This window comes from Sprattus sprattus (genome assembly GCF_963457725.1).
Source record: "Sprattus sprattus genome assembly, chromosome: 5".
Lineage (NCBI taxonomy): Eukaryota > Metazoa > Chordata > Actinopteri > Clupeiformes > Clupeidae > Sprattus > Sprattus sprattus.
In genome coordinates, this window is record NC_137924.1 from 42,471,690 (window position 1) to 42,524,866 (window position 53,177).

Here is a 53,177-nt window from a genome sequence, read left to right on the forward strand (position 1 = left end):
ACCTATTTCCCTGACTGGGATAAAGGGGATAAATACAGGCAGGCAAGCAGGCTGTGTTATGCATGTGACGTGAGCATGTGACGTGGCCTGTGACGTCACAGTGAGTTTGCAGAAAGTCCTCACCTCCCCCCTCCCCCCTCCCCAATTCCCCTCAAGCTTAGTCACCAGTCAGAATCTGGAATTAGCCTGAACACGCTTGTGCTTCAAATTCAAATCTCTGAGGCATTTTGTTTTCAATGTGAGAGAAGGCTGCACAGTGTACACACTGCCTTTCACCCCATGCCATACCCCATGGCCGTTCAGTACTGCAACTGCCCCGCACTCAAAGACACTGAAGGATCATATCATACAGAGCACCGCTAGGTTTGGCATTTGAAAATATATGTAGCCAGCTGGATGTGTATATGTGACTCACAATTCACCACTGAATCCAAGACAACCGTATGTGTTCACCAATGACTCCTTGAACAGCTCAGTGCAGTAAGGACCTGGTGGGCAATCTGCTGTGGGACTGTAGGGTGTGGGCCTCTTCCAGCAGGATCAGCCTGTTAGCAGAGGGATATGTGTGCATTGTCTAAGCACTGTGCCTTATTAAAGGCATGTTTCTTAAAGGGATTTGTAGCATCATGTTTGTATGGTTAAGATTCTAGAGCTTACCCCAGACCCCTGTAAAACAATGGGGCTGACACAACTGAAAAAAAATTGAATCTTGAATGCCTTATCCATGGCACACAGTATCTCTCTCTCTCTCTCTCTCTCTCTCTCTCTCTCTCTCTCTCTCTCTCTATCTCTCTCTCACTCTGTGTGTGTGTGTGTGTGTGTGTGTGTGTGTGTGTGTGTGTGTGTGTGTGTGGGGAGTTATGCTTGCATGCAGGGGCCGGGGTGCTTTCCTCTGTGTGGGAGAGGGGTTAATGAGTGCAACAGCTGGTGCTCTCTCCTTTACCTGCCTCTCCAGTCCTGGGCTTTGTAAGCTGCCGGTGGGCCTTTTGAAGATGCACTGGGCGTGTGCAAATCAAAGGCAACCTGGTCTTTGAAGGGGTTTAATGGTATAAGAACTCCCTCACAATGTACTTCCACATTGTGCAAGTAAAGCATTCCTTGGCTCTTTGCTGGGTTTCACCTAAATGTGGGTGTCATGGCTAGTTGTTTCAATTCTCGCGGTGAGACTTTATCATGAGGGACTGGGTCTGAGACTCAGAAAGTGAGTAAGTTGCATAGTGATGATAATGCATTGACCTCTAGCTGAATTTAAAAAATGACCCCCAGCTTGAGTCATTTCTGTTTCTGTATCCCTGTGTACCATTTAGAGACCTTGGCTCCATAAGGGTTCATTAGACCCTGGGACACACAATGGCCCTTTTCTTCTCGAGACTGTATTCAAGCATTGTGACATGTTGTGTCCTATCAGATGACTGACAGTGGACAGCAGCTGCTGGAGTGTGCTTATGACACTGATAATGTGAGCTTTATGGGGATGAACCACGCCACGCACCCCTTCACCAAATTAACTAAATTCAGTGCTGTTTCTAACACTCCTTCAATGTTACTAAGTTAGTTTAGAAATTGGCCAAGACTCTCTCTCTCTCTCTCTCTCTCTCTCTCTCTCTCTCTCTCTCTCTCTCTCTTTCTTTCTCTTTCTCCATTCTTAATTCATCCCTCCCTTTTTTCTGTCTCTCTTTCTTTTTACAACTCCTCTTCTCCACTTAACTTCTCCCATATGCCCTGGGACAGCCTGGGGCCAAGGCTCTGTTTGCTTCCACAGCAATTGAGGGAGCGAGTCAGATAAAGGGGAAGGGAGGAGAGAGAGGGATTACAGGGGAGAGGGTTTTCTGTAGATCATTAGGTGCTTTGTAGTACAAAGGGAGAGTAGTGCAGCTGTAGCGCTGCGCTAATGAAGCCCTTCCACCGCTGCTCGGCTAACAGTGGATACAATCAGCCTGTGGCGGCCATTGGAAATGCAGTACAGCGGGGCTTACTAAGACTAGCTCAGAACGTGCTAGTCTTAGTAAGCCTTTGTGTTGCTACACAGTAAGATGGGGTCCAAAGCTGGCAATGTGATTTCCCTCATGTGAGAGGTGTGAGATTTGCCTGTAGTATGAGCTTGTGGCTTATACTGTGCATTGTATGATACACGCCATGATCAACATCTTTGTTTACTCACATTTGATAAATTATTCAGTAAACACACGGGTGTGCTCACGAGAGACAAAGTGATTTTAAGCCGCAACATTGGCCTGCCAATCATCTAATGTCATGGACATGAGATAAAATAAATGTATTTCACACAAATCATAAAACTGGACCTCTGAATATCTGAAGGTCGTGGTCTGGTGTTGGCCAATCCATCAGCTTAGACCGAATCAGTATTTCTGAATCGATACAATTCACCTGTGTAGCCATCCGTGGGTCCGGCTTTCTGCCCTGAATCGAGGTCAGTGTGCCACACAGAAACAGTTGTGTTCACTGAGCTGCACAGATGATTTGTCTCTTTCCAACCAGAGGAGCAACCAGAGGAGCAACCAGAGTGGCGGGCAGGTGAGAGAACCACTGCAGTGATTGGGCTGCATCTGCCTAAGGTGTACGTGTGTGAGGGGCGGCGTGTGTGTGTGTGTGTGTGTGGGGGGGGGGGGGGGGGGGGGCCTAAAGTGTGTGAAACAACTATGAACTTCATTCATCTAAAGCCAAACACACATATAACCAACATCAAAGAACTCGTGGAGACGAAGGTTGTTTGTTGCCTCGCCTCCCGTTCCCTGGGTCTGGGCCAAAAACTTGACACGCCGCAAAGACTACAGCTACCGACCAACCAGCATGTTCGCTCTGTGCCTGTGTGAGAGGAAATTTCACTCAATACCAAACCAAAGGTCACTATTTTGGCACTACTCTTGCTCACCACAGGCGGCTTCGTAATATAGCTACTTCTAATCGAGATTGTGTCTGATAAGAAGTTGAAAATGGCACTGGCATTGTCAGCCCTTGGTCTTTTGGTTGTTGAAAACGTAAGAAGGAGACGTTGGTGACAAAATGAGTTGAAACTGCAGTCATACAGCGAAAGGCTCAAGGGGCTTTCCCAAACCTGCGACGAAACCTCTGAAGTTTCGCTGAACAGCCAATCAGAGTCATCTCTCTAACCGACGAGCTCCAGCATGCTCAATTGGCCGAACAGCTGCCGACAGGGGTCAGACTAGTGCCAATGGTGTAGGATGCACCGCAAAAAACTAGGGCCACAGATTCTCAATGGCGGCCAACTGTCTGGCTCGTGTGTCACACGCTTAAAGTACTTAACTTGAACCCACTCCATTGTTGCTTCTCAGTCCGATGTCATTGACTATAGGATTTGATCAATATACAGAACACAGTCAGTTACAAAGGGGGTTCTATGAATCAAAATGGATCCCTGTAGTGTAAACCAACCAACCAATCAATCAAATGAGGGTGACCATCTTGTATTCGATAAATTGGCACATCAATTAGGCAGCAGCCATCAGCCCAAATCTTCTGAATATATTTTACAGTAAAACTACAGTACCCATCTACTTTATATTCATACTGTAAACCCACCTGGCTAAATCAGATCAGTAGGATTGTTGCATTCCAATTATGTTATAGTGTACCATAATTCAGTTTATATTCCTACCATTTGATTTTACTGAGTTATAAATTGGGTGGTCTACCATACTTTATAAACAAACATTAAAAACATTGAGACATTAGGAAATACCAAATAACTACCAAAGCTTGATTGAGCACACCGTCACAAATGGGAAATGATTGTTTGATTTTTTTGTATTTGTGATGTATATAACAGATATAATATAAAACAAGTAGAATTTAATTCCAAGATTGGGCTTAACACTGTGAAGGTTTGTAGTCAGCTATGGCCACTGACTGGCCACTATGATTGAATTAATTTCTACAGTTTGCCTTTGATTAAAAAAAACAAGCCTGTGCTTCTCTGGCCGCTTTATCATCCATGATATGGCATGTTGTTCTTATGTAAAACAACATGTCAACAACATGTCTAACTGTGAATAAAAACAAACTTCATGTAAACACGATGATGACGCCACAACTGCTTACCTGCCATCTGACACGCCCGGGCACTTAAGTCTGCTGGGGATCTGTTTTTCTAACATCTGCATATGTGTAGGAAACTCACTTAATATGCCGTGGAGTTAATCTACTGCATAGGATAATCCCACCCTGTCGTTGTCCACTCCCCTGCATTGTTTATTACCAAGCATACTCTCATAACTCATTACTGCTGTTTTAGCCATTGTGATTTGGTGTAAGCTGTTTGTCTTGCCGTGGTTGTTTTCTGAGGAAAAAAAGGGATAAAGAGCTTATTCTTCAGCCTGCGTAAAATCTATTGTCACACACTGTTATCAAGCTAAACTTAGTGTGCTTCCCTGCCCGGGTTTATAGTAATGCTCCACTCAAATGGGAGATTGGGAGTTTGAGAAGCCAGAGACATTTAGAAACTTCTGAGAACCTATTGATCTGTAGTGATGGTAAATGACACACGTCCTCTGCCTTAAAAAAAACATTGGATTTTAAGTATAGAGTAAGTAATTGAGAAAAGTACGAGCCGATATCAGTGTTTGCTGATCTCTGGCTTGTTCCCAATCATGCTTTGAATTATGCATCTGTCTGTTGGGTCAATCTGGTTTGGTTTGTCGCAAAAAACTTTGTCTTACTTTGAAAACTCTTTACCACATACTTTCACTGCCAAATAGAGTGTCTACAGATGATTTGTACATGTTTTACGTACGTATCTGTAATAGATGCAGGTGATAATGTGCATTAGCATACCATCACAACGGTCAAAGTTTCAAGATAAGTGAGAATGGATGTGCACTCTCTCTGAGTTAGCTGAGCAGCGCCGTAAAGAAACAAACTCAGTTTGTCCCATGAGGGCCTCTGTTGTTCTTGCCCTCACATCTGATCCTCAGGTTCGTAATCCTAGGAGGAAGCCCACATTCTGAACAAAAAAGGTCTGTGGTTAATATGACAAAGAAGTTTACACTGTTTGGCCCAAAAAGGGACGAAGAGGTCCTTGGGACAAGAAAAATGTCTTTCTCAATTGGCCCAAGTTCATGTAACAATGTAAGCAATGTGAGAGGACCTCTGAAAATATTGCTTTCTATTTACACCCATTATATGTATGTATTCACAGCTGTATTTACATCAATATCATGTGACTGGTGATCTCTCTGTTTCTTTGTAGATTTTTTTTCTCAAATGGTGGAATGTAAGTGTATGCATGCCTCATGCAGAGACCACACTCACTCTATTACCAGTGTGACGTCTCTCGCACACACGAATGTTTCATGTGCAGCTACTTATGAATGCAGCAACTGATCCTCAATGCATTTTGAGCATTTCTTGGTTTAATTGGCACAGACTGGCGCTGTTGTCCGTGCAGGGGCTTTCGAGAGAGGGCGAGAAGGCGACATGGGGGGTGGGTGGGCGGATGGGGTGGTTTACATAAAATAGCGTTTGCCTCGTTTCGCCATGTGGTCGGTGAGAGTTTGTAGTCCTCCAGATGAAGAGCGTGTTTAGAGAACAGTTTGAAATGCCTCAGAGTTACAACACATGGCTCCAGTTGGTGTCATATTTTTCTAATGATGCGCTTCTGCAGTCCCCTTCATTCAGAGTGGCCAAATCAAATAGAGAATGAAATGTACTTGGAGCATCACATAGCCGAGGACCATTCAGCTGCTCATTGTGCAGAAATTTCAAAAGGTGCCGTCTCTGTTGGGACTGTCAAAATAAGTCTCATCATGCAATTTCCGCAAAACATTAGAACACAAAGAGAAACTGTTTGAAACTAAAACAAGACATGTGGGGTAAAACTAAACAGAAAAATACTGTTACAAACACTGAGCAGCTTTGTGGTAATCTCCAGCAAAATAGAATCCCTTAAGAGCAAATAAGGGAGGATACTTAAAAAAACTTTCTTAAATAACACAAAGACACTGATTCCATCTCGGTTGTTTGCCGCAAGAGTTACTGTAATCCAGTGGAGGGATGTTTATGCATCCCCCCCTTCTCTTTGCTGGAGAGGAGCTTTTGTTCCCTCTGTTTGCGCTGCGCTCCGTGTCATAATCTAGCTATCCGGATTAACAGCTTGTATTTGATGTGTTTATCTCTGCAGTAGCGACCGCATCATTACCATCTACCTGTGCTGGGGGGCCAGAGAGAGAAAAAACAGAGGAAGCCGCTCTGCTTATGGTATTTAATTCGCGGCAGCTTGCGATTGCCTGGTTTTTATGGGGGCTCCGGCACTGTCACTGGGGAGGTTTGCCTGGATTATGGGATATTCTCCTTAGCAACAGCATGCATTGGTGGGGTTACAGTGCAAACACCCTCTACTCCGAGTCACCCAACACACACACACACACACACACACACACACACACACACACACACACATCATGTACCGAAATGTGGAAACTGTAATTCCCTCAAGGACTTATTTGTCATTTCTGAGAAAGAGAATAACATCCTGGGGGATTTCAGGGATCCCTTGGGTGTTTTGCTTGGGGACCTAGTTTGTTTGTTTGTTTGTTTGTTTGTTTAAAAATGAATGGGTGCCAATACAGGAAAAAACTATTTTTTATCAGTATATGAATTTCATTTATATTATGCAAACACATCTATATATTTATAAACCTATTTCTATATATATAATGATGTAGACTAATGACTACAATTTCATTTTTCCCCCTAATTAAGCAAGTATTCTAAATGACAAGAATGGCAAATATACACTACAGTAATACTACTACATTTTTATTTGGTTCTCCAACATCAAACGTTTCATATCTGTTCATTTACATGTTTACAAATGGGTATTTAGTGTCATGTATTTACTTAGCAGATGCCAGTATCATTTAAATGAAAGCATAATTGAGATATTATAAGTAATATGTCGGCATTAGAAGGAATTAAGGAGTTTAAGTCAACACATGGGAAGCTCTGTAGAAATGGCTCATTTATCTTTGCATGTTTGCTGGATGTGTTTCTGTATCACTCTTTGTGTAGGCATGCTGGATGGAGGCCCTAATCTCCTCAGTGGACTTGGGTTCGCATGAGCAGGGGGCAGAACACCCCTGGGCACATGTTCCTCCGCGCCCGCACACAAAGGGACCCCTTGTCCTGCTGAGGCCCTGACAAAAGGCAACAGGGAAGGATTAAACAGCCAGCGAACAACAATCCTGCATCTGTGCAACTCCCCGGCGAGCTCCGCGCTGCACCGCGCCTCCCTGTGTGGGGGTTCAGCCCGCTACCGTCACCGATGGCCTTTTCCACGCAACATTTCCATTGAGACGAGGCCCAGCCTTTTAAGGCACTTGCCCCGTCAGAAAGTCAAGCAGCAAATAAAACTCATTTGTTCGAGCCCACTCGTGCTGATAAATACCGACCTCTCTCTCTCTCTTTTGCGTCAACAGAGCTCAGGGGCAGAAAACAAAAAAGAAAGAGATGAGGGGGAAAAAAAGTAGGAATAGAGTTTTAGTTTTTTTTTCTTCAATGGGTTAGTAGGCTGTAGGGGTTTTGGCTGTGTAAATGAGGGGACGGGGTCTGGACACAAGCGAGGTTCTGTTCCTGACGGACCTGCGGTTGCATGTGGCTCCCCCAGTGCTGAGCTCGAGTACAGGACGTTTTCTCCGCTGTCAAGCAAGCAGCCTGTTGTTGTCCTCGCTGAACCCCTGTGGCATATTGCACCATAATTCCAGATTCAGCTACAATTTGACTGTGCCCCTTTAGGCTCCACTGCAAGGCTTGAAGGTCGTGTCTGATTTAACAGATCGGCACCTGCAGTAGAAGGCCGCTTTGACATATGCATGTTGGCGGCACAAAATACTAGCGCTGCAGTGCTGGCAGATCATTCTACAGATCTGCAACTCAGCAGGCTTTCGTTTTGTTGCCCCGAGGAGTTTTGCAGAGGTGTGCCTCGACCCTTTGAACTGGCATACTGCTTCCATCACACATAGGAGCCTGGCATGCTGGGCAAGATCATGGGAAACTGACTCCACTTTTGTGTATCCTGGTTTTCAAAATAAATACTCTTCAGACCGCACAGCTCAAAGCTATCAGATTTGTCAGCCCCTTAAGAAGGCTCGCAGTCAACTAAAACTGAATTTAGAGCCAGGGACTCGAAGATCCTCTTACAGCACATGACACCCTACCCCTCAGATCTGTTTTTTCTATCAGGATGGTGTCTCAGTCCTGTACTTGTCAATAGTTCTTGGATCTCAGAGGCTGGTAAACACAGATTGTCGCCAAGTCTACTGTGAACGTGTTAAATCTCTGCTATTTTGAACTTGGTGTAATAAGTGCGATTTATGAACATACTGTATAATTCGACATATTGTGAACTATGAATAGCTCTAGCCTGTTATGGTCAGCTGGGTGTGATCAAAGTAATAGATTATCTTTTATTTAAATCAAAGGACCCTATTCGCACACTCTTAGTTTCCCAGATCCCTGACCTCTGAAGCACAGATAATAACATAAGATGCCTTATTTTCTGCTATTAGGGATAGGAATAGAATCCTATGTACTTCCCTTTTAGCATGTAGCGCATGTCCAGTGCACAGACCTCAGATCAGGGGTGGATGTCTTCATGTGTGGGTGGACGCTACATGTGAAACTGTGCATGACACAAGTGACTGCCCACCACAGATGCACCATGTCCCTTTAACCCCTGCATTGAGAGAGGAGACTGATCTTTGTTTCAGCTGACTAACCCCCCCTCCCATACACACACACACACACACACACACACACACACACACACACACAGACACACACACACACACAAATAAACATGTGACCGACAACAGTTGTGTGATCTGTCTGATCCAGTGTCCATCTCATGTGACATGACTGCGGTTTAAGTTTTGAATCTTTGTGTGTGTCTGTGCACACAACATTACTCATACAACCCTCCTGCTTGAACACATAACTGTGACACACACACACACGGCACACACACATTAAAAAAGCCTCCCCACCGTTAGAGAAAAATCTAATGTATTGTAGTTATCATCAACCAGAGCCCTTTGGAAATGAAAATTCCCTAACAAACCACTTTCTTTGTTTCAAAGCACGCCTCTATGCAACCATTCCTCTTATCTTTGTCAAGGGTACCAGTTGTTTTGGAGATGAGGGCAAACCGGGACACGAGCTGGGTTTGGGGACAGGTCCTCTGTACTGTAGGAGTTTCACAGAGCACAGCAGCCCCATAAACAAGGAATTGAATTAGAGACCTTCATCTCATAAAAAATACCTTAACGGTGAGCTTTCACAAGTGTCCATTGTGTGCGCCATATAGCGTCTTTGTTTAGTGTATGGAAGCGTGCGGTGTGTTTGGGGTAAATGATTGCAGTCTGTGTTGTGGTCTTATCAGGTGGCTTTTAAACCTGAAGACAGGCCCCCATTGAACCACCTCTGTGCTTGCCATTGTCTGCACACGGCAGAACTGTTAAAGACATAACTGTTTATCTTTTCTCTCTTCCCCTTTGTCACAGTGGAGGTCTGAATCATGAGTGTATGTGGGAAATGAGTAATGGGATGGTTTTCCTGATTGCTTGTTTTGATACGGCCACTGCGAAGGGAACGGTGAGATGGGGAAAGAGTTGTTTGCAGCTGTGACAGTTTTTCTGATGTCTTTGATCTAAATGGACCACAGCAAAACAGCGCAACACTTTCCAGGGACAGTGATCCAGTGCTTTAGAGTGATCAGATTGATTTAATACAAAAATAAAAAAGCAATCATGCAAGCATTCATCTTTCCAGGGTGCCTTATCTGAACAGGACAAAACATTTAAAAAATGTCACCATGGATTTAAGTTCCCTGCCATGAAATGCTGCAGGCAAGTGTCTTCAGTGAGTCTTTGCATTCAGGTAAAACTCTGTGCATGTACATTGTACATTATTCGTATGGCCATAATTGCAATTGTACATAAGAAACTAAACCAAGAAGACTCTGACCCTCCTGACCTCTCAAGTGACAGCAATGCCAGTGCGTGCTCTGCTGTTGTCGTTAAGTCTTGTCATAAATGCGAAAGAGACTACATGTCTCTAACGGCACATTCAATGGTTACAGAGTGAAGTGTGTAAGTCGATCGCTTTTACAGCAGCTGTCGCGTGCAGCTGGTAATGCGAGAGGACCTCCTCGAGAGTACTTTTAATTCTGAACATGTGGCGCTACCTGTCCAGCGCAGATCTGGAGGTTTCACCCACGCAAGGGGCAGCTGCCGGAGCTCTTTAACTGTGGCAGAGAGAGAGAGAGAAAGAGATAGAGAGACAAAGAGCGATTGAGGCAGAGAGGGAGAGAAGGAAAAAAGAGAGAGAAAAGGGGCAGAATGAATAGCCCTCTGGGACTCACAAAACCATCGTTTGGTCGTTAGCTGGCAGCATGTGTCAGTACGTGTCAACGGCAGCAAGGCCACAGGCCTGCAACAGCCAGGCAGGCTGATAGTGTGGGGAGGTCTGATAGTGTGGGGAGGTCTGTAGCAGCCAGGCAGGCTGATAGTGTGGGGAGGTCTGTAGCAGCCAGGCAGGCTGATAGTGTGGGGAGGTCTGTAGCAGCCAGGCAGGCTGATAGTGTGGGGAGGTCTGTAGCAGCCAGGCAGGCTGATAGTGTGAGGAGGTCTGTAGCAGCCAGGCAGGCTGATAGTGTGGGGAGGTCTGATAGTGTGAGGAGGTCTGTAGCATGAGGTCTGTAGCAGGAGATCTGTAGCAGCCATCCAGGCTGATGGTGTGGGGAGGTCTGTAGTCAGCCAGGCTGATAGTCTGAGGAGGTATGCAGCCTTCTGTGGTCTCCTCTCAGGGAACAAAACAGGGAAAAATATAAATCAAAACTAAATCTGAGGTTATATTAAAGTACATAGAGGTATTGTTAATGTACAAAGTCATCTATTCTTTTATGATGCGTATATTGTGATCATGTCTGCATTATACAAATGTCTCACATTAGAGCATTTAGTTGGCTACTGTTTAATATTCGTTGATTCAGAAAAAAAGCAAAGATTTGTGGCCGCCGAGAGGAACCTGGCAGTGTTCCATTTCTCACATAGACAGTTCAATTCAGTTTCACTTTGTTATGCATCAATTGGCATTAGAGAGAGGCACTGGAAATAAGACATCAAGCACATCAAACACATCTACCTTTGCACAAGGGGATGAAAAAGATTAGATTAATCAATGAAACGTTTAAAAAAGGAAACCCCACACTGTGTTCCAAATGCAACTTAATTATCTAAAGTATCTTTGATCTTTAGCCTGTAGGTTCTCAGTGCTGATGTCTAGAGAGTATTGCCTTAAGCTTGTGGGCTGCTTCTCAAAAAACTACACCAGATATGTATTTCGGGGCATTTGCACTTTAACTTGTTGAATAGTCATGCCAGGTGAAGGGTTTTTCCAAGCACTGCACTGCTGTTGGGCTGCCATTAAGAGCCTCTGACTACCCCTTAGCACTCTTTAGTGAAATCCCCCATGTCATTTCCACCGTACAGAACAAGGAGAAACTAAAAAATTGAATTATTGTTACTGCTTGATTCCTGTGAGCTCTCTACTCCATAAGTAAACCTAGGTTTTTTACTAAAGTGCTCATGATTGGTTTATAATGGTGTCTCAATTGTGTAGTCAATACAATGATGAAACCTTGTGGGGGACAATTTCTTCCATCAACAATCCCATTGACTTATGCCATCAGAGCATTTATTCTCTGTCATCTCCTGTACGAAAGTAACTCCTCAGGATCGTGATCAAAGGCAATGGTCCACCTTAAGATCTCGCCTTCTTTGCAACATCAAAGGGCAACATCACACGGTAGTCACGTCTGAGAAGAAGAAACCTGACATGCGACCATTCAGTCGCTCAGACAAAGAGAGAAAAGAGGGCGAGTCAGGCCTCAAGTATGACACGTCTATTTATGGCTGTTTCTCTTTCTCCCTCTCTCTCTCTCTTTCTCTGTCTTCATTCTTCTGTGCTTTCCCTCCTTTTTTCAAGATCCCTCTCTTTCTTCACATTTGTGTGAGTCTTTATGACTACGCTGTGAGTCAGAGGACTTTCCTGGCCTCATCTGTCTCTCTCTCTCTCTCTCTTTTTCTCTCTTTCTCTCTCTCTATTGTGTGATCTCCTTCAGTGCTTACTTCTTCTTTGCCGTCTTAGTTCGCTTCTTGTCAAGTTCTGCATACTTACCATGTGCACTCACCCATGACCCCTCCGCCCTCATCCATGACCCCTCGGGCACTTTCATGAAGGGATGAATTCTAACACCAGGGGCCATCTTTTGCACCTCACCCGCTCACCTGGGTTTTTTTCAGCAACGCGTAACCTAGTGCTCACCTTGAGATGACAGATGGGTGTGTTGTCAACATTGGCAGCCAGGTGAGACACAGTGTCGTGCAGCAGAGAGCTTTCACACTGTCGGTGGCAGGTACCTGCTACCTGCACTGAAGGGAGGTAAACATGAACCTCTGTACAGGGTTAGATGCAATACAAGATGAACAGTCGTCAGCTTCGGGCTACTGAGTAATACTGAAAACATTCTGAAGAACATATTTTTAGACTTTGGTACTTGTTTCGCATACACTTGTTTGATAACTAAAAATACTGAAACTGAAATGATTTGCAACTGTGTGTGTGTGTGTGTGTGTGTGTGTGTGTGTGTGTGTGTGTGTGTGTGTCTGCGTGTGTGTGTGTGTGTGTGTGTGTGTGTGTGTGTGTGTGTGTGTGTGTGTGTGTGTGTGTGTGTGTGTGTGTGTGTGTGTGTGTGTGTGTGTGTGTTTTTCCATTCCATGCACTTTTCTCCAGTCATTTTGTTCCATGACCGTTTCTTTAATAATGTTGAATGAGGCCAAATTTCTCCTCCAATGTTCAGCCTCCACATTCTTTACATGACTGTTTATTTTGAAAACACTTGTATCAAAGAATGCATTTCTGATCCCAATCTGCCACAAGGAGGATTGCTGACTGGGACAGGTGGAACTTTTTAAGTTTATGGTTAGTGGTGGAAGTTTACCTTGACACATTTCTCCCTATCTCTAAAATCACACACACACAAACACACACATACTCCCTCCCTCCCTCTCTCTCTCTCTCTCTCTCTCTCTATCTATCTCTCTCTCTCAAATGCACAGATGTGCGGACAAGCAGAGACAGGTATTGCTGCAAGCTGGCAGGCTGCCCTCTCTCTCCCTTCAGATTCCTATCTGGGCCCGGCAGTGTGCTCTGTGTGTGTGTGTGTGTGTGTGTGTGTGTATGGCAGTGTGCTCTGTGTGTGTGTATGGCAGTGTGCTTTGTTATGACTGTAAACACGACAGATTGGAGAACAGACAGCAAACAGTCAGCATGTCCTCCCCTGGCCAACAGTCTCCCTCTTTGTTTGGACACAGAAGTGTGCCCTTTGTTAATACCCCCCACCCCAATCACCCCTCTATGGTCACATCTGTTAAACATGGAGGTGATATCAATCTCCAATCTGCCCACATGCCACAGGTAAACACGTCCCTGACGGCCGCTAGGGCGTATCCACCAGACACCTGTGTGCGTTTACAAGTCGCACCGGCAATTATCTGATATTGACTTGTTGTCAGCAGTGGATGACAACTCGCTGTAACTTTGCAGGACTAATTAACATTGCAAGGGCTGATTAGCATCAATAGCCCTTTGAGCAGGGTGGCTTTAAAACCCCATTATGGGCTCTGATTGGGGCAGGTGGGCTTTCTCTAGGCTACGAACTGTAGGGAATTGGAATCAGATTATCTGAGGGTAGAAGGTGAAACGTGTTTATTGTTTTTATTGCTTGTAAATGCAGGTGCTTTGTCAGATGATTGGCGTGCCTCCAAGCTTGTCGTTTTGAATCTCAAGCAGGATAACGCTGACATCATTGTTATAGCTAGATGGATTTATTGTGTAAGTTCAGGCAATTTAATGAGAAAACATTTTTTTTTTTAAATCGGGATAGAATAAAATGACAAGCCTACATTACTTCATCAAACTATTTTTGCATTATTTTCAGATGTCCTATACCCTACAGCTGAGTCTGATTCTGTTTTTAAACACATTTGTTTATGAAGAAAACTTCTAAAAAGCCACAGACTTTGAGTGCTTAGTCATGGTTAAATGTACTCAAAGTTAGTGTGTAGGACTGGATAGACCACTTCATTGATGAATTAGCATTTTTCTTCCTCTGTTTCCTGGGTTATGGTTTATGGTGACTGTCACAAAGGCTCCATATGAAGCAGTGCACTGCTCGTAGTAATTAACAAGAAGCTGCTCATTTTAGCATGATGTAACACTCTTGTACTCTAACCCTATTATGCAGTTATTATTGGTGTGTTGAAGCTAATACGTAGCTATTTAACCCTCAATTACTCATTTTGCCCAACAATTATAATCATAGAATCATATATTTGCTTGATATTGTGGAAACACTGGAGGGTGCCTGTAGAGTGTGCACTCAATGCTCAGTAGTGTTGAGATGATTGTGTTCATTAACTTGTGTGTTCAGATCAGCCTCAATGGCGCCATTTGCATCTAAAAGGGCCTGTCTGTTATCCCTTTTGAATAAATGGGGCGTTTTTAAAATGAGACGGTTGCTCATTAATTACGTTTGCTGTGGCACTGAATGGACATGTCACTTTGCATCAGTCTGTGCCATTTGGACACCAGAGTCGGTTTGTTTGGGTAATGAAAAGAGAAAATAAGTGACCAGCCCGGGCCAATTTAAAATGCAGAATTTTTAAAGTGAATTCAAAAATTCTAGTGTTGGTGGTGTAATGCATGTCTGGTTAATTATTTACTAGTGATGAATTTGGCCATTGTGATTGCCTCATTATGCAAAACGATTTTAGCCGTTTCATTTAGCATACATGTGATTTTCTCTTGTATTACTATCTTTCTTATCTTCTGCTATCTCAGATTATTGTGGGTGCAATGCTTATACTATGGTCAACATCTCTGAATGTAGAGTCAGTGTGTGAGGTGGCAGTATTTTGTAAATAATAACTTCTCCTTGCTAATGATCTCCATTCAGGTTCACTGCCCTCACTTGCCATCAGGCCATCATAAAAACGATTTTCTTAAGGAACCTTCCTGCCCTCCTCTTTCTTGCTTTGTTTGAGGTGAAACATAAACAATTGCGCAGTTTGTCACTCACAGACTTTTTTTTTTCCTTGAGGTGAAAGTGTTTGCACAGTGCTTTTTTGTGGAGGGAGGGTGTCAGAAGTGTGCTCTTACTTTTCACCCCAAGACACACTTCCAACCCCCCCCCCCCCCCCCCCCCCCCCCCCCAATAAAAAAAAGAACTATAGCCTCTCTATTCTTCCGCCACAAACGGCTGGCGTTTGGTGAAAAGAACTGGCTTAAATTTCCACTCTTTCTAGGAGGAGCAGCTGTCACATCAGTCGTTTTTTCCCCTTCTATCCTCTCTCTCTCTCTGTCTGTCTCTCTCTTGCTCTCTCTGCATCCCCCTGTCTCTGAGTGTCTACAGCACAGACTGTGCTGCTGGCCCTCTTTTGTGTCCCAACCACCAACAGCCCACTCTTGGTCCTTGGGGGGGGGGGTGGGGGGGGGGGGGGGGGGGAGTATTAGAGGTTGACTGCCTTTTGTCCTCCGGTGCTGGAGAGAGGCAAGCAGTTGAGAGGCTCTGCTTACATCTGAAGAAGAGTTGGGCGTGTGTGTGTGTGTGTGTGTGTGTGTGTGTTTCTGGGGTGGAGGGGGTGCCTGGAGCAGAGCCCCACTACCCCTCTAATCTCCCCTGCCGTCGGGAGGCCCCCGTGGGCCCCAGGGCCATTCCAGGCAGCCAGGCAGCCAGGCAGCTGTCAGGGGCAGAGGCGAGCAAGAGGGAGAGACACAGCTGTCCATCTATCTCTCTCTCTCTCTTCCTTTATGTCTTTTTCTCTCCCTTTTTCTCTGCCTCTCTCTCTCTCTTTTCTTTCTCTTTCTTTATGTCTTTCTCTTTTCCTCTCTTTCTATGTCTCTCCCTCCCTCCCTCTCTCTGTCTCTCCTCAGCTCTATCACACCATTCAGCTCTCCTTTAAATCCATTTAGCCGGAGCCAGAAGAGGGCAAGGAGGATGAAGGAGAGGAGCCCAGTAATGGCCCCCCCATGTCTTGCAGTCACTTACTGTTGCCCTTCACTCTAGTTTCAGAGCTGCACTTTCCTCCGAATGAGACGATTGAGATATGAAAGACACAAAGACACAAAGGGGGGGGGTTGGTGGGGGGTTATGTCTTGGCACACGTTCAGCCAGACAGTCAAGTAGCCAGACAGCCAGACTCTGAGGCAGGGTGACAAGAAAGGGAAATGCAGCAATTAACAGAGTTGCGTTCATCCTGATTGAGCAAAGCCTCAGGTCAGCAAGGCTCTTTGGGAAGCCATACGCAACAGTGCAGATGGCTCAGTGGTTGTGAAGCCGTGACTCAGGGTAATGTCTCTTTGTTGGCTTTCTCTCACTACTGTGTCACGGTTTGGTCCCTGGGTCTGACTCAGAGCTCTCCGCTCCCCTCCGCTCATGGCCGTGCGCTCCAGTGGTCGGGCTGCGTGTGGGCGGGCCAGGTGTCAGTTATTCGCTGTCCATTCAGGAGCAGGTGCTGTGATTGGTCTAGGTCCAGCTGGCAGGTACCGACATGGGTGGTTGAGAGGGGTGGGGGGGTTGGGGGGAAGCAGAGGCAGGGGTGGGGAGGGTGGGGTTGTGAAGAGAAAGCTGCGGGCCTTTGTATGTGGTTGGCTGGCGTGGGCGGATAAACTGCACTAACTGGAAAACCATATGGCTGATAGTGATGAGTAAGAGCACACCTGACCCCTGTGTTGCACCTGCCGCTCTGGATCAAAGACTATGTGCGTGTGGAAAAGGCATCAGTTAGTTTCAATGCATGTGCATGTGCATGTGTTTGTATTTGTTTTGCTTGTGTGCGAGCGTGCATGTGTGTGTGTGTGTGTGTGTGTGTGTGTGTGTGTGTGTGTGTGTGTGTGTGTGTTTCTGTATGCACATGTTCATATTATGATTCTAGTGTGACTACGTGCCCAGACAAAACACCTCCCTCACACACACATGTGGAAGAGCACACACACACTCACAGACACGCATGCATGCACCGAGGCACGCACGCACGCATGCACGCACATACAAGCTCGCACACACAAGCACGCACACACAAGCACGCACGCACACACAAGCACGCACACACAAACACTCACACAGAAGCTTTCATTTAGTGGCAGCAGTCTCCAGTCACAAAGGCATATGTACCATGGCTGCGTTGGAAGGAACTCTTGAAATCAAACTCTTGAATCATAAAGGCGCTTGAAGAGGGGTTTGAAGGTAATGGAAGCGATCCGATATCACGCAGGCACATGCAGATGACCAAGCACTTGGGGAGGAGGAAAGGATGTCTTTCATGGCTGAGCAGAGACAGCAGCAGCAGCAGCAGCAGCAGCAGCCAGTGCCCCTGGGCTGCAGACTCGTCCGCCAGTGAACCCAATAACCCCATCTGCTCTGTTTCTGGGGCGTCCTTCCCAGCGCATCGCCATCAACCAGAGGCAGAGGGGGGGGGAGAAAGAGGTAGAGGAGCATAAAAAGAAAACAAGAAAGGAAGAAAGACAGAAGGAAAGACAGAGAGAAAGAAAGAAAGAAAGACAGGAGAGCGAGAGAGAAGGGGGTGAAGAAAAGGAGGGTCCTGTTAAGCAACACCAGCAGAAGAGCACAAAGACAAGGAAGACAAAAAGTAAAGATAGACGAGTACCTCCCTTCCCCTTTTCAAAGTGAGAAAGAAAAATGCAGACATCACAAAGACCACAGCCAACTGATCTTTCAGCAGCACATGTATTGTATGCCATTGAGTAAAGGATGCTGAATTTAACTGTATTGGCCATTCATTTCATGAAGTGTCTATTGTGCATTACCTTACTCCCTTGTTGTTCAGTATTTTATTTTACACATTTTATTTTAAGTATTTTAAGTAGTTCAGCACGGAATAACCTGAACAAGACTGAGAGAACATGGACACATAAAAGAATGAGAGAACATGGACACATAAAAGAATAAGAGAACACGGACACGCAAAAGCAAATCCCTTGCTGTCTGGTTGAAAGGCATATTCTTCTAAATAGATGTTTAAATAGAAGTATGTTGCTTCAAGAGAGAGCAAGTCAAATGTACAGAAAACGAGAAAGAAGATGAGACAATGAGACAATAGACAGGAAATTACAGAGACAGAAACCTCTCCCTGAAATGTAACCATAACAACAGACTCAAAGACCATATTGAGTCGTAATACTGTGGTGTTGCCCACATTTTGGCCAAACTCTGCACATAAGATCGAGAGAGAGAGAGAGAGAGAGAGAGAGAGAGAGAGAGAGAGAGAGAGAGAGAGAGAAAGAGAGAGAAAGAGAGTAGGGTGGAGTGTGTGTGTGTGTATGGTATGTGGTGCAGAGAAACGTCCTGACACACTGCCCTCTAAAAGCCCCCTGCAAATCAAAGCAGCTGCAGCCGGAGCTGAAGCTGAAGCAGGGCTTGTGCTGGAGGAGCCGTGTGGGTTGCAGCCCATCCAGCTCTCATTCGTCCCTGCCTCCCTGCACTCCTACAGCAGCCACAGCCTCCAGACGTCCCACTGCAGCTCTGGAACACGTAGACCACAAACACACGCTTTGTGTCCCTCTCTCGTGTTCGCTCTCCCTCGCTCGCTGTTTCTCTCTCTCTTTCCCAATGAAAGCAGCGAAGAACGCCCTTAATGCAATGTAATGTGTGTTGGAGGGTGGGGGTGGGTGACTGGGGGAGGCTGGATGTGCAGTCCAAAATGTTTTATATGCATTTCTACACCCCCGTGCAATCCACCAAAAATGTCATTTCATTTGATTATGTTGCTAGCTGTCATGGCTGCCCAGCTCACTCACTGAGTATTTGATTTTATCCATCTTTCATTCTTTCTCTCACTTGTTCATTTCCCAGTGAGACTGAGAGGTGCAGTTTTTTTTTTTTTTTTTGGTTTCTCCAGGGTGCTCTGGCAGGCTGGTGGCTTCTTGCTTTTCTGTGACACAAAAGCAGCTGCATCCTGTGTATATGAGAGGCCGAACCTATGTGTCTGCATTTACACACCACACACACACACACACACACACACACACACACACACACACACACACACACACACACACACACACACACACACACACACACACACACACACACACACACACACACACACACACACACACACACACACACACACACACACACACACACACACACACACACACACACACACACACACACACACACCACACACACACACACACGCGCACTGAACTGTTTACACAACCAGGCAGCATGTGCACCCTGGGGTCTCCCACACCTGCTCCTGTGAAGCCCTGGGAGATAACAAGCGCAGTTATGGCTCACATATTCTACACAAGCACACAGAGCTTTTACTGTTTAAAGTATTAGTTTTTAAATGATCATTGATTAGTATCACAAAGGGTCATAAATGCTGTTGTCACTCTTCATTGTGCAAAACAAGTTATCAGGCTGCACACACTAATACGCTGTGAATCTTATTAAGGCATATGCATTCATTTATAATGTTACGCAAACATCAGTTGATTGAAAGGGATAACTGTTGTCAACTCATCTTAATAGCTCCCTGTTAGAATTGAGGCAGGACATTCTGGGCACTTGCCAATGAGTACATGGGAAAGGACACTGCATTGTATGGTTACCGGAGATATCATATCACACTAACAGATTCTGGTAAGCGATCATCAATCCAGCAGTGCTTTCTTCCTGGAGCACAGAGATTAAAAATGACCTCATGTCAACATGGTCTTTTGTTAAAGTACAACAGAGTATTGAGAGCGCGATAAGGGGTGAATAAGATGAACACTTCTGATTGGTAGAAGTTTCAGGCCAGTCTCCAAAGCAACAACAGAGTTCTGGGAAGACACCTCCCACTGCAGGAACCAAAACATGCCCTGCATCGCTAACACCTGCAAAAAGAACATTTGCTGTGAAGTGAAATAATTTACCACCTGTGTCAGGATGTATCACTTTGTTGAAGCACAATTATTTCACATACAAATCTCAAGCAAATAATGAATTTAAAAGAAGTGTTAACGGCAAATGATTAATAGTGGTATTAGACAGATTTGTTGTGGGATATACAGCTTGGTTTTAGCTCTCCTTGTTGACACAATGCATGGGATGGGAATGTGGTGAAATATGTAACAATATGGTGTAATGAGGAAAGTGGGATACTGTATTCACACATATATTTATAAACATGTTATTTACACATGAAAAATAAATATAGAAATAAAACTAGGCTGCCCTGCCCCCCTGCCCCTAAAAAGACTGGTTTCTCTGTATTGCTTAAATGTTGTTGTTGTTATGTTCCTACTGGGATAAAAGCACATGGTAAGCAGCCCCGGAAAGCATCAAGTATAAATGGGGTTTATGACACTGTGGTCACTACACAATTTTTTTTCTCAAAAGCTCGCTCAAGGGCACCCTCTTTGACGGCAAAAGGGAAAAACAAGGTTAATCAAGTGCATTAGGTTTTGATAAACATAATAATAACTGTGTTCAAAATACCCACACTCCAGGATACCGGGGCAGTGAGTGCAGCGCCCTTCCGAGCCAATGGCAATCCTGTTACCACCAGCAACAAGCCCGTGTTTGATCTTGTTGAGGGAGTCCCCGCTTCCCATTGGCCAGGGCTCCCCCATTGCTCAGGCGGCAGCCCCTCCCCCTTGACCAGCTCATCCACACAGATTAAGGAGCATCACCAAAACAAAAAGGGCTTACTTTTGTTTTCCAGCAATGGCAGAGCTCCGCTCGGAAAACACAGCGGCTGTTTTGATTTCCTGTAGGAGGGGAGAAGTGTTGTAGTAGTAGTAGTCGTAGTAGGGTAGAGAGAGAGAGAGAGAGAGAGAGAGAGAGAGAGAGAGAGAGAGAGAGAGAGAGAGAAAAACAGTGAAGTAGATTCCTTGTTGCTAGGGTACCCCAATGTTTTTCCAGGGCAGATATGATGTGATCTTGTGAAATAGACAGTGAACACTTTGCCAGAGAAAATTGCATCAGCTCCACAGCCTTAACTATATGTGTGTTCTTCAACAGCACACTCCAATAACGTTAGGCCATTAGGTTCTTAATACACAGAGGAATGTGTGCTTTAGCTGCAGACATGTTTACATTCCTTGTCATAATACCACATCACCGTAGTTACTCATTGTCTCACATGATGCATGAGTTTATGCATTTCTATTTCTATTTTTAACATAACTTGCATCCTAAACAAAGGAATGACTTCATAAATGTGTGTTGCTGCAATAACAAATGTTATTTGAATTAAGTTGTTTTGCATATTCAACCAGCCAGTGCAAGTCATTCTGTGTGTTTTGTACTGTGGCATTGCCAGATTACATCACACAAAATAATGCGGTCCATTGCAATTGTTGTAGCATTGTTTTACCATAAACAAGAATATTTTAAAATGAAAATACAAATACCAAAGCTGAGAAACTATGTCTACTGTAAAGGCATGTCTATTTCTGGACAAAGGGGGGAACATCTCAGTATAAATATGTGCATTGATAACTGACATTTCGTTTTGTCAGACTAGGCTAGATTTATTACTTATCAAGCACCAGACAAAACACATTAAAGTCCTGGAACTTTTAAGGATGGGTGTTTTGAAGATGAGGTCTTTGTTAGGTATTCACTGCACTGCCATACATAGGTCCTTGTGATTTCACACCCCTTCTATGTGAGGGTCTGTTTGGGAGAGAGCTAAGATGCCAGGCATTTCTGCTACGTTGCTAGGCATTACCCGTCGCCAGCCCCTATTAGGCCACCACTAACACTAGAGTCAGCGAAGAATGCACAAGGAGCTGCCAAATATCTGGAGAATGCGTGGCCGCATGCTGCTCACATCGCAGGCCTTGTGATGGCTGGCACGCTTCATCTCCGGATAGCTCTGTGATGTCACTTCATTGTAGGACGAACACGGGTGCGAGGGGAGAGTGTTTATCGAGTGCCCTGATGGCCCCAAAAGTAGAGGCTGCCACCATTCTGAAAGGAGAGTGCTTGATTTTCCTTCCCCCTCTGCAAGATGCGACTCAGATGGGTCAACCATTTTGAGGCATTGCACCATTTTTTTAAAATATGTGTGGCAGGCAACTCAACCAATGGCCAATTGAGGCACTGGCTGACTGGCTGATATCAGCCAATAAATAGAAGCATTTTAAAAGTACATGACCCGGTACCTAGAAAGTCGATGAGTTCTCCGCGTTATGCTGCTGGGTCAATGCTAATTTTAACGGCATCCTACAACCTACTAAAATGGGTCACTGATAACATTCCTCTGATAAATATTCCTGTATATCTATTTGTCCCCCATCCCATCCAGGGCCAAGTGTTGTACTCATACCCTGAGGTGTTGGGCTGACTGCAAATGTTCGGCATTTCTCCTCTTGGCGCTATTCTGGGAGCGCTAGATCAGCCTCCGCTCATCTCATTACAGGTTACATAAATGGACAAGACCGGAGCCCTGACCAAGGATTCCTTCTCTCAGGTCGCCTATGGGTACTGCAAAACAAGGGTAAGGAAGTCTGTGAGTATTCGGTGGCCTCGTTCACACAGGTCTCAGGTTTGCAAAAATGTTCAACATTAAACTTTAATGCATGCTGGGAGTTTCAAGGCAAAGTCAAACATCAACTGTTGGCCACAACAATTGTCAAATCAAACAGTGCAATTGTGCAACACACTGACAACTATTCAAAACTACAGAATAAATATAAATATTGTTGGAAAGGTCACGGAAGCCCTTGGAAGCTGAGGCCCTTGCATGGAGAGACATTTCAGGAAGCCCATACCATACTGGAGCAAGAGTCAGGCCCCCCGGGCAGGGTGCACTGGCAGATGAGGCCATGGCATTAATCTCCCTAGGTGACAGGCAGTACACACTGTCCCATCTGACCTCCTATGGGCTCGAGTCAACACCCTCTCAGAGACAACTGCAGGGGTGGTGTTCAATACCTTGCATGAATCTGACACAATGATACAAAATACGAGTCTAAATCTGAATATGATGCAGACTTACGACGGAATTAATGGAAATGTTTTGTTTCTAAAAATCATGCAACAGCATGGAAGGTGTTTCGTTTCTGTGCTGTCTGCAGTCATGTGTGTTTGGCAGGTGGTTTTGGGTGCCTCTGTCATGCCTGAAGTCATGCTGCAACAGCAGAACACCACCACAGAGGCGTGGTGCAGCAGTCTTTACTGTCTCCCACCTGCAACATGTATTTTTTCGGTTTCGTCTCTTTGTCTTAGTGTTGTCATAAAATGCAGCTGCTGCGTATAGATGAAGGGCAGCATTAAAGAAAGCACTGGGTGACACAAACACAAATAAGTGACAATGAAGGAATTACACTGATTTGAAAAAAGGGTTTTATATTTTGTCATTTTATAACTATTTCAGATGTATTTTATACTGATATCTCTTATTTGACTTTAGTGTGACAATTGTGTCACACTGCTTAAGCGGACTGGAAAGACATTACCTCATTGAGCTGTACACCCTGACAGCCATATGACTTCCTAAAGTCTCACTCAGACACGTACATGTAAACCACAAATATTCAGACGAAATCTCTGACTCTCTGCACGTGATCTTTGTCTCCTAGTTTCATTTGTGTGGAGTTAGCAGTCGACGGAGGCTTATGGTTGTGTGCTCATTAGCACTTTCACACTCCTGAACTCTTAAATAGATATACAGTACAGTAGGTCTACACAGCCGTTCTCACATCCATTGCACCTCACTGCAAAGGTCATTTTTGATTAAGCCATTATATAGTCTCACTGTCGACCTGTGCTGTGTTAGATTCATGCAAATACAGAATTATGTTGCTTGTCTATTACAAAGACAAACAAGTTGCCACAGGTGCTGAGAGTGTTTTAAACACACGAAACTGAGTGTGTTTCCCAGGTGCTGGGTGTGTTTTAAACAGAAGACTGGTGTTGTCCCTGACCTAATAAAGTACCGTCTGACAAAGGTGGCCTGTAATGAGGGGCTTGCTCCCAACTCAACTGCCTATGTTTCTCAAACTGCCGTTGGAGTGAGCAGGAAATGTCAGGAGGCCTCTGCTCGTTCCTGCAATGCTTGTCATGTGGGTGGCTCTGACTGCTGGAGGCAGAATGACGCTGGGGAATTCCACAGCCCCTGCCCTCTTGCTTTCTTGCAAATGGCCTCTCTCTGGCCTGACTATGGCTCCTTTGATCTGCACACGTGTGCAGAGTGTGTGTGTGTGTGTGTGTGTGTGTGTGTGTCTGTGTGTACACTCATCTGCATGGTTACAGAAAAGAGGCGGTGAATGCCCTGAGCCCTGCAAGTGACGTTTTAACTGTAGAGTGGGCAGAGAAAGTCTTAATCTCTCTCGATTTGTTTGTGTGTGGGTGTGTGTGTGTGTGTCTCCCACTTCTTCTTAGAACTTAATTCCAATCTACACACAACCTACACACACAGCGGGCATTTAATCTGGGTGCACCTGACCTTTAGATTAGTGCTTTCTCTGTATGATGAGCTACCCAGCAAAGGTCCCTGCAATCACACTCTGCACTGCAGTCTGGTTCAGAGGGTTTCAGCACATGTATCCAAACAAAGCCTGTCACATTTGCATATAGGGTAGTCGCGTCTGCAGTCCACAGTAGACTGTGCAATAAGGCGTTGCACCAAGAGCCTTACTGAAGGGCTGCACCAAACGCTTGCACTGAGCAGCTGGTACTGAGTGGTAAAAAGGTCAGAGCATGTGTCTGAAAGAGGGGAGTAAGTGACAGAGATAGAAAGAGAGAAAGAGAGAGAGAGAGAGATGTAGGGCCTAATAACGACTATGTCGCAACTGTTCTCCCTCGAGGTCTCAGGAGCATGCTTGCTTGCAGCTTGTCATTCCTTCTGCAAAATTTGCCTACAGTGCAGTCTCATATCTCACTAGCCTGGCATCACTGAGCAAATGGAGCATTCTCTTCTGCGTGACATCGTGTTATTCAGGAATTAGATTACATACCACATAGGCAACTGACACAGGAGATAATGAATTCACTTTTCAAATATTTATTCATGTTTGCAAGTCGTTTTACAATGTCATGGCATTATAATTTTTTTTACTGTAGAAAAGCCATCATTTAGCATAACAAAGATGTCTCAGTGTCTGTCCAGACACAACGTTCTTCATTGCCAAGGGAAGCTTATGCCATTGTTTCGATCAGAAACTTCCCATAACCTTATAAAGTCCACCATTCCATTTTAGGTTCACTCATGCATCAGTCCAGTTAATTCCTTGTATTCCTTCCTTTAGGACAGTTCATATCACTCTGAAGGTCCATCTATCCACATTCCAGTTTTGACGTTCCATCTCCATCTCCATCTTTTCCATCCACCACTGCATGTGTGGAGGGTGTAAGTGACACGTACTGTATCCGCCACATAAGTCCATCTCGACCCAGTCAACTCCTCATAGACTTTAACAGAACTTTCCTGCACCAAGTCCATCTTCATCTGTCACTGCCAGCTCGGCTTTTCAGAGAGAGAGAGAGAGTCCCCGAAATCTGCAGGTGCCGTTTGCATCCTGCGCTTTCAGAGAGATAACTTCACGCTTTACGTGATTCGGAATAGGTTCCTTCTCTTTGTTGCAAATGCGTTGAGAAGTGACCCTGTTCAGCGCTCGGGGAGGACGATGGTTGGCACCCAGTCATAGACACCGCGGCTCTCCTCACAGAACAGTCGAAGTTTGTCCAAAGCAGGATCTTTCCATGAGTCCACATCGGGGCTCTGCAAAAAAAGGCGCAAGGGAATTAGCAAGAGCCAAACACGAACTTAATCTAAGCTTCAACATAAATGGCATGGTAGGTTAGACAAGCAACTGAAGCGGTGCCAAAGCTTACCGTTACAAGAATACAGTGAGCGTCTTTAGGTTCCTCTGACTCGTCAGTGCCAACAATACCGGCGAGGCTCTCGATGTCGTTTACCCTGACGATGTTGATATCGTTGTCAAAGCAAAAAGACTGGATGAGAGTGAAGTGGATCTGGAGAGCAATGTCGCATTGGTACTCCTCGTCAGTCGCCAGCACGCAGAATGCCACACTGTCTGGATCACTGTTGAATGACAATGAGACTTTGTTAGAAACTGATTCAAATAAGCTTCTCATTTAAGGTATTTTCTGAAATGTTTCGCGAAACATAGTGGCTGCTTTACTTACACATTCATGACTTTTGCTGATTCGTATACCCCAACTGTCAAGCAGTCTTGTGTCTTCGCCGAAACGAGCAGCTCTTCCAAAGCAGTACCGATGACATGCATTCTGTTAAAAAAGAGAATAACGTTAGACATCTATTGTAAGCTTCTCCGCAGCAAACACCTTCAGTTTATAGTGTTGTATTCTAAAATAATTCCTGGAAACAAGTGCCTTACCTGTCGGTTGTTTCTGAGTTCTCTTGTCCGTGAATTTCCTCAAGAGTCATGATTGAATAGTCAAATATCCACAAAGGTTCAGGACGTTGTTCGTTCACTGAGTGCGCTCTCACTGAAGTTAGGATGGATGGGGTATCCAGCGCTTAAATACTGGGTCAGCGCAGTTTCTCGGCAGTGGGACGGCTCGCCAACGATCGTCGTCTCTGATTGGCTCATGCTCCGCTCCTCACCACCACATCACTGTTCTGCCTGTAAACACCCCACGTGGGAGGATTACGGCAATGTGGGGTGCTTTTTCACAATACATGTGTTACTGCAGAAGTCAAAATGTTGTCATTGAGTTTTCACTATAGGCTACCCGGGTAAATATTTCCAAGGCTACTTTGAATGGGCTACTCATGTGGTCAGTCATAAAAGGCCTGCACTTGCAGTTATAATGTGATAATGGGCTATTTTTGCCATGTATGCCTGTATGAAAATAGACAACGAATGTCATCTGCGAAACCTATAAAGCGCTGCATAGTCATATCATTTCAATTCGATATTTCATATAAGATATATTTGTTTTTGCACTTGCTGAAATAGTTACATCTAAATATTCCTTATTCTGCTTGACACACGTCGCGTATTTGCATTTGTAAAGACATCCCCCTAATTCGCCAAGTCTTGTGGCGTGTGTCGACTGACTGCAGGAAACAACCCCCAACCCCCTACAATGAGCGCGTGCCCCACCTGCCTTCTGCTGTGATCTGAAAGCGCCTCACAAAAGAGGCACGCGCGAGGCTTGGTTATTGCAGCGGACGCTTCTTTTGTTCTGTCAGCAAACAACTCCCCTTTCTTTAGCTGCTATTCTGATGGCCGGCAAAAAAAAAAAAAAAAAACGTTTTGTGAGAAATAGCCTTTAAAAGCCCAGAGTAACTTCTGGATTTCTCCAAAAAAGATTCATTAGCCAAATTATAACTTTTTTTTATAAATTGATATTTGGGCACTCACATTTTTTCATAAATGCTTAAAAAGTCAAACTTTGATAGTCTACTAATTACACACTTGAGATCATCTTGGAGTATTAAGCAAATATTGTATTATTCTTTGTGCAGACTTTAAGTGGCTGTTGCACATAATAAGGTTTGCTCGGTCTTGAACCATCTCCATACAGGCTTGCTGCCATCGCCACCTGCTGGTAGATTATAGTTGAGTATTGCATGTTCACAGAATTATTTTAGAGACTGATTTGTGATATCAATTACGTTAGTATGATAAGACTAATACAGACTTTGAACATTACTAAACAAACTGACTTGTGTGACAGAGGTGAACCAACCCTCTGAAGGTAATCAAGTCATCCCGATAGAAAGTCAATGGCGCCATCTGTTGGGTATCAGTGAGCATCACAACACAGAGTAAGCGAGGTTATCCACAGGCCTATGTGTTTCATGTCCCTTTGTCCACAGTGCAACACAGCTCAACACCCAAGGAAAACGCATCCTGTGTAGGCTACAACTCTAGAACGTCTAGATGACATCATGGGTTATGAATAGCTCCGGATCTAAAAAAAAAAAAAAAAAAAAAACATAATCATCAGTGACAGAGTAAAATGGTTTTGTTCTGGAATTACCCATCATCTATGGTTCCCACATATGCAAAAATCTAAATATCTCAATATCTATACATCTAATATCTACTTCTTCATGCCTTCCAAGACTGTCACGATTACTGAATGTGGTGGCAATTTCTCTGAAATAATTTTAAACCCAGTGTTAAATATATAATAAACCCAAGGCCAGAATAGAAATATGCAACTTTAACTGAAACATTAACAGTAGAGCACAGCAGATACAACTTGTTATGAAATACGTAGACAAATGTCCTACCAAGAGATGAAAATACTGTGAGAAATATACTGTGCCTAAGCTCTCATCACCAAATGAAATCACCCATTTCCCAAAAACATGTATAGATTTTAAATCCCACAATATAGACATTTTAAAGTATATTAACTATTGCAGGTTTGGCATGACTATACATATATATACTGTCAACATTCATCTGAATAACATCAGAGAAAACTATAGTGGCTATGATACTAAGAAGGCACGGTTAGAGTCCCACTGTCAACAAGTAACAGGTAAGATTCTGCATTAAACTCATCCAATGTGAGTACAATATGAAGTTGGTCTTTAAGGGCTACTAAAAAAAAAATTCTGCCTTATGAAAAGTCTGACAAGCTATTTTCTGACAGTTGGTAAGCTACATTGTTTACATTCACCTAGTTAAACCAATAAACTCATCACACACCCAAAGATAGTACTGGAATTCGATCACTTTTGTTCTGCGGCACCCCCTGGTGGACAAGTCCGCCACATGGAACCCATGTCAACCCAGTGAAAACAGAAGTCTTAAAGGGTAAACACTGCACATCAACCCCGCCAGGACAAACAAAACACAAAACAACAACGATATAATGTATGAATCTTTAAGACCTTTTTAATAAAACATTCATTTGAATTGAGTTGTTCAGTAACACGATCTAAAGAAGTACACATTCACATTATACACTAGGATACATCAGTGCTACTTTATAACAATAACATTTAGATCAATTATTATGAATAGGTAGTAAAATTAAAGACCCATAACTTTGCATCTTTACAGAAACAAATAAAAAAACATACAATAAAAAATGACAGATAACTAAATGCATCACTGACAAAGCAGGTCATTACATTTTCAGGAACCAATATGATAAATACCGGATACTCCCAAACCATTTAAAAAAAGGTTGATTACAAGCCAATGTAATGTTAGCACAAAGGGCTGCAAAATCACATTTACAGCAAAACAAAACAAAATCAAGTAAGCAAAAAATAAAATATAAATTTTAGAACAGAAACAAAATTGTCAGAGGAAAACATAGATCCAAGAATGGAAAGTAAACAGTCCTTTCTTATTTAAGAGCAACTCAATCCAATGGCGTCTGCAAACATCTAGGCAGGTTAAGTGACATGAAGAAATACTAGAAGCATGGACACCCTTGTTACAAGGGAAGTGAATGTGACTAATGGCCAAATGTCCTGCAATGGCTTTTACATTAGAGGAGCGCATGATTCTACAGCGCAGGACTGCTTAATGAGCACTAAGGGACAAACTTGAATTTCTCCTCAGCAGACATGACATAGCATGACATAGCCTTTTACATATACAGTAGCTTTAAAGGTGCATAAAGAAAGTGCTGTCAAAGATCAGTAGCAACATACAAGCACAAAGTGCTGTTATACTGGCCAGCACAACGTACACTTTCTGAAATTTAAAAAAAGTATACAACAAAAAATTATATATCATTTGAAGGGCCCTGTATGAAATCTCCTAAATTCATTATCTTTGGAGAATACTCCCGACAATCAATCACATTTATAACAAATATATCAGGGCTTACAAATAAAAGGGATTGCACAAGTTGCCCTATATGACACCAAGGACAGAGGTCAGGATAAGGGTCAGTGATGGGGCCCTTCAGAGAAATAGTCCCTGAATTAAAAAAGAAAAACAAAGCTATCCCTTTAAAGCCTACATCTCATCAGAGCGATGTTGCTGTAGGATGACAGAAGTGGGTTTGGGGTCGATCCAGTTCTCCTTGGCTTTGCTTCCTTCGTAGACAACGGGTGGGGCTGCGGTATCCCAGTGGCCCTCGGGGGTCAGGTTGCTGCTAGGCTTCAGGTCCGGTTGCGCGGCATTGGGGAAATCCGATGACGAGTTGCTGTTGACGGCCGTCTCCGAGTCGGGCTGCTCCACCCTCTGAACGCCCGGTGTCTGGTTGAGACTGTAGAACATTTTGTTCTCCACCGCCGCGGCTACCACCACCGGCTCCTCGTCCAGCTCCACATAGGAGCGAAGATTCCTCGACACCACTGCGGAAAATTGGAAGCAAAGTGTGAGTGAGTAGGATCTGCAAGTCCAAGTTCGGGGATGGCTATGACTCACATACAGGATCATTAGTTTACAGCAGTGATACAGAGAGAGTTGTGGTGTGTGACTAACCTTGTGATGGGGCATATAGTTCTCCCTTCTGTTCACTGCTGCCAAATGGATTGACAGATGGGAATATAATCAAACAGAATGACAGCAGGAATACCTGTAGACAGAAGAACATGATTAATAACAGAATGACAACATACATATGGCCCTATATTAATAAAAAAAACTGTTCAGGAACTAACTAAAAAATCTCCAGAAACTAACATTAGGGCTAAATCTGTTTCCTTCTGGAGGGATTAACGGTAGGTGCTAAACCTGAAGTGAATACATGACAGGACACTTACAAAAGTTAGATTTCAACCCGCTGAACTTACCATAATACAAGTGCTGGTTGTGGTGTGCTTCATCGTAGATATTTTCACGATGGCCTGGAGCTTTTTGAGCTGGTCAATTAAGGACCTATAAGTGTGCCACCAGAAAATAAACCATCGGCAAATAAAAACAAATTAGTAAACATGAACACATAGGCAGCTGGTAATAGGATAAGTTATGGAGGTCAAAGTGGCTTTTGGGTGCCTTACATGTTTTGCTTCTGCAAGAGCTGGACCTTCTTCTGCAGTTCCTGATTATGAGCAGTGCACACTGCAACCCTACACAAATGGAACACAATAAATTAAGATTTCAAACTTGATAGACTATATTACCACGTTTAAGTCTGAATGACCCATATTCTGATTTATTAACAATTCCTGAGGCAGTACTGGCAGCTGCCAAAACGTTTGCAATGTGGAAGTGGCAGTTTGCTTCCCTCACTCGAGGTGAGCAGCCAATAGGGTTTCATCTGTTGAGTTTACAATATTCCTACAGCAGTTATTTCTTGTATCAGACACTTTTCCACCTGCCACATTCTGACCTGTTCTCAAGACCATCCACATAGGTTTTCTTCTTCTTGCGGCTCTCCTGGGCGGACTGCTTGTTACGGATCTTTCGTCTCACACGTTTCAGTGTTCGCTCCTCAGCCTTCAAAAAAATAATAATAATAATTGCATTGTGTTCTGTATCCATCCATTCCCAGATTAGTTTTAATGTTGAGAGAGAGCATCCCAGTGGGTCCCTTGGCCTTGCTGACTCTACTGTATTTCAGCAAGGAGCACAACACTACAAAGTCATACAATGACATTTAAAAAGGCTTATTACCTTTGTGAGAGGCATGTGAGTTGGTATCGTAGCTCCTTCTTTTGCAAGGAGCCTCCTCTCTTCATCAGTAAGAACGAGATCCTTGAATTGGAACTAAAGGTTCCGTGGAAATATTTCAGTGAGAGATCTTTTTAAAGCAGACACGAGACTGAAAATCCAGAATTATTCCTAATCAGGCATGTTTTTGTGGTGTATAGTTAACTTCACTATACCTGCTCTGGTGTGTTGCTCTGATGCATTGAACCCTCTATTGTGAGAGAGCAAGGGAGCTCATCAGAACAATCTTCAATCATGGTCTCCTCTAAGTCATCTGGAGAAAACAAGAAATAAAAAGAAATAAAAGTTTATATTGCAACCCAGGTCAAAGACACTCACTAGAGAGACTATTCACAGCAGCTAATTTTCCTTGACTTTACCGAGGTCGATGAAGACATCACAGTCGGGTCTTTCGGACCGGACACTCTCAAGTGCAGTGTCATCGTTCTGCAGGAGAGAGTAGCTGTGATCGGACTGGATGGCCAGAACCTCTGGGCCTTCAGGCTGTGCTTCGGGAGAGGAGTCCATGCAGACAGGGCTGTGTGCCGGCTCCGTGTCGCTGCTTTGGGGGCTCTGGCAGTGGAAGTTGGCAGCGCCACCCCCACTGTCGTCGGAGATGCCGCTGTCGCTGCCACGGGGGGAGTGCGAGAGGCAGGAGGAGGTGTCAGCCAGCACCTCCTCATCCAGCAGGCTGCTGAGGAAGTCCTCTGTGTCCATGCCATTTAGCACCTGAAACGGAAGACACGCCAGTCTTCACTTGGATGCCGCCGACAGAGTTTGTCAGGACAGAGTGCAGGTAAGCAAACAGAGTGCAACCTTACTGAGCCTTGGCGTATGTGAAAGCATGAGACTGGGAGCTCTGAGGTAATGGCCTCTCACTCTTTGCTCATGATTATCATTTCATTACTATCATACACACTGTGTGTATGTACACGTCATTTCAGTCTCAACTGCCAAACTACACCCATGTAGACAACTGGAATGTCAGGGTTATGACTCCCAGGCACACCCCTTTGCTTTGAAAACTGTAATGATGTGGCGATAGCATTTCTTAAAACCCATCCAACAAGCTGTTGTTACTGAACACATAATGGTCTAATGTAAATACTTGAGTGGCTATCTGTAATTACTCTTACTGTAGAGGGCATTCAGTTTTATCAGCTTGAAATATGATAAAATTTGAAAAATATGATACATATATTAAATCAATAGCGTGTAAGATTTTGTAACTGTTGTGATTTCCCCAGAGAGACTCACATCTTGTTCAGACAGCCAGTCGTCAATAAGCTTATTCCCGTCAGAAAATAACGGGTCATGGGGCCCAACGTCTTGGTCTTCAAACAGGAGACCAAGCAAGTCTTGTCCATCCATCTCTGGCAAATCGTCGGGAAGAGACATTGTAAACGACAATTTCACCGTAAGTCAAAAGGGACCACGGAACCTGAAACGCTGTTAAAGGGTAGCAAACGGCATTATTAATAAGGTAACAGAGTACAATAGGCTGACAGAATTACAAAAATCCACAAATGCGCGAATCTGACAGGATCGTATAAAACGCATGGGTCCCCTGCCACCCTGTCATAAAGCGAATGGTATCCCCACCCATTACAAATATCACATGACGCAAGCACTAACATAACAAAGAGAACAGGATGCCACATCGGCAGAACACTTACAGTATGAAATTCAGACCAGACGTGTACACAAACCAGAATTAAAATTTGCAAATAGATGGACACTTTATTTTATTTAGAGACATCGAAATCAAAAGAAAAACAAGCAGATGGGGGCGTGTAACCCGCGTAACCCTTGTCAAAACACACGCAGCTAACCTTAGGTTCAGTGCAAGTGGCTAAATTACAGGCAAGTTTCCTAGAGCAGGAGTTTACCGACATCGGCCAGGTTTTGCACAGATGTATGTAACGCATTCATGTCAGACAGCAAACGATAGCTCGTCAGACGAATACCACAAAAACAGCGAGCATGTTGTTATCTGGCCGTCATTTCCTCAGACATTAAAATGCTATGCGCCTGAATAGCGAGATGGCTAACCTCAATCCTTAGAGAAAAACATAAATATGCCAAAGGTGTTGCATAGTGGTGTTCAGCAAACCAACCCTGTCAAGCTGTTAAGTTAGACCAAGTAAATGGCAATTACATTTATCTAGCGGACGTTGTCTCTATTTTAACTCCCAAGGCTAGCTAACATTAACAGTGCTAATATTAGATTAATGTCTAACAGTTGTGCCAATTAGCTATGTGTAACGTTATATTAAAAGGCTAGCATGGTGTTGGACTTGCGTGGTAGATTATATGTGTTGACAGCACATACATTTGGAATTCATGAATCATCTTACCCTTGTTGTTGCGGGTGCTGTATGGCTGCTAGCACTAACGTGAGTCGGAATCACATGAATATAGCTAACCACAGTAGCGGGTGTCTTGCCTTCCTGATGAAATCACCCTCCAACAAGACAAAAATTGCGTCATCACGTTCTGCAATGGCGACTCACCGTACTCAACGTCTTCGAAATGCTTTCTGGGAAATATAGGTTCAGTTTCTGAAGCGGGCTAAAATATCTATCGATCTTTCTTCACCAGCGTTTGGCAAAACATACAACATAAAAATCTCAAGGTTAATATTCAATATTTTAGTATTTTATTGGATGCAGTGCATAATTAACAATTCATGACAATTATGGCATCAACACAGACTCGAAGTTCATACACAAAGTGTAATTCAGCGAGATAAGTCCCAGGCAATTCGTTTAATTTCGTTGTCATGACTAAAAAAATAAATGAACTAGACTTCACTACTCATTCACTCAAGCATCACTCTCTCTTGCACTCCCCTAAAAATAAATAAGCCAATCCCTGTTAAAGTCAAAGTCCCTTTGCAAAATCACAGTATGACGCACAGCTTAGATGTGTGGCGCAGGCTCCTATAGGCCTTCAAGCGTTTCTTTTTTGAGTTAGGGGCAATGGGTGCACTGACCACATGCATGACCACAGGCATGCTGTCCAAAGCGCGGCGCTTGTGTGCCCGGTGCAGCAGGATGCGGTAGACCCCCGTGATGGAGCTGCGGCAGTCCTTGCCCTGGTTGTTGCGCAGGTGATCCGAGGTGATGCCGAGCGCTTCCAGGATGTTCTTCACCTCAAGCTCATCTTCCTCCAGCTCCCTGGGCTTGGCCTCCACCAGGTAGAGCGGGTCTAGCTTAAACGGCTCCACGGCCGGGGGGAAGTCCACTGGCTGCAGCCACTCGCAGCTCATGATCTGGTCCACGGTGAAACGGTTGGACGACTGCGGCTCCAGAATCCCCTTGAGCAGCTTCTGGCATGGCTCGGGCACAAAGGCTGGGATGGTGTAGGCGCCGTCCAGGATGCAGCGCTTAAGCTTGGCTACGGTGTCGGCACGGAATGGCATCGTGGCTGTCACCATGAAAAAGAGCATGACGCCCAGCGCCCACACGTCCACACAGGCGCCCGTGTAGTGCTCGTCTCGGAAGAGCTCAGGCGCGGCATACGGCGGCGAGCCACAGAATGTGTTGAGGGTCTCCTCGCGCCGGCTGACCGTGCTGAAGCCAAAGTCCCCCACTTTGACACAGGTGCTGCAGGTGTAGAATACATTCTCCGCTTTCAGGTCCCGGTGGATGATGTTGTTTTCATGCTGTGGGGAGAGAGGAAAGAACCATAGGGAGATAGGGACAACTAGCCAGGACAGAGCAAATATGCAGAGCATCAGGCTCTTTGGTGATCCAACCAACCAAAGCAGACATGGTCCTTTAAATGTGCAGTCTAACCGTAAAATCTTTGGTACCCAAACAAACCAATCTTTGAATGGCAGACACTACTGCAAAACATACAGTAAGAGACACTCACCATGTGCCTGACAGCAGACAGCACCTGAGAGAAGACGATCTTGCTGTCGATGTCCAAGAGCTTCCCCTCGGTGCTGATCTTGGTGTAGAGCTCTCCCCCACCTGCATACTCCATCACCAGGTGCAGACGGGTCAGGGTCTCCACCACCTCGTAAAGCCTGATGACGTTGGGGTGGTGTAGGCGCTCCATGCTGGAGATTTCTCGTGACAGCAGGCGCTGCGTCTTCGGGTCCAGTTTGGTCTTGTCCAAGATCTTGATGGCCACCTTGTCTGTGGGTAGGAAGGGGGACAACCATATATGGATTAAAGAGAGATGAATGTATGTAGGTGAATTTGGCATCTACAAAAACTTTAAATGCACTCCCATTCAGTACCATGCTACCTATATCTGGATTGAGAATAGGCAACTGCAGTACCAAAAATAAAAAAATAAGGTTTTTAGAAAGACCCTAAAGATAACCCTGTGCCGGTATGGCATTGGTCCATAATGACACATGGTCGGGTGCATCCCTGCTGATCGACATGAGAGCACAGTTCAACATCAATATTTATGGGAATACAGTAATTGACAATATACCTAGACAGCAACATATGATTTCATTCAAATGCCAGTCAGAGCTGTTAGTGGGGTATGGTTTTATGGTTCAAAGGCATGCAGGGCATGTTTTATCTGTTTGACAGCAAAGTTTAATTTGGACACCAAAAAAAGTGGTATAGTAATTCAATATACATGAATAATTGAAGGCTTATGTGGTGAGTTATCCAAATGTGCTTTGTTAGGGGCACACTGAGTGTCCCGTTACGCCTTGTCGTGGATTTCCAGATGACCGGAGAAAAAACGCTTTCTTAGTTCATCTCACTCTGGAAGGGCAGATAAACATCGGTCCACAACAAGCCCTTTCAGTTTCTAATGAGGTGAGCCGAAATTCTAGATGTCTGCGGAGAAACCCGAGATGCTCTGATCAATTCAGGCCAGACAGGCCATCCCCCTGAAGAGACGCTTAGAACCGCTGACAGAGTGCGTTGGGTAATCCCCCATTTCACATTACAATGATGAGGAGGGTGTTATAAATATGATAAAATATGCAATGCAGCGTGTCGTGTGTCATTGGTGGCCTGTAACGTAGTAAGTGGCCCAAGGTCTGATATCGGTTGATTGCATCAGGGCCTAATTAATTGTGAGGGTGCTGTGCACTTCAGATGATGATGGAAACATGAACCTACTTATGGGTGTCATAAGCAGAATAAAATTAAGTGGGGAGGTATTACTTTCCACTTATGGTGTCGTGATTTACCTGGAAAACATACCCCATACCTTACCCATATGAAGTGAAATTACAGCTCTAAAATTACAGCACTGCCAATATCAACAGTATTTCATTAGAAGCATAAAAACTAATACATATTCAAGACTTAAAAGTGGTAAAAAAATCTGTGAAATGATAAAGTGTTAAATTCAGTTCACATTTAGAACCTTGTGTTACCTTTGGTCAGAGCGTGGATGCCCATCTTGACATGGGAGAAGTTGCCGCAGCCGATCTCACCCCGCACCTTGTAGAAGCCGATGCGTCGGCCCACGGTCAGCTCGCGCACAATCTTCTCGTCCTGGCACATGTCCAGGTTGAGCTTCTCCAGAGCAGAGAGGCGGCGCGGCGGGCCCCCGCCCTCATCGTCCGTGCAGATGTCTGAGCTATCCTGCCGACTCCAGCGGGCGTAGCGCTGCGGGGGGGGCCCGGGGGCCACGGCTGCCACTGAGGGCCCAGAGCCGGCGGTGGAGGCGCCCCCCTCAGATGGGTGGACGGCTGTCATCCCGTCCTGAGTGGAGCAGGCGGAAGGGGGGGCAGGAGGGGAGTTTAACTCATGGCAAGGAGGGGGGGCTGGTCTTATTCAGGTGACAAACTGTCAAAGAGGCATAAGCAGCAGCATCAGCAAAGAGTGAGGTGGAAAATTGTGTTTTCCAGAAAACAGTTCTTTTGAGATCTGAAAATGTGACAATTGGACTGAGACTTGGAACTACAGGTATTACAAGGAAAGCGTAAACACTCTCTATATTATTCAAACACAAATATGACTTACATTGCCATAATAATAAATAATGTATCAAGTCAATGATACTGGTAAATTAGTTTCTTGTTCAATGATTGGGAGACACACTGCGTTAACTTCCTAAAACAAGATGATGAAAGCTGCCAAACTGAACACACTTGATTAACTCAATGCCATGTGCAGCGACAACTTACCTCTACATCTTTTCCTCAGTGGCCACTTTGACCTCACAGGTGGGTTTGTGTCTCCGCATCCTACAAAGCCCTCAGCAGACAGATGTTGAAGTGGCAGTGGAGGGAGAGCCGGTGCTGGCAGGTTCTGCAGCTCTTGACGGCGAGACAAACGTGAACAGGCTGCATCACCTGTGACTCGAAATTAATTGGCCTCTTTTTTGTTTTCCCTTCCCGGGGGATATAAATAGACAGGTCGGGGAGCAGAGTTGAGTGCGAGGACACTTTGATTGCCTGCTCCCTGCTCCAAATGAGGAGGAACACCCACCCTCCCACCCCCACCTACTGCTTCTCCCTTGGGTCCCTGTTCAGCGGAACATAATGTCTTCAGCAGCACGAAATTCGCCCAGGGACCGACAGCACTCGAGTGGGCAGGAAAAGGCCCTCGTCGCCGCTCCACAGGGCTCAACAGCCTCTCTGATTCCCACTCCACAGGGCTCAACAGCCTCTCTGATTCCCGCTCCACTCCGGCTATTTTTCTTAGCGTCCGGCAACCTCCCTTCTCTGTCAGACGCCCTGCTGTCGGGATTAGAGTGCACGGTCACCACAGATCCTAATCCCGGCTTTATTTATCAGCTCGGTAAATCTCCACCTTAGTCTTTGGCAGAAAGGATTCACTTTACGCCTATGGAGAAAGTGTGGAAAAAGGGGAGAAGTTGGAGAAAAACAGAAGGATTGAAACAGAGGAGATGGCTTCTATTGCGTTACGTGGGAGTGGATTGTTAATGGCTTTTTGTTTAAAATCAGCCTCATTAACAACTCACAACAACAACAACAAAATCAAATCTGATTCAATTGTACAATGTGCTTGCCACACTAAAACGTTTCATATACAGTGGCTTCCAGTGGGTGTTTCTGCTAGCACCTCTTGAGAATTCAACAGGGGTATTTAATGATTGATGTGCAAGCACAGTACTAAGAGAGGGTCGTGAACATCCTGTTTCCAGAAAACATCACAGACAATTCATGTAGTGAGAGCTCTTAACAACCTCCCCAAAGAAGACACACTTGTCTGCTCAGTTAATTAGTTCTGCTAGCTTGTTCATTAGAGCAGGTGTCTATGTATCTGAGAATAACTCCATAGTAAAGTGACATACACAGAAAGATTAGTGGACAAGTGATCACTCATCAGATACATCAGAGCCATAGATTATTACATATTCCAGTGATCATGAGTGTGTGAATGGTGAAAGTCTGTTATGTGATGCAGAGTTAGACTGAACTGTTACTTACTTTAAGTGTCCTGGAAAGGTACTTTCCTTCAAAAATACTTTTAGTGATTATTCATGAATAGGAAATAATGTTTCTATAGCTATTTAGCAATTTAGCAAATTCAATTATTTATTTATAGTGCCGGGCTACACCACTGTGTTTGGTCTATCTTGAACACACCATTGAAAGCAACAACTATAACTCAATCCTATAGTACATCCTAATTTAGTTACTCAATAAAATACACCATTACCATTAGGCCAGCGGGCCCTTAAGAACATTTTTCCATCAAAACAGAATCCTTACAAAGATAATTGGCAGTTCTGGATTGGTCTTTACTGCTGATGACAATAAAATGATCTACAATGAAACGACAAGGCTCCATAACAAATAAGGCTGCATGAAAGCAAACCACTGACATCAGACTGGTTTCACCGTCCAATTAATCTAGGAGGGATTAAAGCAGAGAAGATTTGCTGCCATGTTTAAGCATGCATGAGGTTTGTGTGTGTCTTTGATTCTCTCTAGTGCCGGATGGTCTGTTGAGGGGGAGGAGGAATCGAGACAGAGGAAATCAAAGTGTAAGCCTCTTAATGAATACTCCATCTCCTCCACCTTCAAACACCCTTCCTGCACCTCTCCGCGCCACAAGTGCCCCCACTGATCTCAGTTCAGGGGCTGGTATGGGGGGAGAAGTTCATTAATGGAGGTGCAGAAGAGTCTATGTGAAAACACATACACACCTTTCAGTGACGGAAACAATTGATATGACACTACTTCATTACCATGGACCTCATAGCCAGTGAACTCAATTAGCCACCTCAATGTACCATCTGAAATGAGGGTGAAAGATAACAATAATTCAAATGAGATAACCTATTCAAGTCGAAGATTGAAAAAAATGCAGGTCTGTTAGGGAAAGCCCACATCACAGGGGACACCAAATTTGTTGTATTCCAGAGCTGAAATCACAATAAATGACCACACTCCACAGATGTTATTCTGAAAGGGGTTAATCTGGAGATTTAAATGCACTGCTATTCCAATATATTCTACCTCTGGTGAAGACATGGAAGTCAGGCCTGAAAACAGCCACTGTTAGGATCTGTTTGACCATTTCACCTGGTTGCCTGGCAATGCATTGTGCTTGTTTGAGTGTTGCCACCCAATCTGAGGATTAGGATGTAATTACTGTGTATCAGAGAAAAGAACTGTGCTCACCATAGACGGCTCTGGTATTGGATTTCTGCAGTAACATTTCACTTTGGCATTAGACAGAAATGAACCAGAGGAAAATAATGCAGCTCCTCAACGCTTTACATGAGGTGGGTAAAAGTTCTACATAGACAAAAGCACAAGGCTTTTATAGCATGGATGACAACTCTTCAAAACAAGATTTCAGAAAAAACGACACTTAAAAATGGTAACAAATAGCCTACGTTCCACCATAGAGCCAATGTGGGATCTGTGCATATGTTTATGTTATCAGAAAATGTACAATTGTCTAAAGAAATAAAGAAATAAAGTAAACATAAACGGTACAAAATGTAAAAGGTGTTTATTTGAATTGCTCAGGTGATCTTTCAATTGCTGATTCAGTGTATATGCACTTCTAAAAATGTTCAAGACAACTGAAATTTGAACTACCCTTCCTTTTCAACTTTCAACACCCACAACAATGATGCATTAACAGATACAACAATCAGTAGCCCATACAAGCGTTAACATTTAGTTCTTACACACCTTCCTAAAAAAAAAACTATCAGTACGTAATTAAACAGTGAGAGAACATTACTCACCAGTAGGCTGTGAACTGCTAGAGACTGCACATCAGGGGGTGCAAATATGAATGATCATCAAGCTACTGGCATCATCTCTGCCCCATCGAGACAAAATAACAACATCTGCCTCAGCCCCCAAAGAGAATTCTGGGATACCCTCTTGAGAATCACCACCAGTGAGGGAAAGGGAGGCGTGAGTGAGGGGAAGGAGCTAAAGAAAGGAGAGAGAGGGGAGGGGATAAAGGGTTAGGGAGTAATAGCAACAGAGACAGAGGGAGTGATGTGAGAAGCATATAAGAGAAACTGGGAAGTTAAGCATTTAAAAGGTACCGTTTCTAATCCCATTAACTTTTTGTCAGATGCATTGCTCCTCACGGACCTCTAGCTGTCTGTTCATTGCTCTGTCGCTCAAAATAAAATCAGGTGTTCGTGCAGTCCTGTTCATGCGGATGAGAAGCATAGTGGCTCAGATCGAGCCATAAACAGTCCCAGCTATTCAACACTGTGCTTCAGCAGCACGAAAGGTGGGGTGTCATTTGATTGGCTGTTTAACTCAAATATCAACTACCTTTCACAAAACCGAACCCAAATTGCGGACTGCATCTTTAAAAAGAAAAAAAAGCAGACTCTCCCTCTCCCTCTCCCTCTCTCACTCTCACACACACACACAGCTCCCCCATGTGCATTAATTGAGACGCCTGGTCCTGGAGGATAAAGAGCTCAGGGGTGAATAGATGGGAGACAATAGGAGGCCAGCAGCCCTAAGAACCAAGAGGTGGCCCACTCTGGAATTAGTATGGGCAAACATCTCCACAAGAGTTTGACACACACACACACACACACACACACAACATTTTTTTATATCGCTGGAACCAGAGCTCCTTTTTACTGCAGTTTAATTCTTTCACAAATGTCATTAAAATTATGTTTCACTAATAATGTACCGGTATGTAAGCTACAATTTCAAGCATACTGTTGGAATACTGTTCACCAGAGCAGCACCAATTACATGAGGTTCTCCTCGGTAAACAGTATTTCATCTGATCCGGTGAAGGTCTAAGATTCCTGAAACCACTTCAAAATTTGAATGCTATGTTAAGCCACAGCTGTCTACAATATAGGGCATATATCCATCTACTACGCAGGAAATTAAAAAGAACAGTAGCGACAGAAGACAACTAGGCTATTTCAGGTGAGCAAACTGAGCATTCTCTGTTACACTCTCGCAATGAATAGTCTCTTCTTCCCTCAAGTGAGTGAATCCATGCAGACCAACTCCCAGTGATACTCTAGGGTCCTCACTCAGTAACCATGGCACTGCTTAGGAGGAGGACATTCTCTCAATGCTGCAGGTATTTACCTCAGAGGAGGCTAGTTCGATGTGTGTGTGTTTGGGGGGTAGGGGGAGCCTGTAGTGAAGGTGTAACCATAAACAATTTGTTTATAAAACAAAGTGGAAATATTAATAAATATGATGTGTTTTTACGTCCCTTCCAGCACCTTCAAACAATTCCCCGTCAGTTATTGACAGAAATATGTTTGCCATTATAGCATAGCACTCAAATGTGTCAAAAACAATCTTGACAAAAAAATATTAATTAAGGTGCCATTTGATCATGTGTTGGTCTCAAGAATCAACACGTGGAAGGTAAGGGGTCATGCAGGTGATGTTTAGCAGGCTGTATAAAAAGCGATTTCCGTTGCATTAACATTTCCTGATTTATTCTGAGGCATCAAAGAGGCTTTTATCCCACATACGAAACAAAGCTCCAACTGATGCACCTTCAAAGGCTCCAAAACATAAAAGTTTCACTCGGGCGAGCTATCAAAGCAAAAACAATCAATAAGCATTTGCATTTGATTGTCATTAGAATGAACTCATCCCTCAACCTTGGTTAAAATTATATTTTGTACTTCTCCAAGCAATGTAAGTGATATAATACACATTCATTCAGTGAACAGGGTCTTACCTGATGCTGGCCTTGTAGGTCATATTACAGTTTTCACTGATATGTTTAAAATCTCTCTAAATAATGAATGCTATCAAAACTTGGTGACATATGTTTCACACTACATACATTTAGAAAGAATCATACACAACTTGTTCATCCATTTCAGAGTGTCACACGTGAATACAGGAAGGCATTTATTTACCTCTGTGATGGTGCAATATTCCTACATTTCCTCGGACTCTTTAGCTGACCATTAGAACCGAACGACTGTTCATGTCATGTCAAGATGGCCAGGCGGGTGCTGCCCGATGGGATTTTGTCCTGCCAGCAACAGCTCACCTTAAATCACACCACAGTTTAATCACGTAGATGGGTAATCCTTTCCATGGTCGTGCGCGGAAACGTGCGCTTAAAATTGCCTTCTACTACTACACCAATGCGTCTATTAAGAAAAGTCTTCCCAAGCACCACAGGTTATCACACCTGGTCAGGTAAAAGCGTGTCCAAATTGCAAAGACTACATTTTCACATCGAACCCGTGATTGATGTGTCATTTCAGGAATAGGCTAGCCTACGTGCCGTTAAATGTTGCCAATGTCTAGCTTATTTGAAAACATCTGAGAGTGGAATTATCAGCGAGTCCTTTTACTTGTTGTTAATGGCGTAAGCTATTCGGTGAGCCTGCTAACCAAGCGTCGTACCAACAGCGTAGGATAAAACGATTCGAAAACTGACTTATCTAGTAAGTTAGAAGCGTGTGAGACTACATGATTGGTGAAACTGTGTGTATCGTCATGTCACACTGAGGTTTAGGTCACATCTAGGTGAAAAATAAATGAATTGAAGGGTCCTGAAAAAATACCATACCATCTATCCAATTCGACTGGTTAGCGGTCATAGCGGTGCTTCCCAGTGACAGTGCTATGCGGGAAATAGAAAGCTAGTCTTACCTCAGAACTAGGTATCCGCTGATGGCACATGAGAGACGACAACTTGCCTGTATTAAACAATCGTGTTTTTGTCAATTGAGATCGCATGACTCATATTCGTCATATTTGCTTGAAGTGTATGATGCTGATTTCTAATAGCAACAGGGAGTTGTAGGATTCTGATTACCAGTTCTTGTAGCCAATTAGATGTATGGGGGAGGAATCTGAACACATGTTAAACCAACGGAAACACAGGGAAAATGTTACGTCAACATTTTATGTTATAGTTTTTTTTACTTTAAAGGTTTATGTCTCACTTGCTTGTATTGTAGCAACAAATTAAGAGAATAGTTTTTGACGTGTTGAGATATTCTGTGTGAACAGAGTGACTTATAGCAGCTACAGCAGTCCAAATACCGTTCGAAACGTAACAAATTGATGAATTCCGGTTAGGGAACTATCCAAGGTGCTAACTGCTTCAGTCTCGCCTGGGTGATTCCCTTGACAATGTAAATCATATACCGGTGAGATATGACCGCACTGCCGTGGAGACTGACGCAGTGTGTTATTTCTTGTCACAACAGGGCCAATAAACATCTACACGAAAACTTTAACACCAATTGCGATGATGGTTTCACAGCAAACAGCAGCCGAGAAGCAACCTACGTACATAACGCTGAATGTTAAGTGAGTGCCTCTGCACACAGCCTACTCGCAGAGCTGGGATCAGATTCATGGATACCTTCGTGTTCAGATTTGCACTCTCAAATCCATATTATCCCAACCAACGGCAAGGAATGCAACAAGCCAAACTCACATCAACGCAAAACGCGAACGAACTCAACTAACCTTTGAAATGAGTCAGCAAGTTGATTGTAGTTTGGAAACTCATTTGAACGCTAGAGGGTAGTAGAATTGTTTCGCGACTGTAAAACAAACCTCTGCATTTTTGCCCATTTCGATTGATGTGTAAGAACAGTCATTTGTTTAATGTATTTCTATACGCAGTCAACAGTGGACGTTTTATCGCGTGGGTCAATATCAATAATGCTGGGTAACATATATTATTAAGTATTTGCTTCACATTTACCGGTGACATGTCCATTACTTTTTCGGCTATAAAAAGCTAAGCCAGATACAAACCCAGGTGACTGATCGGTCCGTTCATTCTTGCCTGCTTTAATTTCATGACATCCCTGACTTCAGGAAATTAAAGTCACTCAAGTAAAATACTTCATTCTGTGCATTCAGCTTCACTGAACATAATAAAATGGCAAACATAACCTATAGGGATAGAAAAAAACAATTGGGTGGAGGTTCTATAGAGAGAGGGAATGAGTGAATATAGGAAAAAGAATGGACTGGAGGAAGGAGATGTTAGAACGATCGATGGATAAAGTGGAAGATAGACATAGCACGGAGGAAGTAAAGGAAATGGAAGGGAGTATAAAGTACTGTAAAGTCAAAGAAGGCTGGCAAAAAAGTTGAAAAAAAAGAGTAAGAATTGATGGACAGAGTAATTGAAAGAAGAAAGGAAAGAAGAGTGAACAGCACTGGCTAAGGATAAAGAGGGAAGAGGGAAAATATTGAAAGGAGGAGAGAATTTTTTTTTAATTGAAGCACAGAGATGGAGTGTGAGAGAAAGTAGACTGCGAGGGAGAGGAAAAAAAAGTAAAAGTATGAAAGGTGTCTCTTTATATTCCTAATAATACAGTTCAATTGAGAGGGACAGAGAGAAGAGGTGCCTTGGAACCTTAGTACAGGCATCAGTGAGGCACAGGTGCAGGCCAGTTTAATGGGGGTCTTTCTCTTAAAAAGTATAAAGTTTAGAAAAATACATAGCTTACCTGTATCTACGCAACGTTCGTTCAGCATTGCTAGAGCATTAGCATACGTGTAAGGTCTCATCAAACATCACCATCTTTTGTGTGCTTGTTTTAAAATTCAAAGTTTATTAGACAATGCAATACTTCTTTGTGCCAAAGACGATTGAAATTGTGACTTTTTGATTTTACAAAAGGATCAACACGAAGCAAGGTTCAGTGAGCATTCCTTGTATCTGTTGAAGAGCTGTTGGAGATCTTCACTTAAAAGAAGATCCATGCTTAATGGGATCTGCATAAGGTGTGCGTGTAAGTGCAATCAAGGTGCACAAGCTGCAAACTGCCATTAGCAGTCACTTCCTTATGTACCCTCCGGGAAAACTCTACCGTCGTCCTGAGGACAGGGGGTTATTCCAAGTACGTGGTTTAGTGACACACTTGGGAAAGATATTCTCCTAGCAAAACAAAGCCATAGAGCTCTTCTATTAGGAGGTTTGCCACTTACTCCCAGTTAACTTACCCAGGTTTGCCCCCAAGTCATCTACTTGGAATACCCCGACTCAACAGTAACATCAATGCTATTTACTGAACACAAATCAATGTGTAAAACAAAAGGTGAGTGTACAAAAATAAAACCCGTTTTTCTTTGACACTGAAGCTCTTTTCTCGTCACTCAATCACTGAATGTCTTCACCAACAGCACAGTCATTTTTGCTTTTGCTGGAGTAAAGGGACTGGAGTCTTATGAAATGCACAAAAACAAGCAAACAATGAACACATGAAAAATTTGATCCTTCTACCAGCATTTCCTGCTAAAAACAACCAAACGCCATTCAAGCATAGATGCCACCTCAGCCCCAAGTGGCAGACACAGGAAGACATGGAAGGAGGACCTCTGTTTCAAAATAAATAATATTATTTGTTTATTATTCGAGACGTCTCTCTTCCTCTGGAGGGAGCGATAGGGAGCAGGCAAAGTGAGGTCTCTGAAAGAGTCCCCTGTGGGTGGGCTTTTCATACTTGCACCGTCTGAACCACAGTGTCCTCCACTCCCACCGTCTGAACCACCGTGTCCTCCCCTCCCGCCGACTGAACCACAGTTTCATCCACTCCCACTGTCTCCACCTGCACCTCAGAGTCTAAGTGCTCATCTGACACAGTCACGTGCGTCACCTGCTCCACCTGGATCTCCACCGTTTGGTGCTCGTTTAGTCTCTCCACGTCAAGCTCCTCCTGCTCCTCCTGCCCCTCCATGGGCCACTCTGTCCCAGAGTGTGAGGCCGCCACCACCTCCTCCTCCTTCACCACAAGGGTCTCTTCCACGGCCACCACATCCATGGGCTCCACAGTCACGTGCTCCACCCGAATGCCGTCCTCCGTGGTCAGGACCAGTTCAGTGCCCTCCACCCCCACCTCGCCCGCGGAGGCAGAGAGGACGGCGGCGGCAGAAGCCTCGGTGAGGATCGCCTCTTCTGTGGTGTTGGCAGTGGTGGTGCTGGTCACCGCGTCGTCCTGGATGCCGTGCAGGTCGCGCAGGTGAGCCCGAAGGTCACGGGGCTGGGTGAACCAGAGGTCACAAAACGTGCAGTGGTTGGGCTTCTCTCCTGTGTGGATTACCAGGTGGTCTTTAAACTGATCCCAGCTGTTGAAGACACTGTTGCACACCTGAAAAGAGAAGAAGTTCATGTTTATGGAGATAAACTTACAATGTTTCAAACACAAACCTTGCATCACTTGCACAAAACATGCATCACTGTGTAAAACCAGTGCTCATTACTAAGATTCCAATCTTTTTGTAAAGGACACAAGAGTTAATCATAATAGATTTAGAGGACTTATTCAATAGCAAGAATTCTGACCAGTTCTGACCAGGTGACATGAAAACAGAGGTAATAAACTTATTTTCCTTGACACAGTGAGCGTTTCAACAGATGTACAACACAAATATTCCCACCGGCAGCCTCTTACCTGACACTCGTAGAGCTTTTTCCGGCCTTTTTTGGCTCCACAACCGTTCTGACAAGCTGCCATGTGGCATTTGAGCGTGCTGTTTCTGGCAAAGCGCTCATGACAGTCCGGACACTCGAATGGCTTTTCACCTACCAGGAGCGGACACATACAAGCCAAATGACGTCAACATCAACATGCTCAACGAGCTACAATTACCGCTGGATTCTTAGTCAGTGTAGAGACACAATATTCCAAATTAGAAGTGCGGCACTTGGGGGATTTGAAGGGGTTGGGAATCTACCACGGTTATGACTTGTACAAGCTGCACCAAGAGCTGTGCGGTGCGACTTCACAAAAATGCATCGTTCATGTCTTGCTTTTGGCCCGTTAAACAATGTGCAATGCACTCAGATTATGACTTAAATAATGTTATGTTATTGTAGGCTGATAAAACTTGCTACATACATTTCTAAATCCCTGGTCATGCCCAAGTTTGAGCAAAAATGTACATAAGAAGCTGTGATGTTGGTGCCGTTTTAACCTACATGTACTATACACAGCAGTGACATTGATCAAACTCAGCATGCATGTTGGCCAGGCACACCATCCTTCAACAGAAATAAATTAATTTCAATGGTTCTGAACAAACAAATTTAAAACGCCCAAAACGTGATCCACTGAGAGTGTCCGACTGACGAAACGAAAAACAAGAGTGCAAAACGGTCCACGTTATCAAATGCTGGCAACTGCACATCCGCTATGAGTGGTAGTGTTCAAAAACGAGACTTAAGTTTAAGTACCTGTGTGCTTCCGTAAGTGCTCTTTGAAGTGGCCGAAGTGGTCAAACTGCTTGTCACAGTACTCGCACACGTGCACCTTCTTCTGTGGCCGCTGGCGCCGTGACTGCTCCTCTGCCTCATAGTGGTAGCTGTTCAGATGCTGCTTGAGCGCCCCCTCGCGGGCGTAAGCCTTGCCGCAGTGCCGGCACACGAACGGCTTGCTGCCGCCACCGCCCTCGCCCCCCGCCTCATGGCTCTTCATGTGCTGCTTGAGGTGGTAGAAGATCTTGAAGCAGCGGTCACATTTCTCGCAGCGGAACATGTTGTCCAGCTGCGAGATCTGCACCTCCACCACCTCGATGCTCTCAAGGGCCTTGGGCGCCATCACCGTCTCCTCCTGGTACACCAGCTCCTCCTCCTCAACCACGGCCGCTGCCGCAGCCGCTTCCTCTGGGAACTTGTCGGCATCGCCTACAGGCAGCGCCATCTCCCCGGGCCGGTACTTGCTGGTGATGTCGGCCAGGAGGGCGAGGGCCGAGTCATCGGAGGAGGCCTGGGCGTTGCGGGCGGCCGCGTCCACCTCATCCTCAAGGGATGCCTCCTCAAGGGATGCCTCCTCCACGTCCCCCACCTCTACCTCGATCTCCACCGTCTCCTCCCCCTCCACCGACGGCAGCGTCTCGGTGATAACGTTAGACGTCTCTGCGATCTTCCTCTTCTTAGCTTTGCTCTTCCCCGCCAGGACCTCGGTGGTGACCAGCGATGTGCTCTCATTCATTCTGTTGGCAAGAAGTGAGAGCAGCTCTGTGATATTTCATTTGTGGAACACAGGCTGGATTAAAACCTACATCATTCCCAAGGAGTGTAATCCCACATTCATATACTGCACATGACAGACCCAGGGAGTTACCTGTTGTTCAAGGCTTTGATTGCTTCCTGCATCTGCAGGTACTCGGCCGCTCTCCACACATCACTGATCTCCTCGCTGCCGTTCACAGACAGTGTGGCCGTGTATGTAAACTCCATCAGGTGCCGGAAAGCAGAGTTACCAACTCCTGATTAATAGGCAAGGAACAAATCAAAACAGACATTACGAACTAAAAATACTTGGCCCATTGGAAGTGTGGTAAATTTGGTCTAATAAAACACATACCTTCGATCTCTACTAATGGTTCCTGTGTAAAGTCTTGGAAGAACTTGTGAAAAAACTGGCTGCAGGCCGCCAACACAGCCTTGTGGGCTCTGAACTGGTGACCTAAAGGCATAAGAATGTCGATTACAACTTCAATTTGAAACTGTGAAACAGTCTTAAGGTTTATTATTCTTAGAATGTTCAAATCTGAAAGTGTCTTTAGTTTACATACTTCTGAGTACTTGAAAACCCTGAGCTGTATAATGATTATGTTATATAATGACTTTTGATTGCACAAAAAAAAAATTCACTTAAGCTTTAATGACCATTTCGAAAATGTGGCAATTGGTGTGGATTCTGAGGTAAGGTTGGCACTATGGCTACGGATCCAGGTCAATAGTCCCTTAATAGTCCATGATGAATCCTGAATGATGTTCAAGTTTGTTGGTGGTTGGTGGTTAGCACAGCGAAAAATCACCCAGGACTGATAATATTAAACTAATGGTTAACTGGTAAAATGTTTGAGGCACATCGCCCACCCCTCTAGTCACAAATCACGCCACCTCAATAGCTTTTTCCCCCAAGCAATAGCCCTCATAAACAGCCCTTGCACATGAGCTTTATGGCTCCTCTCAGCACTTTATTTATTGAACTTATTTAACAATTCTATTATTGCACTACCTCCATGGTCATACTGGTACTTTCTTGTATTGTTGTTCTGTCTTGTCCCTTTGTTCTGTTCTATGTTCTATTTGTAATGCTCCAGCCTGCATGGAGAATACCATTCAAAATTCCTAGTACCTGTGTACATGGCGAAAATAAAGAAATTGAATATACTTAAAACATTTTTTTTAATTTGAAATAACCTATAATAAAAAGGACCTAAAGTCTAAGCTACAAATGGTGAACTACAATACTTCTGACTGTATCAAAGCAGATTCATTCAATTAATGCTTCCTCTTGGAGCGTCTTTAAAGAGCAATGGACCCACTGGGAATGAAAACCCTGAATTTTGTTGTAAAATTGCAATCTCATGCAATTCAGACACATGCTCAAAGAAGCTACTTCCTGCCAACACCAGAGGGGACAAAAAGGTGGTGTCTTACCATCCACGATCAGAGTGATGTCTGTAAACTGGTCCAGTTGCCGCTGCTCGTTGAGTTTGTCCAGCATGACCTTATAATGAGCTGGAAACTCATGCCCACAGCCCGGCTCCCCCTCATCAGCCATGGCTTAAGCCTCTCCCTAATTACAAAGATGACATTAACATGTCAGAAAAAAAAGAGTCAACACTCAACTAAGAACCCTGAGGATGAACGTCAATTCAATTTCGTTAACTTAATATTATGGTGTAGAGAACCTGGTATCTTATGTGGGCTATTGAGTTGATGTCTGTGGAGCGAGCTGCCCCTGCAGACCTCAACTAACGTTTACGACAACATCTTGTTTCAGTTCGAAAGTTAATCCGAGGAAAAAATGCCGCACAGTCTAATGTCGGTTTAAAAGATTATAACTGTCATTGCTAACTGTCTAGCACAGCACATCAGCTCTCAGTGCTATAATGCTATTGATTTAGAACTAGCTAGCTAGCATAGCTAGCTTAACTTGGCTAACAGTGATGCAGCGAACAGTCCTAAGCTAGTTCTTTCATTTAACAGGACAGCAGTTAGTTAGCTAGCTGGCTAGGTACCAATATATCAGATATGTAATATAATCAAACTAGTCCCAAGTTTATTTTAGCAGCTGTCATTCAGCCTCCCAGCCAATCGTACTTCGCACGTCTCACTGTAGTCTACCAAGCAGACCAATGACAAGATGCAGGCAGTCTACAGAAACGGCAGGGTAATTCAACTAACGTTATGCTAGCTAACGTTAGCTACCCAGGCCCTCAAGCATTTCGGAAATACATGAACACTGCGCCAAATTACACACTCAGACTTACAAATAATCATTGCACACCTCTCTGCAAAGCTAACTGAATACCGTCGGACAGTATGTAACCCCCCCCGACATCAGGATGAGCTTCATGCTCAATCCTAACAGGCCTATCTGTGCGTTCGCCATTTGTTATTTGACCATTGACATTACGTCATCAAATCGCGCATTAAAATCTGCTTTTAATCAGACATTTTCCTTTCAAACGCGCGATCTGAGAAACTAATTAAATGTCATAACCGCAAAACCTACCTCGGTAAGGGTTTCACAGCTTTCTAAAGTAGTTTATGAGAACGTGACTCCAGCAATGGTTTCTATGCTCGTCTACTCCGTTCGACAGAAAAGGGCGGTCGTTTTTCCGATTAGGCCTCGAAATCCCAGCAGTCTTTGCGACAACTCTCGTTGACTCAAGTTGCTCGGCAACTGGGGAACAGCGTGTGTGTGCTTTATGCATGAAGGTTAATGTAGTGATCTGTTTGTGGCTTGACTAGGACAGTGCAGTTTTTAGTTTTACTGATTCTTTTTTAACACAGTGGTAGTTAGTTACAGGTCTAGTTAAAGGCCTAATTGTTTGGCAAACTATTTTGTCCAAAGTGTCAAAACATATTTTTATAGAAATATTAACAACTAGCCGACCAAAAAACAAAGAATCATGTTCAATGTGAATACTATCAGATAACAATAAAAAAAAAACACACACAACAATTAAACAATAACTAGCCTATAACAGCAACAAACAATTGTAGGGAATATCACAAATAAATTAGTTGTATCCCAGTGGTTCTTGAAACAAGGGACAAAACAAGGCCCCTCAATTTAAACTGTTACCAGGTTTAATAATTAACTTATTTTTGATTGTAAATATAATGAAGGATTAATAATACAATAAATCAAACACAATTAGTCATTATCATATCAAATCTCACCTAAGTCACATAATGACTTCTCACTACAACTAGCCTATGTGTGTCCAAAAGAAAGGGTTCAATCATTCATAAGTAGGCTAATATATATTTAAATGTTGTACAAATAATTAAAGAGAAACTTTTTCATCAAAAGCAATATTTAAAATATTTCAAGATTGTTTTCCAAATTGCATGTTTTTTTTAACAAGGTTTCACAGTGGTGTCCCCAATTTTTGTTAACACTGTCAGATAATCAATTAGAATGTAAAACAATTAGGCTATTCTGAAAGTGTTTACAGAGACGCGGAATCACAATGTCTGGCCACCAGTAGGCTATACTTTTAATACTCATGTTTATCTTAATAAAAAAAAACACAGGATTGACTACCAATATGCCCCGCGGAAAAAGGTGGAATGGTTAAAAAAAAAAAAAAAAAAAACACAATCAAAATGTTGGGCAGCTGACGTTGAGCCAACATGAACCCAACGTCAACTGCCCAACCGACGCCGTTGCATTTTGACGAGACTGCTGACGTTGGTTCAACGTTGGCCCAAGGTTGGAATTCCACCGCCAACCTTTCCAACCAGTCGCCAAACAATGCCGCAGTTGGGCCAACGTGTGCTTGCTATCTGGGCAATATCAAGGGCAGCTGTCAATCTGAAACACCCCTTGCCACATTCGCCTCTGCAGAGTGTCTGACAGACTGTGATATGTTTTATAATTTAAAATGTTTTAAATCTTAATGTTAATATCTTCTCTGCCACAACCTGATATCTCAACACCGTCTTCAGATTTCCGAAGAAATCATTTGAAATGTTTATTCTTATGAAGTTCTGTTAGCAAATATAGCATCAACAGAAAAACTAAATGGAAACATAAACTCTATTTGTTTTGTAATGCCTAATTTGCCAACACAGACACACAACCAGATTTCTTTTCTA

At 44.0% G+C, this 53,177-nt stretch overlaps 4 protein-coding genes across 4 annotated transcripts; all 4 read right to left on the minus strand.

Annotated features, from left to right (window-relative positions):
* Window positions 1-25,132: 25,132 nt before the first annotated feature.
* gadd45ga (growth arrest and DNA-damage-inducible, gamma a) lies at window positions 25,133-26,580 on the minus strand. The gene is made up of 4 exons (XM_080838392.1): window positions 26,479-26,580; window positions 26,267-26,368; window positions 25,952-26,162; window positions 25,133-25,838 (listed from the first exon to the last, which is right to left on the minus strand). Exons 1-4 carry the CDS (start codon window positions 26,526-26,528, stop codon window positions 25,725-25,727), a joined length of 477 nt encoding a protein of 158 aa, XP_080694518.1. The 5' UTR covers window positions 26,529-26,580; the 3' UTR covers window positions 25,133-25,724.
* Window positions 26,581-28,974: 2,394 nt separating this feature from the next.
* Window positions 28,975-34,090, minus strand: creb3l3l (cAMP responsive element binding protein 3-like 3 like). Its single transcript, XM_080839480.1, has 10 exons — window positions 34,041-34,090; window positions 32,941-33,132; window positions 32,064-32,412; window positions 31,860-31,957; window positions 31,648-31,740; window positions 31,364-31,470; window positions 31,032-31,100; window positions 30,825-30,909; window positions 30,514-30,607; window positions 28,975-30,383 (listed from the first exon to the last, which is right to left on the minus strand). Exons 2-10 carry the CDS (start codon window positions 33,079-33,081, stop codon window positions 30,043-30,045), a joined length of 1,377 nt encoding a protein of 458 aa, XP_080695606.1. The 5' UTR covers window positions 33,082-33,132; window positions 34,041-34,090; the 3' UTR covers window positions 28,975-30,042.
* Window positions 34,091-34,585: 495 nt separating this feature from the next.
* nim1ka (NIM1 serine/threonine protein kinase a) lies at window positions 34,586-37,370 on the minus strand (the record flags this gene model as incomplete). Its single annotated transcript, XM_080839849.1, has 3 exons — window positions 34,586-35,350; window positions 35,563-35,831; window positions 37,046-37,370. 3 exons carry the CDS (start codon window positions 37,368-37,370, stop codon window positions 34,586-34,588), a joined length of 1,359 nt encoding a protein of 452 aa, XP_080695975.1.
* An 8,325-nt stretch (window positions 37,371-45,695) lies between these two features.
* Window positions 45,696-51,685, minus strand: znf131 (zinc finger protein 131). Its single transcript, XM_080838448.1, has 7 exons — window positions 51,583-51,685; window positions 50,502-50,640; window positions 49,417-49,518; window positions 49,174-49,318; window positions 48,285-49,042; window positions 47,503-47,633; window positions 45,696-47,199 (listed from the first exon to the last, which is right to left on the minus strand). The coding sequence occupies exons 2-7, from the start codon at window positions 50,623-50,625 to the stop codon at window positions 46,549-46,551; spliced, it is 1,911 nt and encodes a 636-aa protein (XP_080694574.1). The 5' UTR covers window positions 50,626-50,640; window positions 51,583-51,685; the 3' UTR covers window positions 45,696-46,548.
* Window positions 51,686-53,177: the final 1,492 nt, after the last annotated feature.

Excerpts from the sequence above, each read along its gene's own strand:
- gadd45ga (XM_080838392.1), bottom strand. The coding sequence starts at position 26,528 with ATGACTCTTGAGGAAATTCACGGACAAGAGAACTCAGAAACAACCGAC. Across the intron at positions 26,163-26,266 it reads TCAGCAAAAGTCATGAATGT|TGATCCAGACAGTGTGGCAT; the intron begins GTAAGTAAAGCA and ends GTCATTCAACAG. Across the intron at positions 25,839-25,951 it reads CTCACTGTATTCTTGTAACG|AGCCCCGATGTGGACTCATG; the intron begins GTAAGCTTTGGC and ends CTTTTTTTGCAG.
- creb3l3l (XM_080839480.1), bottom strand. The coding sequence starts at position 33,081 with ATGTCTCTTCCCGACGATTTGCCAGAGATGGATGGACAAGACTTGCTT. Across the intron at positions 31,958-32,063 it reads TGATGTCTTCATCGACCTCG|ATGACTTAGAGGAGACCATG; the intron begins GTAAAGTCAAGG and ends TGTTTTCTCCAG. Across the intron at positions 31,101-31,363 it reads GTGGATGGTCTTGAGAACAG|GGTTGCAGTGTGCACTGCTC; the intron begins GTCAGAATGTGG and ends CCATTTGTGTAG.
- znf131 (XM_080838448.1), bottom strand. The coding sequence starts at position 50,625 with ATGGCTGATGAGGGGGAGCCGGGCTGTGGGCATGAGTTTCCAGCTCAT. Across the intron at positions 47,634-48,284 it reads GCACTTACGGAAGCACACAG|GTGAAAAGCCATTCGAGTGT; the intron begins GTACTTAAACTT and ends CGCTCCTGGTAG. Across the intron at positions 47,200-47,502 it reads AAAAGCTCTACGAGTGTCAG|GTGTGCAACAGTGTCTTCAA; the intron begins GTAAGAGGCTGC and ends TTCTCTTTTCAG.